The 67,836-nt window shown below is 53.9% G+C and overlaps 10 protein-coding genes across 10 annotated transcripts; 6 read left to right on the plus strand and 4 right to left on the minus strand.

Moving 5' to 3' along the window:
- Window positions 1-711: 711 nt before the first annotated feature.
- On the minus strand, window positions 712-6,350 carry NCLIV_025500 (conserved hypothetical protein; the record flags this gene model as incomplete). The annotated part of the gene is made up of 8 exons (XM_003882745.1): window positions 712-744; window positions 998-1,074; window positions 1,371-2,116; window positions 2,965-3,156; window positions 3,624-4,126; window positions 4,401-4,980; window positions 5,374-5,574; window positions 5,857-6,350. The coding sequence occupies 8 exons, from the start codon at window positions 6,348-6,350 to the stop codon at window positions 712-714; spliced, it is 2,826 nt and encodes a 941-aa protein (XP_003882794.1).
- A 5,404-nt stretch (window positions 6,351-11,754) lies between these two features.
- On the plus strand, window positions 11,755-18,551 carry NCLIV_025510 (conserved hypothetical protein; the record flags this gene model as incomplete). Its single annotated transcript, XM_003882746.1, has 9 exons — window positions 11,755-11,883; window positions 12,527-12,591; window positions 12,918-14,037; window positions 14,392-14,652; window positions 15,010-15,156; window positions 15,611-15,678; window positions 15,944-16,043; window positions 16,570-16,627; window positions 16,957-18,551. 9 exons carry the CDS (start codon window positions 11,755-11,757, stop codon window positions 18,549-18,551), a joined length of 3,543 nt encoding a protein of 1,180 aa, XP_003882795.1.
- A 1,838-nt stretch (window positions 18,552-20,389) lies between these two features.
- NCLIV_025520 (conserved hypothetical protein) lies at window positions 20,390-23,913 on the plus strand (the record flags this gene model as incomplete). The annotated part of the gene is made up of 6 exons (XM_003882747.1): window positions 20,390-20,437; window positions 20,563-20,617; window positions 21,194-21,369; window positions 21,446-22,306; window positions 22,864-23,089; window positions 23,417-23,913. The coding sequence occupies 6 exons, from the start codon at window positions 20,390-20,392 to the stop codon at window positions 23,911-23,913; spliced, it is 1,863 nt and encodes a 620-aa protein (XP_003882796.1).
- A 529-nt stretch (window positions 23,914-24,442) lies between these two features.
- NCLIV_025530 (putative TPR domain-containing protein) lies at window positions 24,443-28,116 on the minus strand (the record flags this gene model as incomplete). The annotated part of the gene is made up of 7 exons (XM_003882748.1): window positions 24,443-24,961; window positions 25,260-25,391; window positions 25,877-26,226; window positions 26,360-26,517; window positions 26,979-27,087; window positions 27,512-27,646; window positions 28,044-28,116. 7 exons carry the CDS (start codon window positions 28,114-28,116, stop codon window positions 24,443-24,445), a joined length of 1,476 nt encoding a protein of 491 aa, XP_003882797.1.
- A 2,119-nt stretch (window positions 28,117-30,235) lies between these two features.
- NCLIV_025540 (conserved hypothetical protein) lies at window positions 30,236-31,924 on the plus strand (the record flags this gene model as incomplete). The annotated part of the gene is made up of 14 exons (XM_003882749.1): window positions 30,236-30,332; window positions 30,393-30,555; window positions 30,604-30,625; window positions 30,738-30,807; window positions 30,872-30,901; window positions 30,964-31,011; window positions 31,068-31,100; window positions 31,152-31,197; window positions 31,250-31,326; window positions 31,395-31,413; window positions 31,474-31,506; window positions 31,561-31,661; window positions 31,725-31,792; window positions 31,850-31,924. The coding sequence occupies 14 exons, from the start codon at window positions 30,236-30,238 to the stop codon at window positions 31,922-31,924; spliced, it is 882 nt and encodes a 293-aa protein (XP_003882798.1).
- A 1,369-nt stretch (window positions 31,925-33,293) lies between these two features.
- On the plus strand, window positions 33,294-36,011 carry NCLIV_025550 (conserved hypothetical protein; the record flags this gene model as incomplete). The annotated part of the gene is made up of 2 exons (XM_003882750.1): window positions 33,294-34,903; window positions 35,627-36,011. 2 exons carry the CDS (start codon window positions 33,294-33,296, stop codon window positions 36,009-36,011), a joined length of 1,995 nt encoding a protein of 664 aa, XP_003882799.1.
- Window positions 36,012-37,762: 1,751 nt separating this feature from the next.
- NCLIV_025560 (putative ribosomal RNA assembly protein) lies at window positions 37,763-43,172 on the minus strand (the record flags this gene model as incomplete). Its single annotated transcript, XM_003882751.1, has 11 exons — window positions 37,763-37,803; window positions 38,225-38,279; window positions 38,719-38,766; window positions 39,346-39,450; window positions 40,034-40,207; window positions 40,652-40,756; window positions 41,037-41,177; window positions 41,658-41,707; window positions 41,984-42,050; window positions 42,440-42,643; window positions 42,978-43,172. 11 exons carry the CDS (start codon window positions 43,170-43,172, stop codon window positions 37,763-37,765), a joined length of 1,185 nt encoding a protein of 394 aa, XP_003882800.1.
- A 3,261-nt stretch (window positions 43,173-46,433) lies between these two features.
- Window positions 46,434-52,462, plus strand: NCLIV_025570 (putative protein kinase; the record flags this gene model as incomplete). Its single annotated transcript, XM_003882752.1, has 8 exons — window positions 46,434-47,394; window positions 47,908-48,541; window positions 48,953-49,049; window positions 49,766-49,925; window positions 50,606-50,946; window positions 51,235-51,562; window positions 51,891-52,089; window positions 52,201-52,462. 8 exons carry the CDS (start codon window positions 46,434-46,436, stop codon window positions 52,460-52,462), a joined length of 2,982 nt encoding a protein of 993 aa, XP_003882801.1.
- Window positions 52,463-56,399: 3,937 nt separating this feature from the next.
- NCLIV_025580 (eukaryotic translation initiation factor 3 subunit 11) lies at window positions 56,400-57,964 on the plus strand (the record flags this gene model as incomplete). The annotated part of the gene is made up of 2 exons (XM_003882753.1): window positions 56,400-56,771; window positions 57,521-57,964. 2 exons carry the CDS (start codon window positions 56,400-56,402, stop codon window positions 57,962-57,964), a joined length of 816 nt encoding a protein of 271 aa, XP_003882802.1.
- A 2,886-nt stretch (window positions 57,965-60,850) lies between these two features.
- On the minus strand, window positions 60,851-66,495 carry NCLIV_025590 (ALG6, ALG8 glycosyltransferase family domain-containing protein; the record flags this gene model as incomplete). The annotated part of the gene is made up of 4 exons (XM_003882754.1): window positions 60,851-61,689; window positions 62,985-63,089; window positions 63,462-64,667; window positions 64,968-66,495. 4 exons carry the CDS (start codon window positions 66,493-66,495, stop codon window positions 60,851-60,853), a joined length of 3,678 nt encoding a protein of 1,225 aa, XP_003882803.1.
- Window positions 66,496-67,836: the final 1,341 nt, after the last annotated feature.

A 67,836-nucleotide genomic window follows, 5' to 3' on the forward strand; every position in this document is an offset into this window, starting at 1 on the left:
CTCCCCTTGCTAGTTTCTGCACGGAGGAGACGCACGTGCTTGCAAAGCTCTCAGAAAAGACGGTATCTCTCTGAAGACATCGCCTGTTCTGCGATCTACGCGCTACACAAAACGACTTTCCTCTGTATCTCTGATCTCAAGACACCTACCAGCGGCTACACAATCAAATAAATATATCTACTATATATGTATATATATGTATATGAATGCACGAGTAAGCAGTATGTCCCTCGAAACAGTGCAGGTGTTGGGCTGCCTTGTGGGAACAGATGATCTCTTTGGGTGACAAGGTGAAGAAGATCAGACGCTGCGAGAAGATTCGTGTAGGCGTAGACGGGTGGTTGCGCGGCTCGTCGGGGGCGGGGAGACGCGAAACGCGTTTTGTTCGAAACAAAAACACAAAGTGCTTCAGAAGTGCGGGGTTTTTCTAAAACAACACCGGCGCCAGGTCTCAGGAGCGCTGCCTGTGCGGGGAAGAAAAGACGGGAAGCGGGAAACGCGCGAGAAGTGGACTGAAAACAGCGGAAGAGCAGAACGGAGAGAACAGAAGCCAGAGGAGAGGAAGAAACAGACGGGCAAAACGAAAGAGAAGAAAAGGAAGGACGGAAGCAACGCGATCTTCAGTTCCTGCTCTCGCCGTTTTTGTGAGTTTCAGGGAGCCAGAAGGCGAGACCGGTACTCCGGACGGCGAATTCAAAAAAAATCGAAGCGTTATTGCGCGTCGTGCTTCCGGTACGCGCCGAGCTGGAGAGGAAAAACAAAGAAAGGAGAGTCGGAAGCAAAACGAAATTCGAACGGCAACGCAACGCGGTGACGAGGGACGGAGACACACTAACGCTGTTGACGCCGGAGGACAAGAACACGACGCGGATGAGTAAGGTCACAAGGCGAAGCACACGTGTAATCCCGGCAGGCATCCCGACAGACGACGAAACGAGCGAGGGAAAAACTCTCTCAGACGAGAGAGATACAGAAAAGGAGCGCTGCGGGGGTTTACCTGCTCTGTGAACCACGCGTTTTGATTTCTCTCAAATCGCGCTCGCAGGGCCGAGACAGAGAGCTGCCGGCTCTCATCTGGACAGCACAAGGAGCGAACAGCAGCCCCGCAAGAATCTTATGCGACGCCTTCTTGATTCACATCCTGTTCCCTTTCAAAGACCGACACCCCTTGAAAAAAACGGCGCGTGGGCTGCGATGCACAGGAACCTCTCCAAAAACGCCGATGGTGTAGAGACCCGATCTACTGCTTGGCTTTCACTGTCTTCTGGTTCTTCTGGTCTCCCTGCTTTCCGTCCCCAAAGTGGCGTTTGATTCGCGTGCAAACTTCGCGAGCTCCGACTCGCCCTTTTTTCTTCCCTCTCTTCACTTACCGGCGGCCTCTGGCTGTCGAAGGCGCTCGTCTTCTCGCTGGTCTTCGCGCTCGCGTTCTTCAGCTTGTTTCATCCGCTTTCGTTCCTCAAAGATCTTCAACACCTCGTCGAGTTCCAACCTCTGCTGGCGCTCCAGGAGCCGTCTCTCCTGTTCCAGGCGAAACCACTCAGCCGCCGACATCCCCGGTTTCCTTCCCTCCTCGCGAGCACCCCCTGCAATCGCCTCCCTCGCCTCTCGCTCTCCTCTCTCTCCTCGCTCTCCCTTCTCTCCTCGCTCTCCCTTCTCTCCTCGCTCTCCCTTCTCTCCTCGCTCTCCCTTCTCTCCTCGCTCTCCCTTCTCTCCTCGCTCTCCTCTCTCTCCTCGCTCTCCTCTCTCTCCTCGCTCTCCCTTCTCTCCTCGCTCTCCCTTCTCTCCTCGCTCTCCCTTCTCTCCTCGCTCTCCTCTCTCTCCTCGCTCTCCTCTCTCTCCTCGCTCTCCCTTCTCGCCTCGCTCTTCCTTCTCGCCTTTCTCTCGTTCTGCATGCGCGAGCGAAGAATCTCCAGACTTGTCCGTGCTGTCGCTGCCCATTCGGTGCATGGACGGTCGCCCGGCCTCGGCACTGCGTCGTTCCGAGCGCGAACAAGCTTCTTGGAGGCTTCCAGACGAAGTCACGGAGGGCGAGAGTGACCGCGCACTTTCCACGCCAGAAACGCTCTCGCCGCTCTTGGTCCCTTGGCGCTGGCGTCCCCACTGCTGGAGGGCGACTCTGTGCGCAGAAAAGACACACACACGAGACACACAGACACAGAAAGAGAGCGAAAACGTGGAAAAGCGGAGAAAAAAGCTGACGCAAAAACCCCGGAACAACAGACTCGCACATGCCCGTCAGCAAAAGAGCAGGTGCGCTCAACATTGAGATTACGCGGAAACAAACATATACATACATATATATATATATGCAAACATCAATCCATGTGCGTATTTATGTGTTTACCTAAAAGATACTTGTGCCGCGACTCGCAACACAAGACCGGCACGTTTGCGGAGTCGGACGGTCAGCGGGAGGCCAGTACGTCAACGCGTGAGCCACGCATACAAATGTGGGCACACACACATTCCGAGGCACGCATGTAGAACTCGAGATGTATACATGCACAGAGAAAGATAAGGAACGAAAGAGAGAGAGGAGACGTTACAACGGAACCACGCGGGTCTGTCTCGATGGAAACGAGTATTTGTATCAACATGCAGCACGCTGCGCATCCGCGTATATAAATAAAAGTGTATGTACGCGGCCTTGGGGAATATGACGTTGTCCCGTTTCGATATCGCTCGGGCTTCCTCCTCGGATTCACTTTATCCTGTGATCCGTTTTTGCTCCACAAAAAATATACGCGCATTCATGCAACTAGAAAAAGAAACGGCGTAAATTCGATGCACACACACATAAAACTGCACATGGATGTGCATGAGACACTTTTGTCGAAACGCATAGAGGGACTCGGTGTACAAACAGCGCGACAAGAGAGGACTCGGGGCGGTTGTAGAGCCGCCGCGCCTGGAGCGATCGCGAGCGTCGATTCTGCAGATTCCCGTCGGGTCGTTTGAACTCACTTGCGCAGGCGGACGTGCTTATAAGGATTGTGATTGGCGCCGGAGTCAGATTCTTCTTCTCCGTCGATTTGCATCAGCCACTCTGGAAATTCCGCCTGGCCCAAAACGACGCCTCTTCGTTGCCTGCCGCTGCCCTCGCCTCGGTCGCTCCACGCAGGCTCGGCGTCAGGCGGCGGCAAGGACGAACAGCTTCTGTGAACGAGATAAAAAACGAACGACGGCAAACGAATGACGAAACAGAATGGAGGCAGAAGAAAAAAATGGAGGAAAAGTGAAAAACGAAGGAAGAGAAAGGGACGGGAGTCGTCATGCGAGCGAAGGGCCAGACTCCCTCGACCTGGACGGGCACCTGGCGTCGCGCGGTCGAAGATGTCCTTGGAGAAAGGGCCGAGAGGAGGAGGAGACAGAAAAACCACTTCTTAAGCGCAGTCGAAAAACATCGGCAAACGTCTCTTGCACTCCAGTGTGTGCGCACGATGAAAACCCCCAGCAGCGAGAGAGAGAGACAACCAAGAGAAGGACACAAAGCATATTCGCAGGCGCCGCACAAAGAGACGAAAGCCTGCGAAGTGTCCGCCGCAAAAGGGAACTGCCTCTTTTTTTCTCGGGCGTGAAAACAGAGACGCAAGCACGCGATGTGCGTCGGAACATCCCCTCACCCGCGAATGTCCCTCTGTCTCTCCTCTTCAGAATTCTGCCTCGAGCTCCACCGACGGCTGAGTTCGAACGTCGTCGCAGTCGACTCTGGCAGTCCAACCTTTCCTCGGTCTGTCTCGTTCTGCGCTCCTTCGACACCAAAGCTTTCGATCTCCTCTCTTCTCTTCGCTTCTGGTGTCCTCTCCTCATCGCCCTGCTGACCTCGGCCCGCCCCGGCCACGATTGAGTTTTCCCTTCCTCTCCCTTCTCGCTCTTCTTCTCTCCCTTCTTCTCTCTCTTCTTCTCGCTCTTCTTCTCTCTCTTCTTCTCGCTCTTCTTCTCTCTCTTCTTCTCGCTCTTCTTCTCTCTCTTCTTCTCTCTCTTCTTCTCGCTCTTCTTCTCTCTCTTCTTCTCGCTCTTCTTCTCTCTCTTCTTCTCTCACTTCCTGCTCTTCGCTCGCTGGCCGCACCGAAGGTAGAGACTCGTCTGTTTGCGAGGAAGAGGTATTGGAGACCTCAGCGTTTAGCTGAAAAAACGAGGAAGACAGATCGCCTTTCACAGCGCTTCATTCGGGACTCTCACAACCTGGTTTTATTCTGCCTCGCGATCTTACTTCTGTGCCTTTCTCGCCGTCGTGCTTCACCTTTTTTCTCTCATCCGCTGCTCCTGCTGCCTCTGCTTTCTCTCGCTTCTCTTCTCCTCAGGCTTTGCTGATTCGTCTCTTTCCAAAACGTTTCCTCTTTTTCCTCGGCCCTCCTGCCGCTTTGCGAGGCCGCGCCCCCCACAGGGTGACAGCTCACCTGACTGCTTTCTCTTGCTCGACTGCGTGCTTCGTTGTCTCTCTCGTCCTCTCCTCGCCTCGCCACGCCTCCTGGGCCTTCTGTCTCTCTGTCTCCTTTTGGACCCTGTTGGGACGGTGGGGAAATAGCCACAGTTGTTTTGTCATCCGGTTCCGACACACGTGGGTCAAAAGAAAAAGCGCGGTCGCTCCCCTCGTCCTTTGTCGAGAAAGCAAGCGAACTCTGTTCACTACCCTCCGCGTCCTCTTGGGAATCAGATCGTGACTTGAGACATTCTTCTGAAAGGAACAGGCTCCCTGAATCACGGCTCTCTCCTTCTCTTCCTCCTTCTCTTCCTGCTTCCTCTCTTTCGCCTTCTTCTCGCTCTCTCCCTTGTTCCTCATCTGTTGCGTCTCGCGCGTCCTCCACAGCCTCCGTGTTTCGCTGTGTCTGGGTCGGCGTCCAGGTGTCTTTGGAGTCCGCCCGATGTGTCTCTTCTTCCTTTTCTGCCTCGCACTCGACGCAGGCCGAGGCATCGCTCGTGCCAGCCCGGTCTTGGTCTCCCCTCTCGTCTTCACTCTCTCCACGAGCACCGATGGGTCTGTAGGCCAAAACGCACAAGAGACGAAGGCCGCGGAGAGAAAAGAGTGGAACGGCGCAATCCACAATCGGTATCCCAGACACAGACACTGAACTGTGTACACACGGAGGCACGTCTCGTGTCCGAAAAGTACACATATATATATATATATATATATATATATAAATGGTGATAGGGAGACTCGATAGTCAGTGCATACAGTGGTCTGAAGCCAGTAGATACACGTATCTACTGGCTTCAGCAAAGAAACAGACGGGTAAACAGATACAGAGATTCACAGTCTGATGGTTAAATGGATTATAGACAGAGATGGCTTTTGAACGGTAGAGACAGATGGAGTCCGGCACGAGTGTTTAGGTGTGGGTATCAAAACAGAACTACACCGGGGCTTACTGAGGGAAGTAGGGGTTGAACATTCGGAATATTTCTTGGAAGAACAGGACGCGCGGACACCCTCCTTTCCGTCTCGAGAAGTGTGCCCAGTCTTCGTCTGGACTGCCGAAAGCCGAGGTACCCAGGGAGTGGCGGTCAACCAGCTGAGGGCCATCCTCGTCGACGTTGCTGGGGAGCTCGAGAGCCTTCGAGGACCCCGACCTAGGCGACAGAAAATCCAGAGAGCGCATCAAAGGGACACGCCCCGAGAGGGTCCAGAAAGGCGAATCTCCACCCCGGCAAACAGGTGTGCATACACCCTACACATGTCCGTCAAACCCGGGCAACGTTCGTGTGCGAAGCGTGGCAGGTCGCCTCCGACGATCGGGAGTTCCCGGGCGGAGTTTGTTCTGCAAAGACGAAACGTTCGCTACTCTTCCGTCTCAACTCCCCCGAGAGAAGGTCCGCAGTCCCGGTTTTCCGAGTTGGACGGGGCAACCCTACCACCAGTAGTTGTCGCTGCTGCCGTGACGCAAGGCGGCGAGGTCGAAGCTGTTGAGTTTCATTGCCTCTTCCCCGACAAGACGGTCTGTGAAGAACGGGGCCGTGTGGTGGTGCTCCTGTCTCCGCCTGGAACTCTGCAGTTCTCGCCGCTCGCCCTCCCTCAAAATGCGCGGGTAGGCAGGCTCTCCACTCGGCGCCTCCGAGGTTCCCCTTTCTTCGCGCTGACTTCTTTGCCCGCGCGACGACTGCCGAGACAGCGAAAGGCGGCCCGACTGCGCCGGGGCACTCGAGAGGCGTCTGCCTTGCATCAGCGCCACGGTCAGTTTTTTGAGTTTCTTCGCATGCGCTGCAAAACCTCCGGAAGCGAAAGAAGACGCCGACTTTGCTTCGGTCGCCGAGACTTCTCGGGATCCCAGTCTCTGCAGGCGCTGCGCATCAGGCGCATCGCCCGCAGGAGCGTCGCCCCGTTCTTGGGTCGCCGAAGGCGCCTCCATTCGCCGGGAAAGTTTGACGCAGAGAAGAAATGTGCAGGCGTCGAGAGAAAGAAAACTTTCCTCTCTCTTTGTTGAAGTGTAGGGCAGATGCATGCAGAGCGCGTTGCTTGCATCAGCCGAGGTCGTCAGGACGTCCTGCGCCTTTCAGTTTCAAGGGAAACGCCCGACAGCGAAAGCGACAGGCACACACCATCTTTCCCCCTAGAGAATGCCGACAGTTTTCACCCCATCTGGGAACCGTGTGGCGGGTCCTGCCCGCAGTGAACGTGTTTCCGGTTCCCCGGATTTTTTCGGGGGTTTCTTTCCCTTTCGTTCGGTTTGCGCTGTCTCGAGACAAGCTCGGCGAGTGACCTCGTCGTCGCCCGGTTTTTTCTCTTGTCGGCGGAGACGCGAAGTTCGTTTCCTCAGAAAGCAAGCAAAACGGAATCGGGGAGGCAAGCCTGGGTGAGGCCTCGAGAGAGGAAAACGAAACGCGCGAGAAGCCGGTCAAGGCCCCAATAACGAGAGAAGTGCACAGTGACCCAGAAAGCGCCTCAGAGGCGACGACAAAATGGACGTGTTACCGCTACGCAGGAGACTACGTCGGAGACGAGTGAATAACAGCTTTTTCCGTTTCTCTCACCTGAGTCTTTCAGGTTCCTCTCGGAAAACAAGAGAGACGATGGGTCTGTTCGGTTCGGGGTTTCCGAAGAAACTGCTGAGTAAAGTCGCCGCGCAAAGCGAGTACTGTTTCTTGCATGTGTAGACATACGAACTGGAGAACCGAAGCACGAAGGGAGGCTCGTGGCGACGCCGCAGCCGAGCGTTTTGAGTCCACAACTTCGATGAAAGCAATCGAGTTTAGCATGGAAGACGCTTTTGCGAAACAAAGTCAGCATGAATTTTCCCGGGTTTTTTTTGTAACCAGAAAGTGACAGGCTTTCACGTTTCCGGGGCAAAGTTCCTGGAACACAAGTTCGGAGGTGAATCGCCGTAGAAAACGCCGCATGTGGCGAACAGAAACCTACACATAAACGCATTTGAACATTTGGGGGTTTCGTTCTGTCATTTCTATAGGTTCCCTTGAACAGACAAGTTTCGGGTGTACCTCATGCCTTTGCGTACCTTGCTTGTTTCTCGGTCTAACCCGATCTGTGTGAACATGCAGACTCGTGTGCTTGCGCGCTTTTTCCGGAATGTGCGTATACGCAGCTTTCTGAGGTGGTACCTGTACATATGCGCGCACATCTAGACGGAGTTGTCAATCGCTGCTCCCGTTTTTTGGAACGGTTATCTGCACTTTCTCGCTGGTGTGTTGAGAGGGTCCATTCGATCAGAACGATGTAGAAACAAGTTCTGTCCCGTGAGGGGTTCGGTGAGATTGTCACGTCTCTAGTGGGTTGTTGTCCGCGTCAATTCCACAATTCACCATCACAGGGATGCTACGGAAAGACCAGGCACTGACACCGAGAGCACACCGAGAGAATCCGGTGTTGAACGATCCGTCGAGAAGTATACCAGAGAGCCGCAGAGTGATTCTCAATTGCGCATGCAAGGCATCCGTATTCGCTAAATCGATCTACTTTTGTACGACTATGGCTCTTCGTACAGACGGAGGCACGTCTCCCGGTTTTCTCCAGAGTGCACGCTTGTGGTAGGGGAAGCGGACGCAGCTTTTCTTCGAAAAAAAGAAAGTCCTAGAGAAACGCCACACGCGATAGTTGTTTGTAGGGATCGTGTTCGGCGGCGCGGACGTTTGGCATCCGGTACTCGTTCTCTCTATGTTTTCGTTCACACGGGCAAATCCTCTTTTCTCTGTCGGCTTTAGAGAACTGGCCCGCGTCGCGTCAGGCACAGGACAAGAGAAGAAGCACATTGGAAAGACGGCTAGGCAGAGAATCTCCATGTCGCGTTCCAGTGCCACCATCCACAGCGCGTGTGTGCATCGCAAAAACAAAAAACTGGGTTCTCACGTCGCCGTTTCCTCTGCCGCTTCGTAGCTGCAGCAGTCGACGGAAACGAACATATATCCTCCAAATCCACGGAGTGAAAACCTTTGCTTTGAACGCTCGACACATATGACTAGCTACGGTCATCAGGCTTTGAGATGCGTATCAGATCGACTGTATCGTCGCGAGGATTACCAGATATCGCATTGCTGTAAACCCACGTCTCCCGTGGTTCTAGGCCACTGCTTTCTGATATGCGGAAGGCGTTTGCGTCAGGCAAAAGCGCATTCCGCTTCCGTAGTTGCTACGAAGACTCTGTGAGTCCCGTCTGCCCAATTGACGGCACATGGTGTCCCTGGCGACTAATGCTGCGCTCCCTAAAAGTAAGTATCGGCAATGTACGAGTGATGAGAGTAATCCATATATTCCGCCTAGAGCATAACCAATGTGGAATAACCTTAATGTAGTGGGATATTAGAAAATCCAACACGTTTACCTACTGTACACGATACAGTAACAGATGCAGATGGCAACGCTGCACAGAAATCCACCTAGCCAAAAGCGACTGGGAGCACCTGCGTGAGTGTTCCACTCTATCCTTGCAGAAAGGAGGAACCACTCGAAGTCGCCAATCGCGTGTGTGACCCCCGACAAAACATACACGGTAACTTGCGTCGCGTCGCGTCGCGCTTCTAACACCACTTCTTCGAACAAAGCGCCAGCCTACAGAAGACGATCGGCTCAGCGTTCCTACACACGCGGCAAAAAGTGATGGAATGCGAGGCGTGCCCAGCGGAGAGGAAGAAGGTACACGAGGCGAATCACCCAATAAAACTGCGAGTGACACAGTGTGCATGTGTGCTCTCGCGCGCGTTGGTCGCGCAAAAAAAAGTACCGCCCCCCTTCGTCCTCTCTGTGAGAACGTGTGTTTGCTTCAGAGATAGATAAGGCCGTGTGCGTTCGAAACCTGGCTGTGGCTCTCCCTGTCGATCCTGAAGTCAGCGACAGAAAGTGTAAAGTGGGAGCGCGTGCGAGAGATTCGCTCTACGTTTCCTCCCCTCTTGATGTGAGAACCCCCCCCCCCCCCCCCCCGTTTTGCGACATTATTTTAGGCGGGTTCGCTCTGTTCTCTGCCTTCGCCTCCGAAACAGCAACGTGTACTCCCGGTTCTTCGTCCGGCTTGGAAGCGAAAAAAAATGCCAGGCTCTGGGTTTCGGACTCTCGCTTCTCAGAGAGGTATCCCCAGAAAGGTTCCTCGGACAGGTCACATCTGACAGCTCGGCGCGCTTTTCGTTTCTTGCAGCGAATCCGCCCCAACGGACCACCTCCCTGCCGTATGTACACGCGCGGTGGAACCAGATCTCGCGGGTCGTGGCTGTCGCCGGGAGGATCAACAACCGTGTGCATTTCTGCATGAAATCGACACAACACATCCTTACCAGGAAAGGTACAGTTATCGGCAGATGCTTTTTTGGCCTCGCCGTACCTCCCGAGCTCCAGCTGAAAAAGTTGTGCGCGCGGCTTGGCGCGTGTTCGCATCCCCCCTTCTCCCGCGCGAGAGAGTCTCGAAGCCGTTGCTCGCGGAGAAACAGACACCTTTCTCTGGTTTTTCTCCGCGTTTTTTTCCGACGCCTCGCTGCACAGCACGACGTTTTCCGTCTTTCCTCCTTTTTGGACTTTTTTCCACGCTCCAGAGCGGCACAGCCACCCCGGGACGTTTAAGCGCACGCGCGCACTCGACGTCTTTTTGTTTGGGGCTTGGTGGCTTCAAATTGTCTTCAAAACCGATTTCTCACTCGGAACTCTCTGTGGTAGTTCCATTTCTGGCGGCGGAGTTTACCGCACGCCTTCCGGTCCCGTGCGCGGCAGAGCGTTTGCCCCCTGGTGGATCCTTTTTGGCGCCGCGTGTGCGCTTCTGTGTTTGCGCCTTCCGAGTCCCAAAAATTCTGGATGCAGGCCGTTGTACAGCGGAAAAAGCAGAGTCACGACCCATGAGAGGCTGCGAGTGGGACGGCGCCTCCACGTTTCCAGATTCGATCGTCTGCAGTCTCTCCGTGCACGGAGGACGGGCGGTGGTCAGCCCGTTTCTTCCTCTCGCGTCAGACGACTCCCAAGTGAAGGAGTTCCACGTTCGCTGAGGAGGGAGGCCTCGCGGTTATCGATGCATCGCACATCGCCTCTCAGCGTGCATGCGCGTGCTGAGGATACCTTTTTGCGGGAGTCTTTCTCTTCTCGACGCCCTTGCGACAGCAGAGGAACGGCTCTCTCTGATAGGTTCCACTCCCCCTAGAGTTCGTCGAAAGCGATCCTTCTACGGAAAAAAGAACTCCAGTTGTCGAGAGTCGCGGTCTCACGCGCCGCTGGCTGATATTCTGGTCACGAAAAACGCGTACCAGAAGATCACCGCTCCGTCTCGGAGGCGAAGTTCTCCGCGCTTCCCCAGATATGCTGGAAAAACACCTGTCAGCAGAAATCGATGTGTGATGCGCCATACATTTTGTTACCACCGCAGGGGGGGCGCAGTCTCCACGCAGGCAATACGGTGACAGGCACACATAACCCATACATTTTTGTGCATGCGCATCTATATATATATATATATGTATATATGTATATATATATATATATATGTATATATGTGTATATGTATGTATTTATGTGTATGCGACTGGGCCTGCGAGCTGGTCGGTGGGTGGTTTGACGGGCTGTTCCTTGGTTGAAGGTGATTCCCCCCAGACTGGATAGAGTGCACGGTTTCTTTCGATCGAGAGGTTTCCCTCCACTGTGCGGCTGCACAGGCCAAAGCCGAGGACGATGCGTAAGTCTTGCAGAATCTGCGCAGTTCACCCTTCAATGTGCAACGTTTTATCCTCGCGCGAAGTCGAGTGAGACCGGATACCCAAATCAGTGCGCGTCGTCTCATCAGGGGAGTTCATGTCGCGCACGGTTGGTCCTTTCCAGGCCACGGAACTTCGGGCCGAGTCGTACATTCGGAGAGATTTCTGTAGATTTGTTTTCGAGCCGATCGCTCTGCGTCGGGCTCGGTGAAACTGGCGACGCATGTGCCGCGCAGAGAGGTTCGCGCGTTTTTGTGAAGGGATTTTCGTTTTCTCCGGGTGAGAGTTTCCCAGTGGAGAACGTTTTTTCCGTGTCATTCTCGGTGACCTGCAACGAGGCTAGCCCTGGGGTCTGTGCGCATTTCGTTTTTACGCCTTCTCGTGCACGTCGCCGAGTACGTGGGGGAAACGTCCGTTGCGCGGCGTGGGTTTCTGGCTGCTTCTGGCGTCTCTCTGGACCGCCTGTGGAGGCGTTTTGGCGACGCACGCGCCTCGTCCTTCGCCCCACCCTCGCGAGCGTTGTCGGCGTGAAGAGAGAGCGTCGTGAAGCGCATCTGTTCGCTGTTCCACGACCAGCATCTGAGACGCAGTTGCGGGCGTTTGCCGAGACTGCGAACGCGAACGCGCGCGTTCGGGAAAATGCAGTCCACGCTCGGAGACTGTCCGCCTTGTTTCGGGCCCGACCGGGGGCTTAGAGGCCAGCGCGAGGCGGAGCAGCAATCAGGCGACGGCAGCCAGCAGTTCCGGGTGACGGTCGACACTGGCCGTGTAAGTCGAGCCGCGAGAGGAGCGAAAGAAAGTTCCGTGGAAAGATCAGAAAAGCTAGCTCTCTACCCCGTGTTTATGCGGCCAGCCGCACGATCCTTGTCCATGCTCTGGGTCATCGAAACATGCATCCAGTTTTAGCGCGTCAGACGCACTGTAGGCATGAGACGGCACTGTGTGCTGCGCCAGTCAAACCTCTCGGTTGTGAGTCGTGATGAATCCAACTGCGCAGATACCCGGTGTTTTCATGTATTTTCCCCCTCCGAGCGGCGGCGAACGAGCCGTCCAGGGACTCGGCAATGCAACCTTCGGGTGACAAAAAGTATATATATATATATATATTTATGTATGTCGTATTTGCGTGGTGCGTAGATGGGTCAAACTCGCTTAGCGGCGTGAAAGTGTGTACATCTGTAGTTCCGCAGGTTCCCTGTTGCGCAGTTGTGTGTGTCCTTGGCCGGTTGTCGTCAGAATGTCAGAAACGGGGGTGGGGCGGCGTGTGACGTCGACCTTGACACAGTGAAACTGAGCCTGAGGTACAAACCATACAAGGATGAAATGTGTCCATCTGTGCATCTAGATGCTCGGTTATATATTGTAGACGCTAACTTCTCGACGTGTTGCTGTTGTCTCGCATTTTTCTCAGCTTGGCTCTATCATCTGTCAAGAGCTGCCAACCGAGGCCGTCGGGCATCTGAAGGAGTTAGTGAGGTACGCAGTCCGCGCGAAGGCGTGCTGGGATGATCAGCGGAGACCCCGTCGCGGTCTGGACCACGTCGTTCGTCGGCTCTTCTCGTGTGGAGTGTGCAAGCAGGTGCCCAGTCCGCCGAGGGGGTGCGGTGTATGTACAGTGTCGTGTGTGTGTCGCTGGTCGCACCAAGGGAGGCGCGTAGGATGTCTTGTTTCGGCAGCGCCGCTTGTTCGCCTTTCGTGGGTGTTGGGCATGCGCGCGCGGACGACGCTTGCAGGGGAGGCGCCCCCGTTGAAATCCCTTTCTTTTCATCCGCTCGGCTTTTTCGCGGCGTCTGCTCTCTCAGGTCTCAAATTCGCACGTGGCTGCACTTTCCACTCTTCCGCCACATTGTGAATGTGAACTGCGCGCCGGGCGCTCCTTTCCGCGGATCTGCGCCTTCGCCTTTCGCCAGTGCAGCGCACCAAGGCAGCCGGCCGCCTGTTTCGGGACCGTCCTCCGGTGTCTCGACAGTCGGTGACGAGAAGACGGCAGAGCGTGGTGGCCAGCAAAGCGAATCCGGAACTTTTTCAGGTTTGGCCGCGGCGTCCGCCTGTGCGCCGTCACGCAACGCAGCCCCCGGCTGCGGAACCGAGAGTGGAGGCGACCCTCGAAGCCTCCCTTGCAGCTACCGGGACAGGTACACGGGGGGTGGTGAAGCGACGCGGCAGGCGTCCCCGGGGCTTGCGCCTGAAGCAGCCGGAGATCCCTGGAGGCCTCAAGGGCTAGCGTTGGATTCCCTGTCGGCTGAGGGGGAGTTTTTGCCACACCGAGACGCGCCTCGGGGGAAGAACGGCGGTCCAGCGACGCCATCGTACGGTCGGTGCCTTTCCGATTTCGAAGCTCTAGAAGGGTCGGTGGCGTCTTCGGCCTTCAGGCGGTACGGCGGAGACAGCGCGGGGGCGAGCAGCACGTGTCTGGAGTCGACGGTCGCACACCGCAGCAGATGCTCCTCTCTGTCTGCGCCCTCGTCCTCCAGTTCGCCGATTCTCTCCCCCGCTCTGAAGCCGCGTGGCGCCTGTCCAGGATGCAGAGACCCGACCAGTCGCCTCGCACCCAGGAGCTGCGACAGGCGCCTCGGCCTGGACGCCAATGGCGACTCGCGCGCCGCAGAGCGTCACCGCCAGGGCGCAGCCTACCCGCTTCTGTCGAGAACGGACAAGACTGCGGGAGACGCCGAGCAGCGAAACAGTCTCCGCCGTTCGTGGTCTGGGCTGTCGTCGAAGGCCGGAAGCGACGCCTCGAGGGCGTACCAAACCCACATGTTCGCCCCGGCGGTTTTCTCTTCTCTTGGCGGCGCGTCGTGGTGTTGCAGGGCGGCTCTCGCCTCGTGCGTGGACGGGCCAGGCGCCCTAACTGCGTCCTCTGTGGCGACTCCGCCCATGAAACTGCAAGTTCTGCGTTGCATGCTCGCCGACACAGCAGCGGTGAGAGACTCAGTTGGAAAGGTTTCGTGGAAGTCGCCTTCTCGAGGGCAACAATCCTGGCACATATAGCACTACCCGGGTTGGGAAGCGCGCGAGACACCCGCTTCTCAGCAGGCGCGACGATGGTCCTGTAGGAAAGGGTCTTTTTTTGGTGACTGGCGAAGAAGGCGACACTTTTCTAACGCGATTCGGGTTCTTGCACCCTTGCTTCCGTTTTTCTCGTCTCTCTTCTCCCCGCCTGATGTGTTGCTGGTCTTTCGCGTCCGCTCACTGGCTGCCGGTGGTCTCGCGTTTTCTCTGCTCTCCTTTTCGTTTCGTGTCATGTTTGCCTCTTCGCGTGTCTCCTCTCGACAGGCGACGATTCAGCGCGTGCTTCGAGGCCACCTGGGACGGCTCCGCGCCGAGAAGCTGGTCGCAGAAAAAAGAGAGTTTCTTCGCTTGAGTGCAGCGGCGACGAAAATTCAGGCCGGCTGGCGGCGCGTGAAGGCCCAGGAGACCTTTCTCCTCCTCCACTTTTGCGAAATGCTGGCCAGCGAACGCAACGCCGCAGCTGTCAAGATTCAGGCGTTCTGGAAAATGCGCATTCAGAGAGACAAATACCGCACAATGCACCTGGTGCGTCCTCGCCTGTTGGAACTACTGGGAAACAGTCTGCACTAGTGTTTTTATGAAGAGGCGATTTACGACACGCGGCGTCCGGGTCGCTCGCCCCTCCACTGGCATGCATTCCACTGTATTTTTGCCTATATATCCGCGTTTGTGTCACATATGTAGATACATTCATATATCCATGCAATAAAGTGTAATAGTGTGAGTGTTCCTGTAGCAAGGTGCTAAGGCAGGGCGCGAGGGGGGACCTGGGGGTTTGGGGGGCTAGGGCGTCAGGGTCTCGCACTGTCGTTTTTCCATCGGGAGTTTTCTCCTGTGCTGTAGCGTGTGCGGCCGTTCTGCTTCCGTTTTTCGCGTTCTCAGACGGAGTGCCTGTCGGCGCTAAGGCGCCTGGCAGCCGTCGAACTGCAGCGCGTCTGGCGAGGCCGAGTGACGCGCAAGGTCCTCGATGACGAGTGGCAAAAGTGGATCATCAAGTGGCCGTGGGACAAGCCTGGGACGATTGTCGAGGTGCGTGCATGCGCCGCTTTCTCTCTTCTGGGACCATCTCCGTGCACCCCTGAAATCGGGAAGGGTGATCGCGCGGTTGGGATAAGACGATCCGGGCGGGGTGATCCTGTCGCGACCGCACGATCCTGTCGTCTGTGTGGATGGGCGTCTCAAGCACGCACACGTGTGTCGAAGCCGGCTTCTGTTTATATGGCATGTCTCGTGCAAAGGTCTAGTCATATGCTTGCCTCTGTTGGTGGGCAGAAGTCATGACGAGACACTGGACGGATTGCCGGTGTACGTGTTTAAGTTCAGTTTTCTCGGAACAGATGGATAGTTTGCGTTCGCACGAGTAGGATCTGGAGCGGCGTGTGGGGTGGATGTAGGCGCTCAGCACTTTGGCCGACTGCAATACAAAGGACAGCGTAGGTCTTCCTACCGAAGAACCGGTTTCTTGTATTTCGTTTCTCTTCAGGTCGTCGGGGACTTCTCGAACCCTCCGTGGACGAAGCGCTACCTCATGACATACTGCTACGTGCGCAGGTACAGGCCTTCCCACAAGCGCGCAGGTGGATATAAGAACTGGAGGGGTCGACGAGCAGTTTGATAGAAAAACAACTTTGTTGTCAATGGCGAAAGATGAATGTGCAGGAACGAACGCGTGGAGATGCAATGTGCAGGTTCTCTGTTTTTGATTGCTTGGTCCTCGGAGTTTCTCAACGAAAGGCAGAGCCTTGGCGGGGTGTCCGTCGAGAGGAGAAACAAAAGAGGGCATGCGGTTTTCCCTTATCTCATTTCTGCTTTTCAGATGTTTCATTCTGCCCCTACCTCGAAAACCCGGGCGGTACGAGGTTAAATTCATTGTGGATGGCCGCTACGTGTGCGATGGAAGTCAGACGGTTGTTGCGGTGAGTCGCGAGAGTAATTTCGCATTTCCTCAAGTGAGAAAAGGAGCCGAGCGGAAGCACAAATATATTGTTCTCGCACATCCGCGTGAAGAAAGCCCCCAGAGGTGTGAAGGGTTTTTTTTTGGTCGGCGAATCGGCCCTCTAGGTTTCCGCGAAAAAGACAACTCCGCCCTTGGTCGAACTGAGGCCTAATGGCTGCATCGTACTTGCTCGTTCTTATGAATGACACGCCAACGAACGCGTGCTGCAATCAAAAAAAAGACGATTCGTCTTTAGAGGAGAATTGGTGAATCTACGCACATTCTGCGTCAGAACAAGGATCACAACACTAGCCGTTTTAAATGGGTTTTTATCTACAGCTACGGTTGTAGACGGACGAAGCGTCTCTCGTTTTTTGTCACTGGAGAGACGGGCGGCATCGGGGTTAGCAAAGGAGACACGATATCAGGGACGCGTGCCATATAGACGCGTTCCGGTTCCTGTTTTTGAATTTCGCTGTCCTGCTGCCTCGTGTGTCTTCTTCCAGGACGGAAATGGTCATTTCAACAACTTGATTCGCGTCAGATCCGCGACGAAATCGCCCTGTAAGTCCCCGCGGGATGTTGGCGCGTGGGTGTTGTATGCGGTGGGGTGGTCCGGAGCGTGTCAGCGGATGCGTGGTTCTGGAGAGCTCGCAAAGAGGAGAGGATCAGGACCCGGACGCAGTGTGTGGGCGCGTTTATGGCGGCGGGGTTTTTGATGTGTTTTTCAGCAAAAGCGACGGACGGTGTTTTCACGGATTCGGTGTGTTCAGGGGGAGTAGAAAACGTTTGCCGCAAAAAGGGCGGGAAGACGTAGTCTGTGGAGAATGTCGACAACGGGCACGTCCGAGAAAAGAACTTCGATGTGGACTCGAGTGGTCTTGTGTCTGCAGTCCGGGAGGTTCGGGAGCGGCTTCAGCAGCTCCAGGAACAAAATGAGGCGTCGCTTTTCCGCTCCGCGTCCTCTCCGCTGTTCGCGGCGTGTCGGCCGGCTGTGGGGTCGCATTGCCTGGAGGACATGGTGGTGACTCAGGGGGCGAGTCTTCCCCGTCAGACGCCGCTGCATGCAGATTCCATGCCCAGTTGCGTCTGGGCGTCCGGCGAGGATTTTGAGCAGCTGCACACGGAAGCCCAAGCACACGAAGCGCGGCACGAGAGAGAAACGGGTCGCGAGCGGTCAGGCAGTGGAGGCGACCCTGGTGAGGCAGGGATGCGTTCTCGGGTGTCGTCCGACCGGCACACAGAGCGCCTGGCGACGGAAGCTGAGGCGCTGTATGGCCATCAGTCTGCGTCGAATCCCACAGACGCTGGGAGGAAGACAGAGGACGCCGAGGCAGAACCGACGCCGCAGCGTGAGGGTGCGACAACGAAAGCAGGGAACGGCTTCGCGAGCGCTTCGCGGGCTCGGGAGGATGCCTCTGAGGTGGAACCGACAACAGACGCAGCGCGTGTGCCCGTGGGGCATAGAGATGGTGACCAGCAGGAATCCGCGCCGCTTCATAGTGAACCAGGGGGATCTTTTGACTGCGTCCCGCGTGCGCGCAGCTCGGCGTCTCGGTTAGGTTCGCAGGGTGGGGCCTCGTTACGTGACGCTTTGCGGGTGGAGCTGCTAAATCCTCCACGGTCGGAGCAAGTGTTGGGGGAGCAAGACGCCGTCGGGCGTTTAACAGGTAGGGAGGTAGTTCCCGGGCCGCCTGCTCACCGATGGAGTGAGGAAGCAGGTGGGAAAGACTCGCATGGCGCGAGCAGAGACCACGAAGGGGCGAGCGCGGTCGCACTTGGAGCACACGGGGACAAAGACCTGGCGAATAGGCCGCGTGAAACGAACAGCATATGCAGCTTAGCAAGCACTCAGGCCAGCGTTGTGGATAGAGGAAGCGTCTTCCCTGCTGCGGATGCGTCCGACTCGGCGCTTTCCCAGGACGCTGCGTCTTCTGTTCCGGACACAGAGCCCGCTGGAGAAGTCGCGTCAAGGCCAGTGCCTCCGGTGTCGAGCGCCGGCGAAGTGGCGAAAAAGAGAGACAGCAGAGCCTCTGCGGCAGATGTGAGCAAAGGGCGGGCCGTAGAAACGCGCTCGGGGGGAGATGATGGTTGGAGAGGCGGCCAAGAGAAGAATCCGGTTAGAGGTTCCAAGGGGAACGAACAGGCGAGCCGGCGAAGGCGCAAGGGCCGACAGTCGCGCGCGCGAGGCGGAGCGGACGGCCCCAGTGCGGATTTGTCAGGGCGCGTCGGAGAGGCGGGTCTCAACCCCGCAGCTGCGGCGAGGGAGAATGCGCCGCCGCAGTCTGCACAGAAAAGCGAACGCGTAGACGCTGCACAGAGTCGGCAGTCCAGCGCGTCGAACACGGACCGTACAGCTGATGCGCAGGCGTCGGGAGTGTGCGAGGAACCGACAAAGGTCGAGGCTCGCAGTGGGCATCGCAGCCGCGCGGAAAAAAGACGATGGAACCAAAGATGCAGAGGCGGTGCGAGCGGCGGTCGACGTTGAGAAGAGAACGCAGAAACATGTGGACGAATGGCCGGGAGCGAAAGACGGTCAACGCCTGTGCTTGAGCACGGGAAACCGTGAAAAGGGAGATGGCATGGGAAATGATGTTTGCGTGGTGCGGTGTGAGGAACGCGCAGATGTGCCGTCGATCTGCTATTTGCGCGGGTGGATATGTTTGCCGCTCGGGGGGGTTGGAGAGCAGGGACGACGAAACGGTTTTGTGTTTTTTTACATGGCAGGATTGCTTTCGACGTGGTGTTTCTTGGAGAGAGGAAGGCTTTCGGTCTTCTCGGCGTTCATGTGCGAGTGTTTGCGGCGGGCGCCAGTGGCAAGGACACATCTTTTGCAGCTGTTCCTTGTCATCTGAACTTCCTTCTCTTATTTGTTTTCCAGACTGACTCGGCTGCGTAGCGGGAAGCCAGGCAAAAACCGGATGTCAGACACATTCAGCAGCGACGCTCTTTTTCGGACTTTAACATCTCCGACACATTTCCGAACCGATTAGCTTCGTTGTGCACCCAGTGGACATCGCTTAACGAGAGGTTTTGTGTCGTCGCTCGGCGACGTCGATATAGTAAGGCCAGATAGCCTATGGGTTAGCCTAGTGTGTCTCGTTGTTCCGCGCTGTCTACATGTAAGGCGTGGGACCATCCGAGTAGAACCGCTTCGCTGCTAGAGCAACTGAAATCCATGATGCCTGAAATAAAAGGTGTGACGTGCTTTGGCAGTGACAGAAAAACTAACAGCGATTGGGGTTTTTTTGGCGGACAAGAGGTACACGGTCACAATTCTTGAGTCCTGCGCGACCCCCGTATTAAATTTAGCGAGAGTACGCTAACTTAATAAAAACCGTGTTGGACACATCCGACACACGCATAGTGGGAGCAAAGATCCCCTGTGTATATGCCCGACAGTCGGAACGAGGCAAATCAATGGGTCAGGCCACAGTAGCACGATGTAGCTGGAAGGTCGCCTGACCGTGCATTGTGCAATCATGTTGCCGCGTGAAATCGCTGGCACCACATGTCTTCCATTTGCAGGTTTCTGGTTTTCATCGAAATCAAATAGTCCCACAACGGTATAACTAGACTATTGGCGTCCTGTATTTCAGAGACGGGCAGTCGCGCAATGGCACTTTGAGATATGACCACACACTACAACCTGGTTTTCAGAATGGGCAAATCCCATCACTGTGCTGGTTAAAATGGCTATAGTGGTCCCCATCCTTGCAGCAGCAGTGATCATCCACACGCGCATATCGATACTACACTAGACTATCACTGTACTAGCATCCTTGTCAGCGATGACACCGCACAATACGCTTCTCTGGTACCCAGTGACCACAGTAGCTTTGCTTGACCATGAGTATTGAAACTGAAATTCATCTTTTTGAACAGCGTCTGAAAGGAATTGTCGAGGGCAATCATCGTGGAACATTCCCACCCGCAGCCTAGCCCAGGCCGCTGCCGAAACGAGCGTGACTCGAGGCGGGCAGGGATGACCGGCTAGCAAGCAAAGGAAGGTGGAACAGATCCATACTGACGCCATTCTCATTAGAATCGCCATTATTGTCCGAACTTTACGTACCTGTGTGTATTCTCATTTATCGCACTTTTGTCGATCTTTCGGTACCTTCTGAAGAAATTTGAACTCATCCTTTATTTCCCAGTTTTGCGTTTTGTGTGGGGTCACTTTCTTCGAAGAGAGAGTTGAGCAAGCGTGAGTCCTTTGTTGGCCTGTCGATTCTGTGTGTCCATACTCGACTATAACGTTGCATTTACTCTGTGCCCTCATAGACCGGAAAGGTCGGCAAACAGCTTGCTTGTCTTTCTAGCAAAATGGCTGTCCCGTTCAATCACCGCCTGTCTTCATGCGCCTTGGGCACGGTAAGACTTGACAGGTTACCATCGGCCTTAGATCCACGGCATTATCTACCGCGACCCGAAGCTTCCCGTATGCAGTTGCTAGCAGTGGATCAAATGAGTTATGATTCTGCCTTGTGTGTGATCAGGCGTTGGCGTTATTGGGGTTGTCATCCTATTCTGTCTTGGCCAGTCAACAAACAGGTACGCCATCGATCGCCGCTCCTTGCGTACCAGCAGGTTGCCGATAGATTGACACAGCACCTATTTAATGACGACTAGACTCCGCATCCTTCCGACATCCCTTCCAGCATTAGCGCTGACTGTCTCATGGGCACTGCTGCCATACACTATGACCAAACCAATCGGGAAAAAAATTACCAGTAATAGAGCGTGTATTAACATTGAACACGCACAGCTACGGCAATTGACTAGCTTTCCCCCGATAAACCATCGTGGATTGTCCCTTTCATAGCTCCATACAATCTATCGATGCAGCATACAACAGAGCGCATTGTCAGATGTTTGTTGTACTAACAATCCAAACGATCAATTTTGAATTGTACCTGATCTGTTCTAATTCACTGAACTTCTAATGATGGTAAAATCTGATGTCCTTCACAGGGTTTATTGATGCGGATTGAGAAGTCTTTAAAACTGTTATGACCCGCCGCTGACACTTAGGCTTACCTGGGACAACCGGAACATTTTTGCCTTTTGGTTTTTATACCCGGAAACGGGTTAATACTTCCACCATCGTGACATGACCGTTTTTTGCAGGTGCCGGGAACTTCCTGAAGCAGTCTCCTCCCCTAGCTGTTCTTGAGGCCATGATACAGCCAGACCTCACTGACGTGGACAGCGAAATTCTTCCTGATTCTGTTGAAGTGCTGGGAGTTACGTCAGGTCGTGTCGGTTTGCAATCACTTCGTCTGCGGGAATCTGTCGGCGCTGAGGTGAGACCAACTCTGCTCGCCAGGAGACACGGCATGCAATTCACGTTTACCTGGTTCTTTTCATGTGGGTGTACAGGACGGAACGGAAGTTAGCCTTCCCGGAGACAGCGACGGGATGCCATCTATCAAGAGTCTAGCTGTTGATGATTCTGATTCCCAGCAAATGATCGATGGTTACGGACCTTCCCCGATCACCCCCCTGCAGCTGTTGAAAGGACGCGGGACAGCATCCGGCGAGTTCAGTCTCGTGGGGGCAGATGCGTCCAAAGCGGGTGACGAAACCTCAAAGGGATTTGCGACAGATGGCCAGGTACCCGTAGCTCCACCTCCCCACAGGCCTGTCGTGTATGATCCACGAGCCTTCATGGTGGCCGACCGGAATTATATCAAACAGATAACTTCCCTCGAACGGCAATCACGGGAGTATAATAAGCTCGTAAAGAAAGCCACTCGAGCTAGTTCTCCTAGTCACCCCCGGAAGAGGTATGGTGTAGGCGTATACAGTGACCCCTCATCAGGAACACCATGGTGGATGCGAGCCGAACACAACGACACTTCTCAAGAACCCGCCAAGGACGTCGAAGATGGATCGGCGCCACACAACGCTTCCTCGCCCGGGGCTAATAATGACGAGATGGAAGAGCGACGCCTGCAGCCGCGGTTTCGAATTTTTAGCCAATCTCTGGGAGCGCCTAAAAAGCCCCGAGGAGATCGACACGAATATGGAGAGGCAGTCGTGTCGGCGGCCAAAGAAGAGCGAGATAGGGAACCTTTTGGCTTCGCATTCTTCCGCAGCAAACAGGAAAAGGATGTTCGAAACAGAAACGGTGCTCGTGAAGGCCGGACAGAACCACGGGACAGTAGGCGGCCAAGGGATGATACTCGTAACACAAAGCACGAGCCTATCCAAACGCCTAAGCGCTATCAGGCACCTCGAGTAAGCCTGAAACAGCTTTAGTGTATAGAAGGCCAAACGGCGCCTTAAGGAATTAACTGGGGTAAAGTAGTCATGGCGGGATACGTGACTGCTGCAGAAACAACAGGGGCAGGTATGTTGTACAGTGTTCCCCACTCCTATTCTTCCACTAGCGTGAGCAGTCCGTTCCTGCATGCGTAATACTGAGATTTTTATTCCTTCCTGCACAATGGGACTATTGTCCGTATGCCTGTCTGGTAAATACTTTCGACGGGCGGACCGTAAGCGTGGTTTACGGACGATGCTACATTATCGCAGGATTCACAAACCGTGAGGCAGGGACCAGTCGTTGCGTAAGACAGGGAACTGGGAACATTTTCTCCAATGCCTGATAGGACGGCAGGCCTGGAACTGTGGAAGCGAGAAAAAGAAAAGCTTGCTTTGTTGTTGAACTGAGTGCTGGTCGTCTGTGCTAGGCACTGCCGGCAAAAAGAGCGTGTTGAGCCCACCGGCAGCTGCGCTTCCGTAGAGGGCGCAAGGATGGTGATGATCCCTTTTTCATGTCCTGGTATTCTCAGGGTAGCGCTCCTCACACCAAGACAGCTGTTCATTCAGAAGCTCTGGACGACGACGATTTCCAGGACTATGAGGAATTTGATGATGACTTGGACGAGTATGAAGAAATAAAGCCTCAACGTCCGCAACCGCAAGCTGGCTCAGCACGGCGCCGGAACGCCCAAGCGTACGGAATCTACATACCCGATGTCTATGACCGTCCCCTCGTGGAGTCGGAATCGACCGTTGGTACGGAGTCATTTGCATTATTAACAGAACATGCATACTGAGCTACCCCTTGAGAGGCGTTCTTTAAGTATTGGGCACGCAGTGTCCGCCATACCAGACTCATGCGTTTTCCATCATGGCTGCCGCGATGGCATGAGCGAAACACCTCGGCAGTAGGAAGCTGTCAGAATGAACTCCACTTGTCTCGTCGATGAGAGATTTACACGCGTGGGGAGTCGTCTACCGTTGGTTTTCCCCCGTCATTTCCTTCGTAGCCACTTCTGTCTTCCACTGTGAGCGGTCTACTAGCGTTTGTTAGAGGAATTTCACTGTGCGTTGCGTTTGCAGGAGCATGGGAAACGGCACAACCCGCCGTCATTGATCCAACCCCATCAGCTGCTTTCCCCGCGTTTGGTGTTCCAATAACGAAGGCAGATATCGACCTTTCACAGTTCTTCGCAGACGATCACAGGCCGTCTGTGGATAATGCAAAAGGAAGTGAAAAAAAACATTTATTTATCCGGCGGAAACAGCAAGGAGCAGCCGCTGAGGAAGCCGGGGCGGCGGGATTGCCGGCATTCCCTCAGTTGGAGAGGGAAGAACTGCCCTCCCAAGAGATGAAAAGAGGGCCACTGCTCGGGCGCCTGAAAACGCAACAGGAATCGCCTCATGCGGAAGAAAAACAAAAACTAGACTTGACCGATGTCTTGGGTTCACCCGGCTGGCGGGCGGCCGTCCACGCTAAGACTAAGGGCGAGTCTTCTCACCAGAAACAGAAAAGCGGCGACAAGAGACCACCGCTGAGAGACAAAAGAACGAAGACTCAAGAAGGCCATGTCGAGTGACGGGATATGGCTGCGCACCTCGCAAGTCGCTGACTGAGGAGCAGCCTCACAAAAAAGGCTACGTTCTGAGTTTGTGTGTTGGGTCCAAGTGCCAGTCTGTGTTTGAGTCGAAAACAATTTTCAGCTTGCGCGAGAGACGAAACGCTTGCATTTCTCAATGGTAGTTTTTCTTTCTCGTTTCTTCGTTTGTGGTATGGCAGCAACTTACTTCTCAACATGGGATATTGTGCGCGGAAGGATCCACAACCAGTATCGGCATCTCTGCCGCGTCCCCAGCCTTGAGCCAAAAACGGACAAAGATAACTAAATTGAGATACGAAAAGTTCGATAACGAGCAGGGAAGAAATCGTCTGACTGTATGTGTATCTTTTCCACGATATGGTTGTGGAAAGAGCGAGATACACCAACTATGAATTGGCAAGGCGTGTTTCACAGCCGAGGCTTCGACGTACGATAACCTTATTGATCCCTCCAAACGACAGAAACTCCGACGTCTGTTGGCGTAGCAGAAAGACGAGCTCGCGATTCTTCATTCGTCTTTAATTTTCACTTTGTCCGCCTCAGGTTTTGCTTCTTCTGCCTTAGCTGTCTCTTCCTCTACTTTAGGTTGCACTTCGTCCTTGGCTGTCTTCTGTTCAGCCAGATTCTGCAGTTGCCTTAGATCAATCCTTCGTTTTTTCGGGCTGTGTCTGAAGCTCTCTTCTTCATCGTCGTGCCTTTCTGTCTTGGGGACTCCACCGACGACCGAAACGGGGGCGGAGCTGGGCCGAATAGAAACTCGAACGACTTTTGTGGAAGACGGATCTAACTGAGGAGCATCAAATGTCGACGTGGTTGTCGCAATGTATTCACGCGCAGCGCACTGACTGCCTTTTGTCGCCGCCTCGTCGCTAGTGATGCCGGCAGCTGCGTCTTCGGCTATCTGCCTCTCTACGTCTGTTACTTGAAGTTGCAAATCTTCTATGGTGTCTGCGAGGGCTTCTGCGGTCATGCCGTCTGGCATCCCCAGCTCTCCTTCCTTTATCTGTTTCCCAATGGAGAGTGTTCGCTGCATGCACAATACACACGCACGCGGAAATCAGTAGAGACGCACCAAAGGACAGCCCTGGAATCAACCCCGATATCTGGGCTCTCTGCACTGTTTCCCGCCGCATCTCCACTCAGCTCTCGCCACTGCGAATAGCGAATATTTCAGTGTATATACGCACAAACATAATGCGTGTGGACCTATATGAGCAGCCGCACTGAATCATGTGCAGTGCAATATCCAGCATAGTTGCGCCTTCGCTGCCTGCTCGAGATTCGGTACGCGACGAAAGAAATGTGCGAGCTGAGTAAATGCTTACCTTGAAAACATCCAAGGCGGCTTTCTTCTTCCCGCTGAAAAACGTGGCTTGGGCCAACGAAAGGAGTGGAGCCATGAGCGTCTGCTCGGGCAATGTATATCGCTCTCGAAGCGATACGGCCTCTCTGTAGTCCTGAAGCAGCATGTAAAGTTCATTTCAGATCAAGAGTGAATAGCAATATATGCTCATGTACATGTATATATATATATATATATATATACATCCACGCCCCTGTCCACACGTTTCGCGCTACTACAGAAACCTGCAAATACAGACAGGGAACAAGGTATTAGACGACCTCGTTTCTTGTTCATCTCAGGGCACACGTTTTGTCTGAATGCCCGCAACTCTTCTCGATCTTCGAGGCTCATTTTAAACGCGTTCAGTTCAATCAACTGCGACTGCTTCGCCAAAGGTTTTGCGACGAAAGCAGCAGTTCCCCCGAGGGATCTCCACGCGTGTGGATGTGCCGGTGCCTTTCCCTGTCACACACAGCCTTCGAGCCTTCCTGGGTGTCGAGATAGCCACGATCTTGCAGTCACCCCGCATGCGCACACATGCGCGTTTTTTTCAAAGTTTTAGAAAGCAGCGACTGCCAGTCTCGGAAAGGCACGCACCTGGGCCGCTTCGTCGTATCTCTCGTTCATCAGTTGCATGTCGGCGAGGCGGACGTACGCGAAAGAGAGATCGATGACATCCGAGTGTACAACAGACTCTTTGCTCGCTTGGCCTTTCTCGTCCTCGGCCTGGACTGAGGAAGAAGAGGCCGACGAAGCCGGAGGCGGGGACTTCTCCAGCTTCTTTAGAAGGCACCTTTTCGCCATCTCCAACATTTCGAATGCCAGCTCCTCATCAGAAACCTTTCCGGCGGCATTCCCGCCCGGAACCTCCTCTTCAGAGTGCGCGCCTTTTTCTGTCGACGAAGAACTACCACTCGCCGAGGACGACGACGCAGAAGACTCGGCACCTGCAAACACGCCACAGACACACCGGGCGTCGACACTCCAGCAAGTCCGCGTTCCGTCGTTCTCTCGAATTCACCGCGTTCACCCCGCAAAGGACGTTTCCCCCGTTCTAAGCGTCCGTGATAAACGACGCACCTGACGAAGGTGCGCCCGACTCCGCGGCTTCTTGCTTCGTCTTGTCGAACTGAAACAGTTCTGCATTCTGCTCTTCCTTGGTCAGCAACGCGTCCCCAAACCACAGGTAGTACGTGCTGAGTTCGGGGTGGAAGTCAGCGCCGCCGAGTTCTGTCACTCTGCAGGGAGCGAAGAAAGCCCGAAGGAAATAAACGACAGTAGCGAAGCATCTCTCGACTGGAGGGGGACTGGGCAGAGGGAAATGCCACGCCGAAGAAACCAGGCGAAAGGGGAAGCGTGCTTCGCGGCGCATTCTCCGCGATCTGCGAGTGCTGGGATTTCCACAGCCACACGAAGCTACTGACAGCACAAAGACGCAGGCGGTAAGAAGAACTCCACGCCACGAACGGGCAGTCTCGCGTCCTACAAACGAAGGGAACTGCGCAGTGTATCGAAGCAGAACAGAGACAACCACGGTAAAGCACGCGAGGGGCATGGCTGATGGATTCGGAAAGAGCGGGAAGAAACAGTGAGGCTGACGGCTGTAGCCGCCCAATCGTCCTTTTGGTCTGTGCTGCGGGTACTCGGGGTTTCGGTTTCAAAGCCTTCCACTGCCTTCTCTTTTTAATAAGGAGCCTACTTCCTCTCTACGGCCCGGGAGAAGTACTCGGCAGCTTTTGCCCAGTTTCTGCTGCGGAAGAGAGCCTTTCCCTCGTCTAGAAGGGTTTCCGCCTGTTTCTCTGCGAATTCTGGAGGCACAAGTCACACACACCCGCACCCCGATTCCATTAGGCGCTGAGGACAAGGTGATGTTGACAGGGCAAGCGTCCATTTTGCGCCTGCGTCGGGTACGGCATTGCTTTTCCCATTGAAGCCTCGTGCGCGTACACACACAGCCGCAAGAAAGACACGTCTTCGGTCAGCTCCATGCACGAAGTGCCCATTAGTAAAGTTACGGAAATGTTTGCCCTCTCTCCGCAAGGTGACACCAAACGTTCCTTTCTCCAGCGCGACGCAACGCACTCGAGAAAAAATCGGTACTTCTCCTTTTCTCGGCGTCTCAGTGTTGCTCTTTCACGAGGACGGGGGCCCCAGAACAGGGGTCGAGAGCAAGAGTGAGAGTCGCGACGACACCGCACGAATCTCACGGTGCTCAGCTCTCGGGCTGCGCACCTTTTTCGTCGTCTGCCTCTTCGGATTCCTCTTCCTCAACCTCATTCTCTTCATCTTTCTCCGTCGCAGGAGGGCTTGAGTTGCTCTCCGTACTCTCGGCAGGTGCCGGAGCAGCCTCCTGGTCGACACCGCCAGCTGCGTAGGAAAAAAGCGAAAGGCATGCCCCACACAAAAAAAGGGAAAGTAGACAAAGGTAAAAAGATACCGTCTCCCCTTTAGGGTCCTACAGCACATGCAAAGCATGTAGAAACACTGTTCTGACCCTGTTCTCCGTTGTTTGAGAGGGAGATGCGTGCCGGATGTTTCGAGGTGTGCAACCAACCAGCACAACTGGAGTCGACAGCAAAACGTCGCACACACGCCCAGATTGCCCCGTTATAACCTTTCCCCCTTCTCGCATCGTGACAAAAGATGGGTTCTTCATCGGGGAGTGGAGCGACGCGACGAGGAGAGACTGTACGGTTTGCAGAGCTGCGGTCCGGCTACAGGAAAATCCGCCTGACACAGCCACATTGGGAATCTCACGTCTCACCCGCATCGCCGGTTTGTTTCACTTGCTGTTCTGCCGCTGAGGGCTGAGGGGGTGTGGCAGGCATCTTAGGCATTGTTTTGGTGAATGGGCTGCGACACACGAGTTTCGACCGGAAAACTTGAGGAAGGACTTTGAGGACGCCGCGATGCAACACCCGAATACAGAAGAGCCAGGCCGCTGCAAGCAAGGCCAGCGAGATTCTGGCGCATTAAGCGGCAGTGGAAGAGGCTGTGTCTCATGTGCGTGCATAGAGAAAAGTGTCTTTTCATCGCATGTATTTCTGGTGCAAATTTCCTAGGGAAGATCGCTTGGGCTGGCTATATTGCAAGTGTGCATGTGTGTGCCCAGTGCATGCAGTTCGAGCACAACAGAGACTCCCTGTCTTCGGCCGTTAGCCGCTACCGGGTGACTCCAGTTCTGCTCTATACCCTGTGGAAGGCACCACGGAAAAGAAAAAGAAACTGGGGCAGACGAAACGTCCTTTGAAAGAAGAATTGGATTTCTTGATTAGAAACTGATAAAGGAAAAAAGTCGACCGCCATGGGTCCTGTTTGTGTGCAGTCGCTGCTTTCCCCTTTTCGTTTCGGATGTGCAACAGGCTCTCAAATACTCGCAGACGATCTCAGCCTTTACCACTCAATGTCGATGCATGTGTTCTCTACACGAATGGCCCTTCTGCTCTCGAGTGCCTCTCTGCGAACAGAACAGCAGAGCCGGCCAGCCATCTCAATCCCCCAGTTGCGGTGTGCACGACGAACACCTTTCAACTGGTTCACGGGGCATACAACAGTTGTGCTAGCACGCATAGTGTGTGTCTGATAGTCGCCAGGGTTGGCGAAACTGAATCAAACCAGGTAGTAGTTTTGTGGATGGGTCTGCTGTGGCATGGAAGTACAAAAATCGTCGTCACCATCGGATATTTTTCACTGCATCCGCTGGTCAAGTGCGCGACCGCGGAAATCATCATGGCACTGACACGGTCGGATCCCCAGAAAAGAGTGGCTATAAATATATGTATCCATAGACAAATATATACATATATCCACATGCAGCTAAATGTTTATAGAGACTAGCAGGGTGCTGCCGCCGAAGTGCTGTTTGGTTCGGTGCGTGTCATACGCGATACACAAGTACACATGATGACACACCAGACAGCAGGTCATCCCTTGGATGCCAACTCTCAGATATCATGTATAAGGGCCACTAAACATTGCCATTACCAAGCATGTGTCACTTAGCGTCCACCTTGCCATAAAAAAGTGGGAATATATCTAGTAAGAAAATTCCTGCACATATGTGACCGCAGTGCGAAGCCGAATGTGATATCGAATCCTCTTTGAAAAAGTACCCGTATTTCCCATCTGTGCTGTTGCTGCGTTCCCTTCAAAAGTGAAGGGGGTGAAACAGTGTCAAGACGAAGTATGTGCCGGACACGAAGTACTCCTTGCACGGCAACCGCCACGTGAAAGGACAGATGCATCGGACCTCTCTGGATCCGGATTTAAAGACCTCCAGCTTGTGATTGATTTGTGATGAGGAACCGAGGAACAGCGTAGCTGCGGGTGACCTGTTGACGTAGAAGTAGGGTGCAGTTACCGTCAGCAGCGCGTTTTGTACATCGGTATTTTTCCTCGGCTCTCCTGAGGGCAGATGGATGCATTGGAATTGAGTGCTCAGATAAGTACTCATGGTCGGAAAGCTGGTAGCTGTTGTCTTAAAAGCACCACTTTTGTTGTCGAAGAACAGAGGAATCGAGTAGATTGCAGAAAGGCCGCATGGTGTGGTACTTCCGGCGGGGTGCCGTAGCCTTGATGCGAATATTCTCACAGCACCGTCTAGTCCGCTGTTGCGCATTGCAGTGTCACGTTCTCACGAGCAGGTATGCTCCTGAGAGCGTAGAACAAGCAACTTAAGAGCAAACAATCGTGGTTAGAAGGCTTGTCGAGGCTTTCCATGTCTAAAACTGTCAGTGAGGGTCATCCCACTCTATTGCGGTCGGACAGAGACCCAGAAACTAGTTCTGCTACGCAAATTGAAGCCAACGCGTGGGAGCGATGGCATGGCCGTCTCGTGTACATACACACGACAGCGCGACTCGCTCTATGATTACCTCGCGCTGCTCTTGGTTCTTTCCAACCTTCGATGGCCTGTCCACGTTCTCTTAGGGAGCGTCCTTTCTCTCCCCATTCAAGATGTTTTGCTCGAAGGACATCATAACAGTGGCCGTTTTCGCGGCTCTGCTTCATCAAGTGCAATGTGACACCCCTCAGAACGTGCAGCTAATCAATGGTGGGGACGATGAGGGTGTTTCATTGATTCAAATATCTCATCGCAGATCTTCGACCCCAGGCCCCGTCGGAATTGCTCCACATCAGCAACTTTCGCTGGAAAAGCCGGCGTTTCCTGTCGCACTCACTCAACCTGCACAGCCGCACCTGCCTTCTCCGGCTCCTATGGCTCCGATGCCACAGGCAGCTGTGCCGCCTGTCAATCCTCCAGTGAGAATGAATACGTCTCGCGATGTCCTTTCAACGGGATACATATGGGTGAGCGATTTTAGTCAACCGGACAACTGCCTCAAGGCGGTACTTTCCCAGCCACGCCTCCGATTTCCCCTACTGTCCTAGCCACTTCGTTCGTGAGTCTGCATTGTGGAGCATCAATAACAAATTCTGCATACCCCGTTTTTACTAGGTCTTGCCGCCATGGATTCAGCAGACTGCCAAAGCCGCTGCAGGAATGACTGCGTTTCTTTCCTCGATAGGTATTGGACTGACACTGTTAGCTTGACGAATTGTGAAGCAAAGGGGGATCTGTTCTCGCTGCAGGAATACCAAATCTGCCAATGGTTGAAGACTGTAGGTGAACTGGACCACATACTCAACGACATATATAATAAAAACTGACTCCTCAACCTCAGGCGGAAAAGCGCCGCAATTGAGGGAAGTGATGCTGTGTGTACAAAACAGTAGGTCACTGCCGGTCGTGACGAAGCCTCGTTGGAACATGCCTGTTGCCCGCCAGTAATGGACGACACGAGGCAGATTTTTGATGCCGGTACGCTTCGGTGGAACCTTCGAAAAAGACGTACGGTCACCCGAAATACAGGAAAGGAAATTGCAACTCTCAACGTCCGCGTTCTCTCGGGTGGCAGGTATGAACGCGTGTGGTCAGGACTCAGCAGCAAGGAATTCAGTGCCTCGCAGGCGTGCAGACAGGGCTCTTGCGCGGCTCAAAACACTAGTCTCAAGGCCCTTCTCTAAAAAATTGATGAAAGCTTTAGGTACTGTCCCACGAATGCCTTTTTGAGGCACACTGAGCTCCTGATGAGGCGCGGAACATATCACTCAGGCACGCCAATGTCAGCTCTGTAAGGGCAACGTGAGACCCAACAATTAGCAGGCTCTCAAGAGGAGTGCTTGAACTGCAGGTTTCTAATGCAACGGGAGGCGACTCCCGATAGGTCAGGAAAACTAGATTACATCCCGCCAGGCGGTTTTCCATGTTGCACCTACAGACAGAGGTGGCTTGCTGGATCGATTTTGACTCTGGTGTCTGACCTGCCTGTTGCGACGGATATTGCTGACCCCGCTTCCGGTGGCTTTGGCCACGTCAACGGTATGGCCTTAAGGTCCGCCTGATTCGTTACATTACTCGTAGCGGATCCCCCTGTGTGCGCAGTCGTTTTGCCAAGGCCCTCAAGAGTTCATCGGATCGATCGTGCAATGAAAGAACTTCAGCAGGGAATGGTAGGACGTAGCATGCTTCTTCTGTAGAAGGTGACGCTGTCAGTGTGCCTGTACCAGGATCCAGGTGCCATTACCAACGGTGGGTTGGGTGAAGGAAGCATTGGTGACGGAGGCCTGTTCCACGAAATTTAGAAATCCGGGGTGCGATTCGATCCTCTTCACATATATAAACCACACACTGTTCCTTCTGTTGTAGCCGCCATCCACGGAGCATGCTCCCCATTATCGGTGAGCGCAAAACTCGAGGCATCCCCTGTCTCCCACTAGAACCGAGGCAATTCCTCGGGAGCGGCCCCATGAGGAGGTTCTAATAGCTTAGGAAAATCCTCCTCTCCAGTGCCCTTTAGAAGCTAGATACGGTTTCTGTCGTATCGAGGAATCCCATTGACTGGTTCCTTATACCACATTATTGTCTGGGAGAAAAAACCGTCATTGATGGAATTCAATATCCAGTGTTTTAGCGGCCTTTACCGCTAGGCCTTCGCATTTTCCGTTTCTGCACAGATTTGAGCTTCCGCGATTCTGTCGTTGGATAATCTGTGAGCGGAGCAGACGAGTAACGTTGCATCGCCTCGCAGCGTGACGAGGATTGCAATAAATCAATCCTCTGGCAAGAATGGGCAACAACGGCGTAAAATGAGGCGGTTGTCTCTCTATGCAGATGTCTTCGCTGACGTCAAGCCGCCCGGTGCCTCTTCTGCGCCACAGGAGCGATGGCACACACACCAGAGCCGGTTAAGAAGCGAGGAGAGACAAGCAGAAACATTGTAGTCAGTGTGTGAGTTTAGCTTAGCCGTTGGCTTCACAGCAGACTCCTGCAAAGCACCGGTGGCTCTTGAGTCAAACTATAATGCCGACAAGACTAATGGGTGCATAGTTTTGCATGTCGATGTCTTCATCCAGGTGGCGGCCCCCCGACGTCCCCGGTACCTTGCATGACATTTCGGTGCATGCATCGGCATAGCGTTCCATCCTTGAAGCGAACTAAGCAGCCTGAGAGAGAGCCTACTGGCAAATTCGTTGATTCAACGAGTTCTGAGAAAGTGTGAAGTATTGTCACTCGTCATAGCACCGGACAGTCGGTGGCTCTGCCGCCTTCACCCTCACTAGGCGGCAACCTTGCGAGCGGCTGTTCACTGTTCACAGGCGTTGACCAAGTTGTCACCCAAACCCTTCTTTCGAAACAGAGAGCCTCTGCCGGCAGTTCTGCGGTGCTTCATGGATTGCTTTTTGATGACTCGCAGCGACTGGCGCAGTCTCGTTCACCAGTGAACAGGACGGACAGCGAAGGATCCGTAGGCTTGATTCACATTCTGACTTCCCTGTCAACAAACGTGTGTGTCTTCCATGCGCGGTGTCATTCAAAATTCCAGTCCGTTTAGCATTCGTGATTCAGTCGTATCTACCGTTTTTTGTTTGAAGGGAGGTCTCCGTCGAAAACTGGCGTCTCTCTTCACCGAGTTGCCTGCGGTGTGCACCGTGTCCGTCCTTCTGCGCGAAGATGGTCCGTCGCCTTCTGTTTGGCAGCAAGTTTTCCCGACAGCAGGTCGAGGATCGACTCCCTTGCCCCTCTGCGGAGGACGCATCCACTGTCGACAGCACAACTGGCCCAGCCGCTGCGCCCCGGCGAACGCCTCTGTCAAAACACCCTTCGCTGGACGAGAGTCGCCGGCTCCTGTTCTCCCAGTCTTTGCCAGACGACGTTCAGGATCCGTTGACTCAAGCCTTCGGCGCGCTTCGCTTTGCCGCAGAGGAAAACAGTCTCCCTTCGAACGCCTCTTCCGTATCCGCTGCAGAACAGCCAACTGTCCTTTCTCGGCGGTGGGCGTCCCAGGTGGGCTGTCGCAGCGAAGAGCCACCGCGGCTGTGGTCTCGCAGCGCTCCCGCACAGGACTGCGTCGGCCCAGTGAAAGGGACACAACGGTCTTCGCTCTCCCCTTTCGGTCGTCGTGAGCGTCCCCCCAAGGACTGCCGCGCCTTTGACGGCCCGTGGCTTTCCAGCGGCGCGCATCGCCTTGGCCGCTCAGCGGGGGGAAGCGTCGCAGACAGCTGTCCAGGCACCACAGACACGCCGTTTGACAGCGGAAGCAGCGACAGCGAGCGCGAGAAACAACAGGACATGCCTTACCCCGGTCCGCTGAAGCGGCGGCGAGCAACGCCGTCCCGGGAGGCATCCTGTGGCGGCGACGCTCCGCCCGCAGACGCGCGGGAGGAAAGCAGTCGAGCAAACCGAGCGTTCCTTCAAAGCGCGTCGAAAACCGAGAACGAGCCTGAAGGGCCCCCTTCGTCCTCGGGGGTGGCGCCTGGAGCGAAACCCCGGCGCATCGGCGGCTTCATCGGTTTCCTGCTGTCGCTCTTCAGTCCGCCGGCCCCGGTCCCCGACCCTGTGCACGCTCTTCCTCCCGCGACGAACGAGGGCCCTCCCCTCGTGCCTGCCGGATCCAAACTGTCGCTCGCTGCTGTCCCTGCCTCCTGCCGTTCTTGCTCCTGTCTCGCCCGGAGTGCCTCAGCCCACGCCTTCCACACGGCCGGTCTCTACACGGGCGCGGTCTTCCGCTCGTCGGCGTCCTCCTTCGATGGCGCCTCTTCCGCTTCGTTTGCTTCAGGCCCACGCCTTGCGCGCGCTCTCCCCCCGCACCTCGAGTCCTCCGGCTGCATGCACGCGTCGAGCGGGGCGCTCTCGGCGGCCGGCCGTCTCGCGCCTGCTCCAGGCCCCCCGCGCGCGCCGCAGTCTCCAGTCGTCACCGCCTGCACTCGGACGGCGCACTTAGCAGACGCTGCCCAGCGCGTGCTTCGCCTTCTCTGGAGCGGTTGCTGCGTGGGCGTGGTGCTTTGGCTGCTGCTGCATCTCGCTTTCTCGCTGTACCGCGACATTCAACAAGGCGAGGAGCAGAGACAGCTCCGGACGGCTGCCGAGGCGGCTCACTGTCGGCAGCAACACCGCGAGAACGGCTGCGACACACTCCACCCGCTGCCGCCATATCTGCAGCAGCCGTGCGACGCGTGGAAATCCTGCCTCATGCGACAGCCCCAACACCACGGCGAGAGGACCAAAGTCGTCGCGGCCATCGTCGGAGACGTTCTCAACGCGTTCTTCCAGCGACTAGAGTGGTGAGGCTTCTCGGAACTCTTGAACACGTCTGACGCGCCTCCAGTGGCTCAGAGGCTCGCGAGATCTCTTGCCCCCTCGGCGAAGCCTGCGGGGAAGCGAAAGGGAGGAGGGACGGGGAAGTCGGAAGGAGAGACGCCCGATCTCCCCTCCTTGAGGAACCCAGAACGGGGCCTCAAGCGAAGGGTAGAAAAAAGCTCGGAGAGGTACCGAGAAAAAACAGTTTCGAGCCAAAACCACATGCATGAGACTGCCCCTGGGATGAGGGCCCGTCGTCGCTCGGAGCCCCGAGCAAACACGAGGGGCCCTCGAGAATGTCTTGGCTTCCGAACGGCTTCACTTTTCGCACGCATCTGTCGAAACGGCTCTGTGTCTCCACTGAGCTTCTGTATCAACATAGTTCCATTTTATATCTACACATCGATATATATGTATACATTTACCTATACGTATGTATATGCTACAGGTTATCCCTATATAGGCAGGACTCCCCTCTCTTTGGGCTGAAGAGCTGTCGGTTTCTCTTACGTTCACTGCGAGCGTTTTCATCCCAAGTGTGGCAACTCTCGTGTGTCGTGTTTCCCTTCACCCTTTTGCGCAGTCAGGCGTTCCTTTCTGCTTTCGGTTTGGTCCGTGTCGGTGCCCCGCTTCCTCTAAGCTGTCTCCCGTTCTCTCGTTCCTTTCCCATGGTTTCGTCTGGCTCTTTTCCGCGCGCTGTCTCTTAGGCGGACCATCGCGTGCCTGAGCCTGCTTCTACTCGCTGTGATCTACGCCACGAGGTGGGTTTCGCAACCGATTGCGCCGCCTCTGCTGCCTCCTCGAGACGAAGGCGGCGGGCCAGAGAAAGCGGCTCTGGTGCCCTACCTGGCCGACTCGCCGCTGACGCCGGAGGCACACGCCTGCGGGCTTTCTCCCTGGAAGGCGCATGCAGACAGCCACGAGCCGCACTGCATGCACGCGATGCGAGGCAGGGGCGACTGCCAGGTGGGCGACGCCCCCGCCAACGTGGCGGTGCCAGGAGCCTACGAAGAAGTCGAGCGCCGACGACTCGCCGACAGACGGCCATGGACCAAGTTACGACAGTCTCAGGACCAGGACAAAGTGTACTGAGAGACGGGAAACGTTAATGGGGCTCTTTCAGAAGCTACTGTACCAAAACGGGGGGCCGGGGGGGGGGGGGGGTGGTCTTTGTTTCGCATGCAGGTCAATATGCATTTTTCGACGCGATTCACGCCTTTCTCTTTACGTTCTCTCTCCTGTTTTCCTCTCGTCCTTTTCTTTATTTTCCTGTCGTCCTTTTCTTTCTCCTTTTCTTTCTTTTCCCCTCGTCCTTTTCTTTCTCCTTTTTTTTTCCTCTCGTCCTTTTCTTTCTCCTTTTCTTTCTTTTCCTCTCGTCCTTTTCTTTCTTTTCCTCTCGTCCTTTTCTTTCTTTTCCTCTCGTCCTTTTCTTTCTGCTTTTCTCTGTCTCCCTATGTTCAACAGCTATCGGTCTTGCCTCTCGAACCAGTCGGACTTGTGAAGAGAGCCTGGAGCTTTCTTGCACAGGCAAAGGAAGAGAAACACGCGCTCGAGCGGATGCATGCATCGGCTTTCGCGGCAAGGCGCCTAGGCGTGTACGAACGCCGTAGAGGCAACTTTTTCCTGAGAAGCGAGATGCCGGCGAAACAGAGCGCCCCCCGAATGCATGCGCTTTTGAAGCTCTTTGCTTTTGCCGTGGCTTCCGAATCCAAAAGCGACGGCGGCAGGGAGACAGATGCCCCTCGAACGCCCTGGCGTCTCTTTTTTCGGTATCGTGAGAGAAAGAGGAGTGAGTGCGACCGCGAGAAAAACATGAGCAGATGGCAGACTTGCAAGGCTAAAAACGGGCGTGTGAACTGCTGAGGCAAAAGAACACTGGAGAGGTTAGGTGGGGATGCACGGACTGCGAAGGTCGGGAGACCGGGGACCACCACAGAATACCACTCTTTCGGGTGTCTCTGTAACGGCAGCCCCGAACGCTGAAACATCAGAGAAAAACAGAATCCTAGAACCTCCACGCCGCGTACGTTTCGCTGGAGCGCGTGCAGAGCATGTGCGGGCGGCGTGCTAGTTACACATGATTTTTCTCTAAGGCTGTCCAGGGGTGTTTCCGAGAAGAGATTCGAAGGGCGTGGAGCGGGGAGGCGAGAGGCCAAGAGGAATAAAGACGGGCAAGCGAGGAAGGACGTCTTGTGTTCGAAGCGGCTCCATTAGCACGCGAGACGCGCCTCTTTGTGGATTATCAAGACGCTTCCTTTTGCTGTGGAAGCTGGGGAGCCGAACAAAACTCCGCACTGCCCGTGGCTGCCCACAGCGCAGCAAACGTTGCACAGAACGAGCGGCCTTGCAGGCGAACCGAGTTTCGAGAGGCGAGGCTGCGCGAGGGAAAATCTCTTCAGCGCGATAGACAAACGTGCACCGCCTAGCGTGTCTCCGCAGTTCCGCCCTTGCTACTGCCGCGCGTTCACTTGCTGGGCTGTTAGCACTGTCAGCAGCCTCCAGACCGATGTTAAAGAAGTTAGACAAGCCGGCAAAAACACAGAGAGTCTTTACACATGAGCAGACGGCCACGTGCTGATAGAGTGTCTGTAAACAGGTATGTCTTTCGCCCAACATAGAAAGGCAACACGAGAAAGCGAGAGGAACAGAGACGCAGACAAAACAATGAGAGAAGACGACCGCGCCAGAGGCAGCGAGGCGATTCAGAGGCACGCGGGAGTCCACCGTGCGAGAGAGAGACTTGCAGAAGCTGAAAAGAGCTGAGGCGAAGGAGAAAGTGGGACAAGAAAGAGAAGAGGGGGGAGGCCAGAGAAAAAACAGAGCCGCACTGCAGATGGCCTTCTTCAGAGCAAGTGAGCTGCACCTCCTCCTGACTTCTTCGCTCCTGAAAAACACACAGACGGCACGGAAAAAATCGTGAACCTTTGTAGTGCCGGGGACCCTGACCCTTCATTCCTTCGCTCAAGACGTCTGGTGTATGTACACCCCATGGCGTCTGCACCCGGTGTATGTACACCTGCGTAAGTTGAAATGCATTTGGCCGTAAGGCCAACGACTCGATAATCAACCACAGACGAGGACGGCGAGAATGCGTCCGTCTGTGCGAATCGTTGATTGTGCACACAAATGGGTTGTCCATCGGCGGAATCATGAGATCCAGCGCTACACTTGTGCGGCGCGTGTTGGTATTCGAGAAAGTTCGACTTGGCTCTCGAGAACCTAGACAGCGATGACGGTTGTCGCCGGAAAAGCCATCAGGCCAGGCGATGACGATGGATCGTCTGTTTCCATGTTTGTCTTCTCACCTTTCTTCTTTTGTGCTTGCAGGCGTTCTGCGATCGCCGCGACCGACGCGGAATCCTGCTGGCGAAGCCGCAAAACAAAGAGACGAAAACGGCGACTTCCGCTCTTTCCTTTCCCCGCGTTCTTGCATCACAGGGACCAACGTGTTTGCCAAGATCAGAAAAAAAGCGAAATTGTTGCTTCCTGGAAACGACTGTCCCGTCTCTGACACCTGCTCGCGCCCTGTGTGGTTTGGCTCCTTTTCGCGTCGCAGACGCAAACGTACTATGCACACGTTTTCCCAAATGCATGCATGCAATCGGATAAATACACAATAAGCATGCCTACATATTCACATTTGTTCTGCCTTCTCCGGGCAACATTGCAGGGGCGAGGGAAACGAACGAGCTGAGAGCAGAGAAAGAAAACGACGAGAGACAGAATGCGAAAGGAGCCGAGAAGAATGAACTGACTGCGCGTTTTCTTTCAGACTTTGAGAATGAAAACGCCCCCTCACCGTTGAGTCGTTGTCCCCTGCAGCATCCGAGAAGTTCGCTCGACGCTTCTGCAGAGAAAAACACCTCGCGCGGCTACACATGTGAAGTTCCACGAAGTCGTCCCACGCTTTGCATGCAGAGAAACAAGAAAAAATGAAAGGAAACCAGAGACAGAGATATCCCCAAAGAGACATAGGCTCAAGTAGAACTAGCCAGCGACTTAAATGTCAACACAGAAATCGAGCGAGACATGGACGCAAACAAACATATATGCATATGTATTAGTTTTACACGTGGATAAATATTTGTACACAGATATGTTTGAGTTTCCGAGTCTTTCCTCTGGTTCCCAGACGTGCGCATCTTCGAAACGGTCTCGATCGAGGAAAGAGGCAAACTCGTCGTGGTTCTGCCGGGGCGTTGAAAAGAAGCGAACAGCGTCGCGGATCTCGATTTCCCCTCGCCGTCGAAGAAAGACTCTCGGTCCTCCTGCGCTCTCTCTCCCACTAGTTTTCTTTACCTCGCGCGACGGACGTGACTCCGCATATAGGAAAATTCGCATGCTCCCCTTTGCAGCTTCGCCTATTTGTCTAACGTTTTCGTGAAAGCGCGTTTGTGTGCAAAGAAAGCAGAAAACCCCTCCTCACCTTGGCAGAGTTCTCCGCGGATGGTTCGAAGGCTCTCTGCCGCTCGCGTTTTCGCTCGGCTGTTCGCAGCTCCCGCTTTTCGAGCACTTCCTTCGCCTTCTTCATCTGCGCACGCAGGAGACACAAAACCAGGCACATCCGCGCTTCAACAAGGTCAGAACGCCGAAAGAAAACGAACAAAACAACGACAAAAAACCCGAAAGAAGAGACGCGTGCGACCGACCCCGCGTCCCCGGCGGCGTTTTGCAAGAAGAAGCGAGGGCGACGCACCGCTGTCTCGCAGCCTTTTCAACCCGCGTCAAAACGCCTCGCCTCTCATCGTTATCCTTTCATCAGGTACACAGTCCCTTTCCTGTGTTTCGGCACTAGCCGACTTGTGACCTTCCTATACGGATGCATGCACAACGCGCGTCTCTCTGCTTAAAAGCAACGGACGTCCAGAGACACCAGAACGTGGGTGTAAAGCCACCAACAATGAGAGAGAACTGACCGCTCTTCGTTTCGAAAAACGTATGGTCTCTAGCGAGTTTTTATTTCTTGTTCGGCGCGGTACCTTCTTCCCTTCTTCGACTCTCGAAAACCCGTCCTTCCATGAAATGAAGACGCACTACATCCTCTTGGCGCCGTGATCTAGACCCTCAACGCATTTGTCGTTCTGTTGGTCCGTTCTGTGGTTTTCGTTTTTTACCTGTTTCTGTTCCTCCGTGACAAAGTACTCGCCAGATTCGAGCAGCAGATCCTCCTTCCTCGGCGTCTGCTCGGGGGGGAAGAGGCTCTTGTTCTTCTTCTTCACTTCCGCGCGCCGAGCCTTTCGCTGGACGTTACGCTTCTTGAATTGAGGAAGAAATCGTTCCCAGTTCTCCTGGAAAAAATGAAAAAAAGGGAAGCCCGCGTCTGCTGTGAGCCCTCTTGCAGGAGCAATGCGCGCCTCACGCCTGAAGCCGCTCCTTGCCAAAGGTCATACGAACAAGGAGAAAACGGACACATCACACATGTTAGAGAAGAACGAGAAACCCCTGATCTGTCAACTCAAAAACGGGTGCGAGTTTGATTCAGCGCAAAAACAAAACGCGTCTGCCAATCCTGAACAGCGAGGCAGTCACAGCCGGCGACCTATTGCCTCCCCGTCCCTTTCCGTTTCGTCGCCTCTCGGACCTTCATTTCTTCTCGGATTTTCATTCCGTTTCGGATTTCATTCCTTCCCCAGTCTCGTCCATGGGCATTGTCAGCCAGCAGGCTCGACAAGACGAGAAAGGACTTTTTGTTGACGCTTTTTTTCTCTCGTTTCCCCCGCCCTAGCGCTCACCGCGACGAGCGCGGGATCCTTCTCCAGTTCGCGCTTAATCATCAACTCCTTTATGTGGTACACAGGGTGGATGTTCTTCATGCAGTCTTCTACCAGGCGCTGAACCTGAAAAGGAGCGCAACATGCATGCATCTCTCGCAATCACAGGGATAAACATCGAGAGAAAAGATTTTACAGGCATGTGAGACGATCCAAAAATGAATACATACACCGATGAGGTCACCTGGCAAAGACACCCTAAATGCATGCATATGCATAAATATATGTATATATGTATATGAATGTGTATACTCATATGTACATATATGTATATATATACATATTTGCATATAAATGCATAGGTTTGTATACGATATGTATGTATCAATTTGCGTGTATGCCTTACAACTTTGATTCCTTTGTGAGTGCCCATAACCGAGACGGTTTGGCCTTGAACGAGGACGTAGCACTTAGTGAGGAGTTCGATGGCTTTCAGGGTCGAGCCGTTAGGGCCCACTAGCCGCTGCCGTCTTTTTACGAACTTTTCCTGCTCAGTGGGAAAAAAAGATTTTGAAACAAGAAGAGCGAGACGGATGTTGCTCTAAACCGGATAAGGGAGGCGCGAGGCTTCCGCGAAGAATGAGCAGAAACACGTGCTCAGAAAGAAACGAAAAAGCGAGGGAGGAGAAACAAGACTGCTGCACTGTGAGATGCATACACTCTATCCTATCGCCAAAAGAGTGGGAAAACTTGAGAGGAGAGAGATGAGGGAACGGCAAGAAAAAGAGGAAACTGAAAGGAAAAGAGGAAACGGAAAAAGGTGGGATACAGAGAGCGAGGGCCGACCTTTTTAGACGAAAAAGACACCCGTTTCGTGACGGCGAAGCCGCGAGACAGAGACAAGTTCGCCTCGGAGAAAAAGACGCGACAGATGGGGAGACAACATCACACACGGAAGCAGAGGAGGAACGAGAGAAGACCTCGAGGGACGCGAAAGCGAAAGTCTGAGACAAAAAGAAAAACCTACTTTGTTTCTGACCATGCCACCGATCTTGATGATGTCGCAGAACATTCCATCTAAAAAGAAAAAACAGAAAACGAGAAAACTCAGGACTTCCCGCGCAACCTCGGTCGCTTTGGGACGTCTCCTTGTTGGATTCCATTTTCTCGTCACCACATGTTTCTCACAGCGTTCCCTCTTTCTTCCCCCCTCTCTTTCTTTCTCTCATTCTCTCGCTTCTTCTCTTTCGTCGCTCTCCTTCTTCTTCCAATTCTTCTCCTCTCGCTTTCCTTCTTCGTACTCCTCGTCTCTCTCCCTGTTCTCTCTTGTTCTCGCTTTGTGTCGGGGCTTACCATCGAGAATTTTCCGCGCTTGCGCGATGGGGACACTCCGCGCGAGGAGCTTGATCATGTCGCGCGCCTGCCGAAGCAAAGAGCAGAAAAAGGCCGACGCGAAGCGTTCAGCTGTCGCACAGAATTTCGGGCCTTCCCTTGAGGGTGAGCCTCCGAGACTATATATATCAAGGAAACGAAAGGACGCGCAAAGTATCGAAACGCTTTGAGACTAAACACAAAATATTTTACAAAGATCGACAAAAAACAGGGCGAAGCTCCTGCAACACCTTCCGCGTGTCTCCCTCCCCTGCTTTCTTCCACATCCGTCTTCCCCCCCTTCCCTTCTTGTCCACATGCTTCCCTCCCTCTCTCGACGGTTTTGTCCTCTTTTTCCTTCGCCTCTCTCTCGTCTGTTTTTCGTTCTCCCTTGCTTCCGTGCTTTCTTCCTTTCTCTTCCTCTTTTTGGCCGCCTACCTTGATGATGATGTACGGATCGTACGTTTTCTTCGTCGTGCGTACAGTCATGGAACCTTCGACTAAGTCGAGTTCAGCCTTCACAAAGTGCTGGCCGAGAGCTCGCTTCACTTCGGGCCATACTTCCTTCAAGTATTTCTCGCGGTACTGCGGAAACAAACAGGCGAAGCTGCTTTCCTCCAGCATGCCCCCGGGGTTGTGTTCCTGAAAGGAGAAAGCGAAACCGAACAAGAGGGACACAGGAGAGGGAAGAAGGGAAAAAGACGCACTAAATAGTGTAAAGCTTGAACGCGGCATTTCCAGGACACAGGCAGACGCCCCCGGGAGAGGAGAGGTTCTCTGGAGGCCATTGATTGTCTGGTGGCGCAGAAAAATAAATCGACGTGAAAGGAGAGATCGACGAAGGGCTGAAAACACAAATCCTCCACTTCACTGCACCACTGTGAGTTGTCACAGCCGCTTTACGGAGGCAAGGGGAACAGACGGCGGCGAGAAACCGAGAGAAGGCGAGCTTGAGCTGTAACAAGGAGACGCTTACCGGTTTGAACTCCTCAATTTTCCAGTGATCGACATCGTCTGTGTCCCAAGGTTTGTCTCGTCGATACTTGCCTTTTTTTCCCTCCTTTTTCTCTGCGGCGGGGGCGGGCTTCTCTTCGTTCTTCTCGTCTACGGGGGGGCGAGCAGCCACAGGGTCCCCCGAGGCTTGCTCCCCTCGCTTCTTTGGTTCTTTCATTGTCAAACGCAGAAAGAAGAGAGGGCGAACACGCGCGACAGGAAAAAGCAAAGAAAAAGGAGAGCGCCTTGGGGAGAGCACGACGCAGAGAACGGACGGAAGCGCGTTGAGATCCAGCGGGAGAAAGGTCCCGCGGAACGCCGAGCAGAGACGGCGACGAAAAAAGAAACGTGAAGAATACAGCCGCAAGCTGTGAGGCAAAACTCGAGGAAGAGGAATAGCAAGAGACGAAGGCCGTTCTCTCCTCCCTTTATTCGTTTGCTTCTCCGCTGGCTGATGCCATCGAATTTTAAGTTAGAGGTTTGAAAAAATGCGCTCACGACCACGTCAACGCCAAAGAGAAGAACCGCTTCGAAAGAGACTCAACGTGCAGACGTATGTGCCTGTGGGAAAGAGCGGAGAAGCTTTTTTCGCAAGGTCGACTGTGGAAGAGTCTCTTCAAAACTCTCGAGACTCCGATTGATCTCCGAGGAAAAGGGAAAGTCGCGGCGTCTGAAAAACCTTAGGAGAAGACGGGTGCCTGAAGAAAGTTGAGACCCAATTCAAAGCGAAACCTGGTTCTCTTTCTAGGAAATTGTTCAGTGGGAAAGGAACTGCGAGAGGGACACGAGAAAAACGAAAAGACTGTTTTCACCTTGGGCGCTTTGCATGCAAACAGGAAAGCCGGCAGTCGGCCAGTTGCTACCAAGGTAACTAACTCACTTTCACTCGCAAGAAAACGGGAATCGGGTTGGAGAAAAAACACCCTGTTTCGCCTGCCTGTAAGCGAGTTGGAAGGTGAGGGTAAATGACAATTTCAGAAGCCCGCTTTGAGAACTTGAGTTGTACGGGTAAACCGCCAGCATGCATGCACGCGACCTCGAGTATGTGTGACCAGCTTGATCGTGACCGCGTACCTGGCTGTTTTAAGGAAAAAAGACACATTACGCCACAGCAAAAACGCAAAACCGATCTTCTGCCCGTCTCCATTCGCGCTTCCGTTGCCGAACTTCTTCTGAAGCCTTTTGCAGCTTTACTTTCCAGAGACCGAACAGAGTGAAGATGCGGGAGCAAAAAGGAGGTCGTCTGAACGAGAAAACTGAGCCTGCGGATAGAGGGGGTTCACTGGAACCCTGCAACATAAGCGAGCGCGTTACACGAGCTGCCTGTACAGCTGAGAAACGATTCTTGCTATCTATTTCTTACAGGAGCAAGTAGCGTTCTGCACTGCTCTCTTCCGCAGTTCTCTGTGACGCCGGTGTACACATATAGCACGATGTACACTACACAGCAATATCTACATAGCCGTACATATTTATTACGAGTAGCATTCATGCGTAGTTGCGGATACAATGTTTGTGATGGAGTGTATGTGCAGAGAAGACCCTGCCAGTTAGTTTTTTGGGAGTCCTGAAGAGGGAGTGTACAAACTCAGAACGTTTCGAAAAGGAAAAGAAGCGACGTATCAGATCATAGCTGTGAGATGTGACTGGTTCAGGAGGGGCTTTGGTTGTCGATTTGAGAGTGTTGGTGTGGGTCTTTCAGGCGTCGAGGATGTCCGGCAGAACGAGGAATCGGCCTATATACGGAGACACGCCTCCGCAGATACTACAAGAGAGTCATCTGAACAGACAAGACAGGGGAGTACCCAAAACGGCAAAAAGAGCCGCTCTTCCAGGCGAACATTCTCAGAGGACTATTTTCTTTCCCTTCGTATAAAGACCGCTAGAGAGTTTGTCATTTCTACGGCAGACCCTGAACGGGCACGCGAGTCACGTCGTCGGAGGTAACCTATTGGGGGTATGATGAAGATCTCGGCGAAACACCGTCTTGGAGGAAAGGCTCACCGTGACTCTCTTGCTTGCAAGAGTGACTGACTGACATCTGCATGTGTTGCCTAAAAAGCAAAAAAATCTGAGAGTCAAGAACAGCTCCTTGCGTCCGCTTGCTAGACTGGCTGCTCAACAGCGTAGCGGCGCAAAATTCTCGGGGTCTACCATCAGAACGTCGGGAAGAGCCACGGTACGCGGTTTCCACTGGCTAGAAAGGGTTCGCAAGACGAAAAGAGTCATGACCAAAAGTGGAAAAAAAGTGTTACGGATTTTTTTCGCCGCGACCTGGCGCAGAACTCCCCAAGCACACAGTCCGCCGTGGTTTAACCACCGCATGTCGTGTGCTCGCGAGATCCCCGTGAAAAGTCTAGCGCCCAGCGGAGTCGAGAACAGAACGCGAAAACAGGCAAAGACCTGGAACGAACGTTTTCCTCGGTAACACGACTACCGTCAGGCTTTTCGTTCTCTTGAAGTTGTGCATTTGCCATTTCGGGTGTTTTCTCGGTGGAAAACCATGCAAACGGCCGCACTCGCCGCCGGCACACACAAGCATGCGTGATGAGAACGTTGGATCGCGTACCTCTTTTCCCGTTGAGCTCTCTCGTTTTCTGAAAACAGGTTGTCTTTTTTTGTGCAGCAGCTTTCCAGTCGCTTTTCCATTGGAACAACAGACCTCGATCGGCTGTCAGTGCACAGTGAAAAATAGACTGAGAAAGGCTTTTCGATGGGCGTGCGGTGCCTTCACCCGTGTCCCGGCAGTCGTTTTTGGTTCTTTTGCGCGCGGTGTGCTAGGCGAGACGGCAAGCCTTGCGAGCGGGGAAGAGGGTAAGCTCGGGCTTTCCGCAGAACACTTCATTTGTCGCATTTCCTCGTCCTCCGGTTCTTCCCGTGTGTCTGTCGCTGATTCGCGCCTGCGTCTCCAGTCTCAAACGCAAGAGGCGTGCCCCGCGCGACCGGCACCGTCCTACAGGGATATATTTTTACTCACGAAATCCTTGTTTCTTCAGCGAAATCCGCAGTCCCCGGGAGTCGCCCAAATATCTACGTCATCTCTCCCTCGCCATTCATAGCAATTATCGACCTCCAAGTTCTACGTATGCACACATATCTATGGATATATATGTGCCTGCGTGTTTTACTGTATATTCATCTATGTCTAATTGCTTATGGAGATACAGATCTCTAGTCTGCTTCGTGAATTTGGACGTCTTCTCCCATTTCCGTTTTCCTACTGCGGGAAGTAGCGGCAGAGGGGTAGCCATAAGAAGCGGAATGAGAGAGATGGCAGGTGAACTGTGTGTGGAACGGTGCTGACGCGGAAGGGCGAGGCGAGGCACACCGCGGCCGTCTGCGCGGACGAAAAGGGGAACAAAGCAGTCAGAACTGCTGTGCTCATCTCTGCATGGCACCGCATATTGGAGCTCTCCGTTTTCCTTCGCGGGACAGGCAAATGGAAGAGAGCAACCGGGAGAAGGTCTCCGTCGCCCGTCGGGAAGATGAAGAGCGGCGACGCCTCCCGCGACGACCTGTGTCGTCTATTCTATCTTTCTATACAGTCCTCTCATTCTTCTCGAGCTTCACGTTCTTCTGTGTTTTCCTCCTCTCTCTGTTCACTCCCTGTGGGCGCGCAGTTGCGGAGAGTCACGCCCTTTCCTCTGAGCTGGCTCTTCTCTCGCTTGTCAAGAAGGGATCCGAGACAACACACATAAATGAAACCACCCTCGGGAAATCTAGTCCATCTTCGCCCTCTTCTTCTCCCTCTTCTTCTTCCTCTTCTTCGCCCTCTTCTTCGCCCTCTTCTTCTCCCTCTTCTTCTCCCTCTTCTTCTCCCTCTTCTTCTCCCTCTTCTTCGCCCTCTTCTTCGCCCTCTTCTCCTTTACCTCGAGCTGAGTCGGGGTTTCGTTTCCCTGCGACGCCTCGCGACTTCGCAGCTTGGCGGTCGGAGGGTTTCGTGTTTGACCGCACCTGCACTCGCCTCTTTCTGTTTCCGGAGGCCGAGCAATTTGCCGTTCCGCTCCTCTCCGTCTCCTCCGTCTCCGCCGAGAGCACGCAAAACGAGGACCTCGCTTCGCCCTTCCTCAGCCTGCGCGGGCACCTCCCCGAGCAAGAGGAGCTTCTGAAAAGAGAGAGGCGCGAGGAGGCGGAGGCTCGTTTCTCGGACGGGGGCGTGTCTGCCTTTCCGCAGACTCGCGCCGTCGTTACCCACCTCCCTGCCTCAGACGCAGAAGCACGCGTTGAACGGCTCTTCGGACTCGTCGAATCTTGGCGATTTACGTTCGGCGTCCTTGATCGGCCTGACGTCGCCGGAGACGCTGTGGCGAGCAGCCACCTTGTAAATTCTCCTCTCCTTCGACAGCCTGGGACTCCCGAAGAAAATCCAAAAGAGCCGATTCTCCTCTCCCCCCCTCAATGTGAGTCGGCAAAACGACCCGTCTGCGGAGCGTATGCAGTGCAGCAGTGCCGCTCTCTTCTCACTGCCAAGACGCCCCCCGAACACCTTGCGCTCTCCCAGTTTCCCTCAGAAAAAAGGCTCCTATTGCACCAGCATCCCAGACGGCGGCTCGCCCGTCGCTGCATTCAGTCAGCTGAGAAGAAAGTCGTCTCTCGCTTCGGCTGAAGTCTCAGGCAACTGTGTCTGTGCCCGAGGACGTGCCTCGGTGCGTTCTGTATCTCGCGTCCGGGGCCTTAGGAGAAGGCACAAGCTCTCGGGTTCTGTAGCAAGGCTGTTTTTCGGCGAACAAAAACTGTTCGGAGTGGATGCTGCCCGTACGCGGTCTCCATTCCTGTGTCTCCTCCCTCTCGATTCCGGTGTCTCCTCCCTCTCCATTCCGGTTTCTCTTTGCCTGCATCCGGGTGTCTCTTCTCTCTTAATTCCGGTGTCTTTCTTTTTCCCCCTTTGTGGTGTGTTGTTTCGCTGCGTTTAGTCGTCCCACTCATCACAGATCTTCTCGTCTTCGCGGATCCTCGCGTCGAAGCCTCCACGTTGCCTCCTGTTTGTCAGCAGCTGCGACCGTGGGAAGGTCACCATCTCGCCGCCCTCCGTCTCCGGTCGCGACTTCGCATTGCCTCTGTCCGTCGCTCTCTCCATGACTCTTCCTCTCCGTCCTCTCTCTCCTCTCCGGCCTCGCTTTCCTCTTCTTTCTCGCGTAAGAGACTGCGGCGTCTGTCGCGTCTTTCGGCGCGCTGGCAGTTGCATGCAAGTCGCTGCTTCGTCATTTTCACGTTTGTTGCCGCCACAGAAGTCCCCGACATGCGCTGGCGGAGAGTGCAGGACGCCGAGGCCTGGGTGTATCTCTCAGAGCCTGTCATCGCGGCGACTCTCAGCGCCTACGACGAAGTGCTGAAGGTACCCATCTCGGCTTTCCTCACGCCTGCCTTGCTGCGGCCTCCCCGGCAGGACGAGAGGACCGGCGCAGCGCGAGGACGAAGCAGAGCCGTGCGATCGGGCCTCGAGAACGGAGAGGGGAAGAGCGAAGAAGACACCTCGTGGCTCGTCGCGCAGGAGGACAGTGCATGCAGCTCCGAGACGAGCGAAATTGCTCTAGAGGAGTATGCAAGGTCAGGAAACCGGAGAGCGTTTTCGGGCGTTCCAGAAGAGATAGATGTGTGCGACCAGCTGCAGCTGTAGAAAAGAGAAAAGCGAGGTCAGTTTAGGAGAATCAGCGGAGAGGCACCACGCCCTTGAGAAACTGACCCAGAAACCTCTCGAAACCAAATTCCTTTTAGGAGTTCTAAATACGCGTCGCTGCATGCGTAGACATGGAATACCAAGTGCATCTACCTCTCCATATATGTATATATGTAGTTATATAGGGATATAGATATAGATATGCATAGGGAAAGAGAGGTGCCGGTAGATATAGGGATATCGGCATTTATGTGTGTTGTGAGTGCATTTTGGTAGGAAGACTTCCCGAGGGATGGGCTTTCTGTTTCTGAAGTGCCGTTCTCCTGTTTTCCCGTGTCCAGGCTGTTTGGTTTGAAGCGGCCGCAGCCGGCCTGGGTCGGCGACGTGTGGAACGGTCCCCCTCAGCTCGTGTCGCGACTCTCACGTCTCGCGTTCCTGGTAAAGCAAGGCAGTCCTTCTTTCAAAATTTCTTTCTCCCGGTCTTCACATGCCAAGGCTTCATGAACACTTGGGGGGGGGGGGGGGGGGGGGAAGACGCACGGAAGAGCACTCTTCACGTCGAACTCTCCTCATACATATATATACATATATACGTATAGAGGCAGGCATGTGAAGGTAGATCTACATTTATAAGCGTGTGCGTATGTGTGCATCTACGTACGTCCGTGTATATGTATAGGTGATGTGTAAGGCAAATGTGAATCTGTAGCTAGGTCGGTTCGTGGATTTGATTCGACGCGCTGCATTCCGAATGGGGGCTCGCGTTCCCCGGTGCTGTCGTCTCGGCTAGAACATAACTTAACTATCGCCGGCATTCGCTTTCCCCGCGTATCAGACTGAAATAGACACGTTTCTCAATCCTTACGAATTCAATACACACATCAGTATACCTATATATACATTTCACACAGATGCATATATATATATATATATATATATATATATATATATATATATATATGCTTCATATTGGCACCTGCCAAGATGCAGATGTGCATATATGTACATCCATGGAAAGATGTATATCGCCTTTGTCACATATCCATACATATTTACAAGCATATATAGAGTTCATGCGTATACGTGTCCTAGATGGACCTGAGAATATGCGTCTGTTCACGCGTGTGCAGCTTTGGAGAACCTTTTGTTTTCAGATTGCGGATTTTCTGTTGGTTCACGATCCCGTTCTGGGACGCACTGAAGGCCGTGAGCCTGAATGGTCTCTCTCGTGCCTCTTCGCCTACGCCCTCCGCCTTGCCGCCTCGCATTTGGTGGCGCCTGAGAGGCTCTTTGTGGATCCTCGCCTTGCTCTCGGTGAGGCTGCTTTCCGCTCCAGCGAGAAACCACCGCTCAGCGGGAACCCGTTCGTGATTCTCGGCGTGCCCGCGCGCGCATTAAGCTGCCAGAGAGTGGAAATACGCCGTCGCCTCGCAGCGTATATATATATATATATATAGATACACAGATATGGATCTAGATACATGCATATATATATATATATATATATATATATGCACACGTTTCTTTATTAGTGTGTCCCAGACCTATGCATCCATACATGTGTGTGCATGCATTTTACATCTCTTTATCCATCGGTGCTCATAGGTGGTAACTGAAACCATCGCCGGGGAAGAGAAAGATGTTCGGGCATCTGTGTATCTGTGTACATCTCAAATTAGAAATATATATATATATATGTAGAGAGACAGTTCTTTCGATTCGAGTAGCTGTCGACAGGCAGATTCATATGTGGACTGAAGTCGATGCAGATGGGAGTGGAGAGGCAGAGCAATGGACTCGACTTTAGCAGAAGACAAGTACACCTGGATGGCGGCGCATCTGGGCCTTGTTGAGAGACGTGGCGACTCGCTGTTCGTCACATAGTGCACACACACGTCTGCACATGTATATCGACATGTGCTTAATATGCAAATTTGCTTTTGTTGGGGAGTTCCCAGTTGCGTACGGTTGTTGCGTCTCGTGCGCGTGCGCAGATCTTTCGCAACTCTCTTCTGAGGGCGGGGACGACATTTTCAAGACGGAGAGTATCGCGGTGACGGCGAGAGAGGCGGAGGGTCAGAGAGGAAGAGAAGTGGAGCAAGGCCAGGCGAGTATCGAGGTTGCTGACGTTCTCCTCTCTCTCTACCGGAGTGTTGAGGAGGATGTGGAGCTCGTGTTCGGTCCGTCTCCAGGCTCCGAAGGCGGGAGAAGCGGCGAGGACGAAGCAGGGAAGGGGGAGGACACATCCACAGCTTTCGGAAAGACTCTCGGGGCCTTTGCAGCCGCTTGCGCCCGTTTCGGAAGCCAGAGATATCGACAGCGGAGACGAGCCGTTGTAAGTGCACAAGTCATAAGGACAAAATGGACGCAGTTCAGTGTCTTGTCCACTTGCACGCGTGTCCCTTCCTCGTTGGTCGTTTCGTTTCGGAGGTACGCGGGCCTTCTCGTGTTTTGGCCCTCCGTTCCCCTCTCGCATTTCTGGACGGACTGTCGCGAACTTCTGTTTCGCTCTCACGCCTCTGCTCTGCCTTCTTCTTTCCCTGGGTCTGGACCTCTCTCCTTTCCCATCTTCTGTTTCGCGGCTCCGGTTTTTTCTCGCCGCGCTTGTCTCTCTCGCCTTCAGGCGTTGCCCTTCGTCCGCCCGCCTGTGCTGCGCGCTGGCGCGGAACTTGTGGACGTCTTCGTCCCGGCCTCCCGCAACTCGACAGACACCCTGGAGCTCGGCCGAGACCGGCCTCTTTTCCCCACCGCTTTGATTCGACGCGAGTTGACCGAGTTCTTCCGGTGCCCCGCCGACCATCCTTATCCCTTCACGAAATTCGCGTATGCCGACACTTGCTGCAGCGCCAAAGTGGCCTGCCACGGAGAGGCCTTGACCGCGCTCTCCACGTGCTGCGCTGAGAAACAAGTTGCGTGCCGAGCTCCGCCATGTGACCCAGCTGTGGAAGACGGTAAGGCGCCACATGTGAGCAGGCACAGGAACTTCTCCCACGGCCTTTCCGAAGTGCACTTCTCTGGAGGCCCCGCTGTCCTGTGTCTCGTGTCGCTCGCGGCGTCAGTTGCGCACCTGTGGACCCTTCTCTCTCTCGTCTCTTTTTTCCGCCCTCGCTCTCAGCTGGCGTCGACTCCGTGGTGGTCCGTGCGTGCGCGTCTTCTCTCTTTTTCTCGGTTTCCCCGTCCTTTTCCGGCGGCGGCTGCGTCGGCCGTGTGCCTGCTGGAGCGTTGCGCGTTGCCGAGTTTTCATGCTTTTCCCGCGTTTTCGTGTCCGGGTTTCTTCAGCCGTCATGGATGGGCCGCCGCCCTCGTCGGTGCACGAGTGCCCAGCCGCGTTCCCGTACCCGTACAGCCCGGCTCGGCCGCTGTCCTTCTGCTGCGCGACCGACAGAAGCTGTTCCGGAGAGCCGCTGAACGCTGCGTCGCTGTGCTGCGACAACCATCAGTACGCCGCGTGCGCGGATGCGCCTTGTGCGCCCCACAGGTAAGCATGACGGGCGAGAGCGAGGCGGGAGACACAGCGGGTTTTCGCCAACTCCAAACCGGAAGGCGGCCGCAGCTGTCAAATCTCGTGTTTGTGCGCTTTGGCGTTCAGAGACGTGTTAGAATCTCTCGGCGCGGCGCGCCGATACAGCTTGACTCCCGAGCGCGCAGCGCGCCTGGCGGCGATGCTCCGGAAGCTGAGCGCGAGGCGAAGCACGAGTGTCCGAATGTTCGTCCAGACGCTGCAGCACCTTCACGTGGTGGAGAACTACATCAACGAAGCTTTCCGCGATGGCGAAAACGACGACGACGACTCAGTCGACGCAGTCGAGCCAAACGAAACAGAAACCGACGACGGCGGAGATCGCCGATGAAAAAGACGAGGCATCTGCCGCGTTTTTGGCAGGTCCTTGGCCCGCACAACGCGCTCTCTCGTGTGCGGCGTGTGCGCACTGGCGCCGGGTGGACATGGACCTCCAGGCAGAAGACTCTCGCTTCGGGATCAAGGCGTGGATGCCACCGGATGCGCGCACGGGCTCCGCTCCTGCGTTGGGCTGTGTTGGAGTTAACGTGCGCTCTAGTGGAACGAAAGTGTCGACTCAACGGCGAGGCGACCAGCCGTTACGCTGGACAACTGGTGTAGAAAAGGCTCGGTTCTTTTTAGGATGGGCCGAGCGGTCCGGAGTAGGCCGATACGTGTGTAGCGTAGGGAACTCAGTAGGGAGTATGAGCGGGGACGAACAGGTTCGCCGCTCCGCTGGTGTAGCTTTAGGGAAGGCATCCCCACTGCCGGTCTATGGAAGCGCGCTCTTTTTTGAAGGCTTTTCACTGAGTCAGTGAGAGCAGACAAGCTGCTCGGATCGTACCCAGACGCGGGTTTGTGGGCGTCGTACAGGGATGTTGGAAGACGGGCGCGCCTGGGAAGTACCGTCTCGCATTCTACCATTTTCTTCTCGAGACGTTTGGATCAGTCTTTCTGGAGCTGAACACTTTTTTGTGAGGAACCGTCTGTGGTGTCGCGCGTGTTTTGCGGGTGACGAGACACGGGGTTGTGGGCAAAGAACCTCCGGCGGTCTCGAGGGGTGGCCGCTCAGTTGAACTGTCGAGACCCCAGGCATGTCCTTTTTTTTGTCACCGTGCTGCAGGCGTTTTTCACCGGCGGAAGCGAGCAGCCGCGATCGTTTGCCGCGCGAAACTGTTTTGCGCGGCTTCACCTTCCAGTAACTTCCGCGTCTGCAGTAGAAGCGTGTACCGGCACGAACGGAAAGAAACTCACCGCAGCTCGTTCCTCGGGGCGTTGTATTTTTTGAGGGGTACACGGGCGTTCCTGGAAAGGACGCGGCACGCGCGCACGCCTTTTCGCGGCCCCGGTACGTCTCCGTTTTGGGCCAACGTCATGAGAAAACCGCCAGCTTCAGTGAACTGCAAACCTTGTGGGGGGATGTCGAAGCCGCACGGCGTGGCATTGACGCCGTCGTGTTCTCCACAGTGCGAACCTTGAAAAAATCTCGAATGGGCCGCCGTCAGAAGTTTCCTCGGCCTTCGAAATCGTGTGGGCACCTGCCGGATTCGGCGTGTAGAGATACTCAGCAACTTGTCTTCCGCCTAATCTCAATCCGGCTAACAGACTCAACGTCTTGAGCCTTTACACGAACTCACATTTCCTCAACCAAGGACGCCGGACGCGTTACAGCCACCACAACGCAAGGCCAACGACACCGTGTAGCTGCTTCGGCGCTTCTCTCAGGAAGTCCATCGTTTAGCTTCGAGACTGTCGTTTTGCTGGGGGTGGTCCTAGAATTGTTTTACGGATGTGTTTCGGCTTCTGTATGTGGATATTCCCCTCCCACCTTTTCAGCGTCATGTCTCTCGTGCCGGACGATCTGGGCGGCACACACAGGATCTCCAAGAGATCGGAGGCTAACCAAAAACGGGTGGAGTGTTTGCGGCTGAGGCCGCTGCCAGATTTTTCCGGCATGTGCTCTCAAAGGTTTTGCATTTAAAATCGTGTAAATATATTCAACAGGAAGTATGCACGTGTATCAACTTGCTGACCGACAGTCATCATGTGATGTACCCACAGTAGGGAACCTAGGATAGAGATGCAACCCATTGCTAGAATCACAGATTGGCCACCGAAGACCGCTATGCATGAATAGGTAGAGTTTGGGAGATTACACCGAAACCAGGTCAGATTAGAACATATACTTCTGGATGTCCGAAAAACCAGAATAGATGTTGATATATAATACACTATCTCCTGAGTACAAGGAATCATAGAATTCTGTATTTACATGTAAATCGTCGCCGCCAAGTGGCCGCACTGCAACGGGTTTTGTGCCCTAGTCTTTTCTACGTGTCAGAGACCGGCCGCGAAACCGAGCAAATGTTCCCGCATCGTCCACGGCAAGAATCGCCGAGAGAACGGCGCGAGACCAAACCGACTCGAGAGGGGACACCGCCACGTGATACAGCAAACTTGCGCTCGAGCAGGAACCGTGTTTGTGGATTCTTTGTTTTTCGCGCAGTGCGAAAACTCCGTGAGGTACAAATAGAGCACCACACCAGAGGCAGAACGGTCCTCGGCACACGAGAAAACTCAATCACCGGGCCGTCTGAGACACGTTTTGACCTCGTGGGCTGTGTGCCGCCGAGCTGCTTGTCAACTGCGACATCGAAATTTGCCCTACACACGCGAGGATGTTCACTCGCTTCCAAATAAGATTTTCGTCGGTGCATACAATAAATATCTGTTATCGCTAGTTGCCACGTCTTCCTTTCTTCGGGCTTTCGTGGCGAGACGCCAGTTCGTGCGCAACCCGCTTTGCAACTGCAGGTGTGCAAATCGTATCCTCCGAAGCTCAATTTCGTGCAAAGCAGCCTCTCCGTGTGGACTTCCCCAGGGGGATACCCCAGACGGCAAACACCCTTTGACTCCTGGCAAGTGTCCGTGTATCAATCCACACATCGCGCCCCTGGATCAATCTACCTGTTCATCGCTGCAGCGGTCCGTTTAAAGATGCCAAGACACCAGGAGCTCACGGCGATTAGCACCCGCACAAATGAAGATGAGTGGAACATTTAGAAAGGAGCGGTAAGACTCCCGTCTTTTGAGAGAAGCGACTGGAGGCAACGATTAAGGAATCTGGAGCGCATTCCGCTTCACTTCTCCGTGACAGGCGACAGCTGAACTCACGCGAGATGCACTGTCGTTTCCACATCTCTGTCTAGCATACCCTCTCTCGGTTCATTGCTTCGAGCAGTTGTGGCCGAAGGCCGTGTCCACCCCTCCTGCGATTTGGCCCGACGTCGCTCCCGGGGGAGTTTTGTGTAGGACTCTGGAGTTACGAAATTCCTGGACGGTCTCAGCGTGCTTTCGGATGCCAAAAAGAGCACAGAAACGAGAAATGTCTCTTTTACAATCCTCTTTCCTGCATGCATACGTACACGTGTCTTACCCAGCTGTATATATTCTAAACCACTACGCAACGCGATTCTCATCTGGTAAAGCAGCGACGCCTAGCATGCGCGATCGCCACGTCTCCACAGTCTTTGAAGAAACGGGAGAATCGGCCAGTGCACCTTGCCATCGAAATAGTCGTCTTTTCTTTCTTTGTCTCGACTGTCTGGTAGCCTCCGACAGGCTGGTTGCTGGACTGCGTCGACTTTCCCACTCCGTGTGCATGCAGATAATCTCGAACAACGAATGGTCGTACCCCCCCCCCCCCCACAGAGCGAGAGTTCGAGGGTTTTCGCAGCCGCCGTTTCTTTTTTCCGGGTGTCCCTTGTCTCTACTTCGGTCCCCAATTCTTTGCGCAGCGCACCTTTTTCCTGTTTCGACTTTCTTCTCCGTTCTGAGCTTTCTTTCCGACCCTCCCTTTCCCGTCTCCCGCTCGTCGCCTGGTCATTCAACATCCTTTTCTCTCTGGCCGTGGAAAGAAAGCCGTTCTTCTCTGTCTCCAGTCTCTTTTGTCCTTTTAAAGCGTTGCCTCTCTTCTTCCGTTTTCCTGGGCTTTTCTCCCTTGTCGAACTGTCGTCGTCGCTCTGCCATATCTGAGCCACGTCCTCTTCCACTGGCGCTTTATTTGCCGCGTGAATTAACCGTCGTTTTCTTCGCGTTACAGTTCTCTGGCCTCGCCGTCTTCTTCGCGGTTCCGCAGCTCTTCAGTTTCTCTCGGACTTAAAAAATCGGAGCTTTGGTCCTCTCGTCTCCCCGCGCGTGTGTGTCTCCCCGCCTGTAGCGCTCGTCCTACCTCCTGCGCGTCGCCGCGTGCTTTTTCTTCTTTTTGTTTCTATCCATCTGTCTCAAAAATGTCGAGCGCTGTGTCGGCGACAGCGCCTCCACTGGCTGCGCAGGTCCAGGCGCTCCTCCAGGCTCCGGAGCTTCGCTACGATCCCTCTTCCCTGACGCTCTTGTGTCAGTACACCGAAGAACAGGTGGTGAAGAACACATACGACCAGGAGGCCTGCCTGACGGTCCTCAAGTTGTACCTTCTCTACCCTCAGTGCTTCTCGGTGGATCTCGCTCGAAAAATCCTCGTGAAGGGAATCATGAACCTTCCCAACGAAGACTGCGCTGTCTTTGTCGGCATGCTCCAGCAACAACCCGGCAAAAAGGAATGGAAGAAAGTCCAGGAAGCCATTCAACTCTGGGAAATGCTCGAAAAGTGCCGATTCAAGCAAGTAGGGAGTCACACGACTCGATGTCGTCTGCCGGCGCTTTATAGTGATCTTTAAAACCATTCTTGGATCTGTCGATCTCTCTGTTCTGCGCTCTACCAATCAACCGCTCTTACCCCAGGTGCCGGTCGACAACATTCCCTCTCTCGTATCTGACTTCTCCCCTGTGACGCCACCTTTTTCTCTATATGTATACACGTGCGCCCGTGCATCTAGGTGTATATGCGCTTGTATATCTATATTCGTGTAGAACCTTTTACACTTCCGTATATGTATAGACGGTTCTCTCAGCAGGGATAGAGATTGCGTGTTTGTATAGACGTGAGCACTTCCGCTTCTTCTGACTGATGGACAGAGATTTACGAAGGGTTTTCTCTCTTGTCTGTTTCCCGGTGGATCTCTTGTTCTCGCCCACTTGTCTCCCCGTTCTCTGTCGAGTTTCTTCACGCGCTTTTCCTAGGGCCTTTCTGTTCCCGAATCCACACACGGCTGCCTGATGTCGCTTCCGTCCTCCTCTTTCCTCTTTCATCCTCTCCCCCGTATCTCGCCCACCCATATACACACATATTTCTCTCTCTCTCTCTATATATATATATATATTTGCACACATGCACATATAAACACAAGCATATATATATATATATATATATATACATATATATATATATAAATGTGTGCTTTGTCTGTGTACATCTCTGGGTGTGAAAGGGATTGAATGTGACCGTATGTGTTGTGTGTTGCGCCGTTTTTAGGTTTGGGAGTTTTTGAAAGAGCCTTCGATGGCAGACATTGCGGCGACTCCGGGGCTGATTGACTCTGTGCGGCGCTTTGTGTGCGACGTCGTCTCGCTGACGTACGCTTCGCTTTCGCTCGCTGACTTATGCTCCTTTTTGAACGTGGCGCCGGGATCGAACGAAGCCGAGCGTTTGCTGAAGAACTTGGGGTGGACAGTCGAGGAGATCTACGTTCCGGCGAAGGAGCCCGGGAGGCCGAAAGAAGCCGTCAAAGTCGTCAGAGTCGTCGGCGCCGCAGCGCTCGCGGCGACGGCGCTCAAAGAGGGAGACGGCGAGCGCAGCCGAAACGCCCGCGACGGAAAAACGTCCGCAGCCGGACAAACCCTCGCCGTTCGCAAAACCGTCGAAAAATACATGATGCCCGAAAACCTCAAAGTCTGCATGGCTACCCTCCTCAAATAAACTGTGGACGCGAAAAGGGAGACAAGACGATGTGTCTACGCTCGTAGATCTTTGTGTCTTCACCGTTTCCAAAACAAAACAACAAATATACTGACATTCATATGTACGCATATATATATATATATATATACGTGTATATATATGTATATGTATATGTGTGTAGAGGTACGTAACGGCAAAGTGACTTGGATGAGGAAAGGTTGGAGGAAGGAAGGGAAATGAGGTTGGAAAGGGAGAAATGAGAAAAGGTTCTTTGGGGGAGTTTGTGCTCGCGACCAAGATCAAGAGGCTCGCGGCGTTGTGCCAACGCTCCCATGTTCTGCTTTTTGTTGCCTTGTCTTTTTTCGACTCGTGCTTTCGACGTCTTCTAACAACTTCCCTCGTAACTGTTGATCCTTTTCTCCGCACCTTTTCAGCCGAAAAGAACCTTCTCTGCTGCCGCTACAAGGTGAAATCTCATCTACACACGTACATACGAACGTAAATATACATGTATGTATTCATAAATATAAACATACTATTACGAATCTACAATATATATATATATATATATATATATAGGTACATGCAAACAACCACCCACATATGCCCACCGTAAAATACCTACTTATATCATTCGAAAATGGATAGCCAGGATTTTTCTGTTATTCTTAGGGTGAGGCGAAGCCAAGTTCTCCAAGTTCTAACTATTACTCATGTGCACGTCGTGTAGACTGCCCAATTATGTCCCACGGTGGTCCGCCGTTTTAGGCGAATTGCCGCCCGTTCCTTCGTCCGACCCGCCCTTGTTTTTGCACTCGATGCGAGAACGGTCGTTCACACTGGAAGATGGATCACAGAGAAGCTGGTTAAGGGCGTGTGAGACACGCGGGCGTTCAATCTACCGGTTGAACGCGTGGAAATCGCCTTGTCTTCCAGATTTCGTGGAAAACCCGAACGTGGGCTGTGGGATTTACATTTCGCCTCTCGTCAACACTCCTCCAAGAACGGGTTATCGCTGGGGCTCTCAAGAGCTGGAGCAAATGCGCGAGATGGTTCTGGATGTGTCGAGACGCTAGAGCGATATCTGTGGAAACCACCAGTTATTCAGAATTTAGATTTCCAACACGCCAGCAAATGACAACGGGGGCCGGGACTGCGACGCTCCAGAGCGCGCCTCTCTCTCTGTCGCTTTTGAGATGAGCCGTTCAAATGCACCGTTGTCAGGCCGGTTTTGCAGAGCTGCATGCACACAGAGAAAAGCGTTTCCCTCCAAGCGAGAATGGAGGAATGGAAAGGAAGCGCAAACTGCCCCGTCGCTCGTGGGAAACTGCGCCCGCATCCTGAGACGCGTTTCCGCTTTTGAAACAACCACGGAAAACCCGAAGGCACCTGCACGACTCTCGCCCCTGTCTTGCTTTTCCTCTCGACAGGTCTGGGCTAAGGGGAAAAGGCGAGGAGGTTAGAACTCTCAGAGTGAGTAACACGTGCCAGAGTTCACGTCCGCTTTCCCCCCGTACAGCCAAACCCGCCACTTTTCACCGTTCGTCGGCGAAGGCGGCCGTCCAGGATGAAATCTTCACGCGACGCCTTTTCTCCTGGATCGCTCGACAGCGAAGCGCAGAAACACAGAGAGGAGACATCTTGATAGATTTCCTCTCGCGTTGCGTCGAGGAGCGAATCCGAAGATTCTCCACCTTTCCGTGGAGGCGCAAAGGCACAGAACGTCACAAAGACCTGTGGGCGAAAAAAAGAAAAAGGACACCAGAAAAAATAGAGGGAAAAAGTGTATCCCAAGGACCCGTTAGGTTCTGAAAAGACGTTCATTTATATATATATATATATATATATATGCCAGCAAACATAAAAATGGATATAGACAGAGAGACAGTTAATTGCACCGCCTTGTTTCGTTTATAAATCTACTGGAATACGCAGATCTGCGCATTCTACGTATAAATAAATATATTTATAGGTATGTATCTTGGTACTGAAATATTCTGTGTATTCGAATGCGTGCGTGTCCATAAGTATAGACACATATGTCTGTTATGCATGTTGGAAGCTGTAAATACACTGTTTTATGCTCCAGGCAGTCCCTACAAACATTTCCCGCTCTTGCGCACTTTCTGTCTTCTCGCTAGTTAGAGCCCTGCCGTTGTCCACCGGCCGTGCGGCACTCCACACGGTCTCGCCTCTCTTTCTCTGGCAAAACGTGTTTCCCCCGCGAAGCCTGCGGTTCCTCGTTCTCTTCTGTCTTTGCCCCTTCCCTTTTTTCAACGCTCTCTCTCGAGCCTTTCATCTGCTCCTTGCCTACCAAGCTGAAGAAGAAGAAGACGAAGTGCAGCACGCAGTTCAGATAGACGAAGAGATACGGAAACCGCGCAGGCGGGCGTGCAAACAGCTGAGGCGACAGAAAACAGAAGATAAAGAAATGAAAAGAAACGATCGGAACACGCAGAGTTGAGGTGTACAGACACCGGCGACAGACGTCTTGCGGGACCCGGAGAGGGAGAGCAAGAGTGGTGTCCAGCGTATATTTGAAAAACCGACAGCTGTATAAAAGCTCTACGAGTATCATGATATTCACGTTGACAGTCTCCTTCCTGATCCATAAAGGTAGGCAGGAGCAAACAATAGACGAGGGGACAAAAGAGCGAAGAAACGACGAGACCAAAGGCAGCGGAAAACGCAAACGGCTCGTACCACGCTCCACTGGGCACGCGAGAGAGCAGAAAGAGAAACTTCGCTTCTTGATAAGAGAAGATTGGCCACTCTCTGAAGATGCCGAAAAGCCGAGGACTGAAGTTTGCCGTTTCGCGAAACCCTTTCACAGATAGGCACACGCTATCTCAGTGGGGCGTCTGACCTCTGGAGAGCGCTGTCGGCGCAAAGCATCTCTGAAGCTTATAAAGCGCCCGGCTTGCTGACACGAACCGCCCTCACCTGAAGAATGGCCAAGACGGCAGCAGCCACCAACCCACCAGCTGGGCTGAGAAGGAGAAAGAGTCTAGAAAGCCAGGCGCTTCTGCTGTGCATGCGGCAACGTCTTGCGAGACCTGCGGAAACGCCCTCCTTTTCTTCTGCGGTGCCTCCCACGAGGTCCATTCCGCTGCAGTTCAACACCTCTGCGAGGTGTATGTACACTGCAGCTTCTTGCGCGCGGAGGGAGTCGAGTTCTGCGCGCTTTCGCGACAGCAGCGAAGCGAGGATTTGCGTCGCAGACGAGCGAAGCCTCGAGTCGCGCGCCTCGCTCCGCGAAGAAGCGGAAGCGGCGGGAGAAACAACCAGAGAAGCCGGAAAGAGAGAGGCGCGCATCGTCGCGACCGCGAAGCGCAGGTGTATGTACACTCGCCGCATCGGGAAGCCGGGTAGCTGGAGCAGAGCAGGAACAACCTCGGAGAGGAGTCGTGAGGGCGCGGAAAAGTCGCGGTGCCTTGAAAAGCGCGAACCAGAATACGCGGAGGCAGAGAAAGGAGAGCGCGGAGCAGACAGCGAGGACGGAAAGACTTTGTTTCCTCCCGAGATTTGGGTGGAGAGGAAGACAGCCCGCTGGGAACAGAGAGAAGAAAGAGAGACCCGCAAGTCGAAGGGCGGCGCAGGCGGGCGTAGATGTGGCACGAGGAGGGAAGAGAGGAAGAAGAACGCGAGAAGAAGAAGAACCGCGGGAAACACCAGGGCGTCTTTCTCCATGAGGTGAAAGAGGGAAAACGTTGCCATTAGGCTGTACATACACCCGAAATCAGCTGAAAGACACACACACACACAATAAGACACAACAGAACCTGTGAGGATGCGGGAATACAACGCGCGATACACAGAAGAAAACAAGCATTTTTAATTGGGTTGGCACAGCACAGTAGATCTATCCACACGTAAATTCATGCATGTACACGTGTATTTGTACACATAGATAAATAGATGCTGAATCAAGTTTATGGTCAATTGTACATCGGGATGAGTAGACAAATGTCTCAGGAGAGGGTCCGCAAAACCAGCCGATAAACACACCAGCCGCTTGAGTATAGAACAATGCTGCTCTGTATCGACTTACGACACGCACCCCTCCCAGTAGACACACAGCTTTATACATGTGTATCTACCAAAACGGACATATAAATATATACACATGAATACAGGTATTTACAAATATGAATATTTGTATATATACAGGCATTTACATAAGTACATATATATATATATATATATATATATATATATAAGTATACGTGAGTATGTGCGTGCGATTCCGGGACGGATGAAGATGTGTCGCCTGTTGTGTTTTCGCGTACGCATTTGTGGCAGCATGAGGAGAGCTGCGGTGGCGGGGAGGAGAATCGCTTTTTCGTGGACGTGAAAGGAAAACAGGAAGAAGGAGCTGGACGAGCAGAAGAGGGCCGCGAGGAACCGCTCTCGCGTGGGGTGTATGTACACCCCAACACATGCAGGGAGGAAGCCGGCGAGGGTCAGACAGAGGGAGAGGATGAGGAGCGCGCCTTCGGAGAGAAGCGCCGAGGAGGCGGCAGCTCGCAGACGCAGGATTGGCGCGGCAGAAACCCAGAAGTTTGCGACGTAGTCTTCAAAGACGCCGCGATGGAAAGGGAAGATGCGCCTGTAGAGCGTCCCGAGAGCGGCGAGAAGAGAAGTATGCGCGTCGCGAGTCTCTCCCTGCGGCCTCTCGGGAAGAAGGAAGGAGGGCAACACATCCTGAGACGTGGCCTGTTGCTGCGAGAGAGACAGAGGCCGGGGAGGATGAAGAAAAAAGGGAAAGAGGAGCATGAATGCAGTCAAGAGGACAACCGCACCCAGACACAAGACGCGTCTTACACACGTGAGGAGCGACAAGCGATACGTCCGAGGCTCCTGCAAACCTGAGAACAAGAGAAAGGATATATTCAGAAAACGGTTCCTCTTTAACACCAGCGGTGTTCCGCCTCTCTATTTGCATGCGTTTGGAGACTGTCAAGCGAAGCGGAGACAGCGTAAACCTGGGGAGAAGTAGAATAGAGGATGCGGTTTTTTCATTCCAAACTCTGCTTACACCCTTGGAAGTGAACGCGCTGAGTTGCGCGAGACAGCAAAACCGCGAAGAAGGCAGGGGCGAAATAGAGGGTTGTCTGCTTGAATAGTAGAGCAAGAGTGAAACCTGAGACAGAGAAAAAGAAAAAGATGGAGACAGAACAGTGATGGAGAGAGAAAGAAGGGAAAGACAAGTGATGGACACAAAGCGAGAAAGAGAGAGAGGAGAGAGAGATAGAAAAAGGCGCACAAAAGAGACCCAAACCCGAAACGGTCTTTTGCGTCTCTCGAAGTAACATCTCTGAGACACGCGGCACGCGCGAGACGACACCAACCATTACATTATAACTATCTACCTGCATATAAATAAATAAATAAATATATATATATATATATATATATAGGTTTAACGACACAGTGACCGTGGGTGTAGAGTTTGGGGGTGTTTTTCCGTGTGCAAAGAGAGGAGTTGTCGGAGAAAGTGAGGAAGGAGACTTACAAACGGCGCAGAGGAGATCCTTTCGGCGCAGGAGGAGCGCAGCGGCTGCTACCACGAAACCCAGCGCCACGCCGTTGTACTGGTAGTGGCCATCGTCGACGAGGAGGAGCGGAGGCGAGAGAAGAAGGAGAAGAAGCGCGAGGAAGGCCTGCGTCTCTGGCGACGCACACGCGCAAGGAGAACGCGTGAAGCGGCCGAGGCAGAAAGACCACAGGGAGAAGGCGGCAGAGCGAGACGTAGAAACAGAAGGCGAACAAGCGCTGGACGCATCCCCGCACCCACGTATCCTGACGCTGTCTCTCCCGTCTTCCTCTTCGTCTTCTTCCTCTGTGTCTTCATGTCGCCGTTCAGGAGCTGGCGACGACAGAGTGCAGAAATAGAGGGAGGCGAATCCAAAGACGAGGAAGTCGAAGATGACGACAGTCCAGCGCATGAACACGCGGAGGAGATCTTCTTCAATTCCGCGGAACTGAGGAAGAGCCGAATCGTCCTCTTCACGCGTCGCAGAAGAGCCTTCCTTCCGTCTCTGTCTGTCGCGCTCCGCTTCAGCCCCTCTGTGTCTGTTTCTCTCTTCTTGTCCACTTTTATTCGTCGGTTTCCTCTCGACGTGATTTCCCCCTCCTCCCTCTCTTCGATCGCCCCTCGGCGCCAATCTCCACTCTCCACCTTCTTCCTCACCACGCCGCGCCTCCCGTTCCTCTCTCCCTCCCACCCCTGTTTCGTGTTCATGCTCTTCTTGGTCTCCTGCGTCTGTATCACCTTCCTCCTTGCCTTCTCTATCTTCTTTTCTTTCTGTGTCTCCTCTCGGCATGTGCAAGCGCGCGTGACGTCGCCACGTCCAAAAACTCATGGACGGCGGATGAACGAGGAAGGCAAACGGGGCGAGGAACCCTGCGAAAAAGGCACTGAGCGGCGGGTAGTCTAAAGGCCACCAGAGCCGCTGAGTCCTGGCGTGCATGTGCAAGGCCTCCCCTTTTTCTCGCCGATCTTCGTGCAGCTGAAGCGGCAGCTCGGAGACTCCGCGACTGCGCCTCCCCGCAACCGGCAGAGAGGCACGGAGAGAATCGGAAGAGAAAGAATCTGCAGACGAAGAAGATGGAGAAGTTTGTGGAGAGATGGTGTACGTCCCGTAGGTGTACCAGAAGGCGATCGGGAGATTGAACGCAATCTCCATCCAGTGGCGCTGCGCTTCGAAGTCGCCGTATCCTGAACAGGCCGCATCAAAAACAAATCTCTGTCAATGCATGCCTTTGTTATCTTTGTTCGCAGTCCGTTGCGTGTGTGTCTGCCGCCCCGCCTCTTCCGATTCCGCTTCAGGAATACCACTTCCTATAAATAAACGGTCCTGCCTACCCAACTTTAGAATCCGAAACTCGGACACTCTCCCGTTCCTTCGGGTCTTCCTTCGTCTCTTTTTTCTTTTCTTTCTCCTCGCCGCTCGCGCCCGTTCCTTCTCGTGCCCGTTCCCTCTCGCTTCCGAGCCGTTTGTCCTTTGTCGCGCTTTACCCGTTTGCATGCGTCCCTCGCCGCTGTAGGGATGGAGGCCCAAAGCAGCCCGTAGGAGGAGCACGAAGAGGAGGAGGAGACAAACTGTCGGTTTGCCGAGCCCTCTGAGTTTCTGCAGAGTTGCACACAGCCAGAAGGCGTCGCGGTTCTCTCTGGTTTCTCTTCGCGCGCCTCGCCTCTCTGTCGAGCAACGCATCGCTTCCCGTTCCACGCGGCTGTCTTTCGCGCGGCCGACGGTCTGCTCGCGGGTCTCTGGTGAGGGCGGGAGCGCCGCGCGCTGTTCGGTCAGTTGCAGAGAGAGCACCAGCAGAAACGCGCACAGCCGCCGCAGCAAGAGGACCAGAGACAGCGAGGGCATCCAGCTTTCGCTGAGAACAGACTGCGTGAGAAACGCCGAGGGACGCCTCGCCGTCAAACCGACCAGCCGCGCCTTCATCTCCTCGGCAAGCACGCGACAGCGCGGCCAGGGATGCAAAGACGCTCGAGCGGTCGAGCATCGCGCACGAGAAGCATGTGGAAAAGAAGACGGACAAGGATGAGAACCACACGGAAGATGTTCTGGTTGCTTTGAGTCTATAAGGTCGGCGAGAGACACGAGGCGTCTGAAGAAGAGGCACGGCGACTCAAAGGGGTGATCTGCGTAGACTTCCAGGGTGAAGTGGAGAAGGAAGCGACTTTCAGTTTGTTGACGCATGCATCTCTCAGTCTCTGTCGCGCTGGAATCGCGCTCACGACACTCTGTCTGCCTTTCTGCCTTCACGCCGTCTTGAGAAAGAGCCGAGAAGGGAGCAGACGAGCCTTCACTGGATCGAACCCAGGTCTCGGAAATCTCCTCCTCCCCGTTCTCCGGCCAACCGAGGAGGCCGTTCAGGTGTATGTACACCTGAAGCGCGAAGCCGCCGCACGTGCGGCAGGCCGGCGAGCGCGGCGCGTCGGTTTCTCCCGTGTGCGTTGCCTTCTCGTCAGTTTCTGTTTGCATGCGCGGCACCTGCGCCCCGCCGCCTTCCTCTCTGTCTTCCGCTTTTCGTTGCTGGGCGGCGAGGAGATTTGAGAGCCGCGCAGGTGCATTCAGAAAGACGTGTGGAAGCAGATTTTCCGCTCGTTCTCTCCTCTCGTCCAAACGCCGCACAGCAGCTGAGTCGGACGTTCGCGCCTCCAAGGCAGACAGAGAAGACAGAGAAGACAGAGAAGCAAAGGGCTGCGTGTGCATGCGCAGCTGTTGCAACTCCGTCAGGCAGCGCGACAGGAAGATTCCGGCCCGAGGGTGAGTCAAAGCCGCCGCAAGAGAAGACGAAAAGACAGAATCGGAACATGGCGGAGAGTGCTGAGGAAGACGAAGGAAGGGAACGAAGAAGAGAGGTGCGGAAGCAGGTTGGAGAGGCGGAGAGACGGATGATGGGCGAGGAGAGGAAGAAGGCGAAGAAGGATCGGAAAGAGAAAACGGAGAAGAGCGAGGCAGACCAAGTCGCGGTTGATCTTCTCCGTCGTCCCCAGACGGACGCCTCTGCGCGCGATCGCGGCGTCGCATGGTGCAGGCGTAAAGAGAGATTTTTTTTCAAGGCAAGCTTCAAATCCAGCGAGAAAAGTTTTCTCTCAAGCAGGCAAGCGGTCGTTCTTCTCGCGCGCTCTCAGCCGTAAGAGAAACTGGAAACGTTTCTCATCAACCTCTAGGGCGGGCGAGAGAAAAGACAAAACAGAGCCAGGCCGACTGCGAGAGAAAGAGGCAGAGATGGAAGAAAAGGAAGAAAGAAGGGAAAGACGAGACGGCTTGGCGGAAAAAAAGACAAAGGGGGAGTTGTGGAAGAGGCGTCAGAAGACGAATAACAGGAAGGGAAGACTAGGCAAGACACACAGACAGGTTGAATGAGGTTTCTCTTTCTCAGGAGAAAGAGAAAACAAAAGAGAAAAGAGGGAAAACGCGTACTTCGTCCTCCAACCCTCGTTCTCGCGGGACAACGCGCGAGAAAGACTCCAGGCCATGCGATAGTGCAGAAAAACAAACCCTTTACAAAGCCTCCTTCCTTTTCTTTTTTATCTTCCTCTGCTTTCCATCGTTCGATTCGTTTCCTTCTTTCTCCTCTTTTCCGTCTTCTTATTCTTTTCCTTCGTGCTGATCCCTTTTGTCTTCGGATCCTGTCTCCTTCGTTTCTTCTCTTTTTCTGAAGGCGTACCGTTGCTTTCTGCTCCCTCAACAGACGACCTCTGAAAAGAAAAAGGGAGAAAGGAAGAGGAAGTGTGTGTGTTGGATGGGAGAGAGGAAAGAATGCATTTTTGCCTGGAAACACCTTGGCGAAAAAGAGTTTTTTCTTGCATGCAGAGAGGCGTGTGCATGCGCTAGGAAAGGTTCTTCCGCTGGCTTCTCTCTTACCTCTCGCGTTCGCTCCGGTGTTTTTTTTTGCTTCTTGCCTTCTCTGAAAAGAAAAACGGCCGCTTTTCCTTCGATGTGCTACAACCCTTTCGCATTTGTAAACAGCAGACATAGACCTTCAAAAGCATGTCTATACAAACACCTACATCTTAATATAGATTTAAGTATACCACATATATACATCTAGATTACGTGTTTATATACATGTACATGTGCATACGAAAGGAAGCCTGTGTATGCATATGTATACGTATTATATATGACCCTCGATGTATTTATTCCTATCTCTATGTTTCTGTGCCTCTATGTACAAGTATATATACATGTATGTATTAAATTTTGATATGTCCTCCATTCCGAGAACGCCGTCATACTCTCTCCATGTTTTTCTTGCCGAAAGATCGAAAGCACTCCTCAGCGCGTACTTTACGGAACGCTTTTCGTCACACATGAAAGCTGCGGCTTGGTTTTTGCAGAAAATACACTTTTTTCTGCCATCGA

This window comes from Neospora caninum, chromosome VIIb (genome assembly GCF_000208865.1).
Source record: "Neospora caninum Liverpool complete genome, chromosome VIIb".
Lineage (NCBI taxonomy): Eukaryota > Apicomplexa > Conoidasida > Eucoccidiorida > Sarcocystidae > Neospora > Neospora caninum.